The following is a 72089-nucleotide window of genomic DNA, read 5'->3' as shown; positions in this document are numbered from 1 at the left end:
CCTGATGCAAATACACGTGCTCATATTTGCATCTAAAAAACAGATTTCACTGTGTTTTCTGCTAATGAGCAGGTTGTCAGATTATTATGTGCACATTTTAGGGTAAACACAAGAATTTTCAATAGCAAAATCAACGATCAAGTGTGGAAGTGCAGAGTTCCACATATATATATATGGAAGCTGAAAATCCTTCCTTCACTATGAAGTCAATATTGATTCCTGCTGTTTCTTGATAAATACGGTCTATATGCATCATGCAAGGATAAAAATCTATCCTTGGATGCATAGTTCCACTGTGATAATGAATTATACAAGAATCTGACCCATTTACCACAAGAGTACAGAGCATAATCAAAAGCAAAATACCTTTCATTCTATCAGGGTAACTGCCTAAAGACCCTTCTTTACCTGGCTATAATTGTGTGTGAAAATTCTCTCTCTTATCCTCTCTGTAGGCTACACATAAATATAAAGTTATGTTCAGAATTAATTATTTGACTTTTACTGTATGAGAAAAAAATTAATTATTAGATTCTACAGATCCTTTGAGGACGATGTAAAGATAAAGGTTGTCAGAACAATACAGAGCTGGAATTTCTGAAATGAAATTCAGACCTTTCAGTTGATTTATTTATTTTTAGATGTTACTGCCAATGAGCTCACTGCACAATATGAGCTTAACAAGACTGTAATTTGAATTATGCAAAATATTATCAAACCATCTATGCCAGCACTTCATAGTCAACCTGGGAATGCAGAAGCTATATAATTTCTATTGGAAATGATTGCTGTTTTACCAGAGGTTGCATGCATCTCTGTAGCCACTGCCAAGTTATCAATGCTGAGAGTGGTGTATCTAGAAGCTGGAAGGTTTCCAAGTCATGATCCCTCGTTCTTAAACAGTGGTGAGCCTATGGCACTAATATGCTAGTATTACTGGGTCAACATCACGCACTGAGCATGTCCAGTATCAAGGTGGTACTATTCATTTCACTCTTCCCAAGCTGCCAAGTTTTGCTGCAGAGGAAAAAAAGAAAAACTTCAATATATGTAGAAAGTTAAATCCTCAACATATTCTCCGTTACTGACACACATTGAATTTAATAGGTGTAATGGATTCCTGACAGTGAGACTTTATTTGGCTTGCCGAGCTTTGTTCAAGGTGTACTAACTAGTCCAGTAAGGAACAAAAGGGATGTATTCTTCTAAGAAGAGAAAATGAGGGTATCTCAGAAGGTTGCAGAGTAACCTTTTCTATGAATTTATAGCTGGTTATGACAGGGGTTAAAATTATCAGGAAGCACTATCGCTATTTGATGATGTCATAGCTGCCCTGTGGGAGAGTGAGGTCACTAACGGAGTTGTTCAAGGAGATAAGAGTCTGTTAAAATAAACAGAAGTGCCACGTAATTACCCAACACTGCAGGAGGAGGATTAGACTGTTTGGAAGACCCTGTGTCTGCCTTACGCTTACTGTCACTTTTTTTTAATCCTTGGGCAGAGGTGGAGAGAACTATGTGGCTCAAATCAATAACTGGGGAGTTTGAACAGAAAAGTGAAGGAACTGGGCTCATGTGCATCAGTCAAAAATCTGTGTCAGTATTATTGTACAGCTTTTCATCAACGTGTAGACCTGTGCTGTGTTATTAAGTAGAGGTAGCTAGGAAGTTTTCCCATACATCTAGCAAGGCTAATTCAGCAAAAGAGATGAATTTCATGACAACACATCATCTTTATAAATCCCAACTTGAAACACAGGGTATTTGCAAGATTGAGCAGTGTTGGCATGACTGGAACTGAGTGCTCGTAGATCAGTGCTCTGCAGCACTGCACAAGCAAGGAGCAGAAGGAGGCTAAACTGGGAGTTAAAATCCCTTTAGCTCTCCTGGTTAAATCCACATAGGATATCCTAAGGCCGTACTTCCGAGGATGCCAACTGACTCCGTGCTGATGAAAACTGACTCCATCACCGTAAGAAAGTGCAAACAATATTGTAGCCTGTTACATCAGGAGAAATCAGCACAGCTCTGGCTTTTGAAATATCACAAATCCAGACATTTTCAGTCCCACTGGTAGTGCAAGGAAAGCCAGAGAAATATGTGGCAGGCTTGCCAGTCTCTGCGTGGCAGATGTCCAGATCAGAAATAGCAAGATCATGGTAGCAGAGACTCAATTGCATGCTATTGCCATTCTTCCCCTTGAAAACACCACATATATTACACAGGCAGGGAGCTTGTGTTTCCCTGAGTAATGATCCCGAAAGGAAATCATGAGAAATCCTGATGCAAATAACCATGCTGGCATCTTTTCTTTTTTTAAGAAAATGGAAGAGATGACCAATAGGTTCAGACTGTCTTGGAGGCCAGTTTTAAAAGTTCCCATTGTATAAACAAGTCATCAGGTCTCAAACCACTTTAAAACACTTGCAATTGAAAACATGCTTTTAGTGGTTTTGTGAGTGCAGAGACTTTTACCATCTATTAATATTCTGCTAGCTTTGGTTACTAAAAGTATCATCCTGGGCATGCTATTTTTGACACTGTATTTGGAACACAGCGAGAGCACTAGACAGTCACTGAGCATTCATGAAGTTTAAAGATCTCCCAGTAAGTATTATAAAAGTGTGTAAATCCTAGGAATCTGGCCAAATTCCAGCTTCAGTAATACATTCCCCCAATATTCCTCCTGCAGTTTCAATTGGAAAACCATCCTGAAATCCTGTATAGTATTGGTGTATGCTGTAAAACAACTGCCATATTTTACCCAACATTTGGCCGCTCTTCTCTTTAAATAATTTGTAAGTCATTCTGTTAGGAGTTCTGGGATAAAAAAGGGTTACATAAATATATTATCATTGTCATTAATTCTGGCACCATCCAAGACCACCAGTATTTAAAATCAATTAACAGGTCTTTTCCTATTATCATTGGCATATTATTTTTATTCAGCTAGAACAAGTCTCTCATAAAAGTTAAAAACAATCTTTTTCTGGAAGTAATACAGCAACAGTAAAGGAGGCCTAGTGAATTCTCATCAGACTTTTACCAACATGAGTTTTCTGGAAGTATTTTCCCATGTAGAAGTTTTGGACTGGTATAAACAGCTAGAGCTCATCTAGTAAAATGAGTTAACCCTACTTATTTCACACCTTTAGCTCATCTGTCTTTCTTTTTATAGTATCATTAAAATACGTCAAAATAGGCAAAGTCTGTTCTAAGTCCAAGATGCTGTGAAACAGAAACTAAGTCCTTCTTAGGTTTTCGTTCATAGAAGCCAAGTCAAGGTTGGATTTCTTTAGCTGTTACCAGATCTTTGACAGCAAAGGTAACAGTACCTTTCTCTTCTATGGCCTCATATATGTATGACATGTCCCAGTGCCAAGAGCCTAAAAGTTTTGTGAGGAACTAGCATATGGCTAATCACAATGGACCAAATTAAGGTTTGGGGCAATGGCTTATAAAGATGGTGTAGCATCACCATGGAATATCACCAGTTTTGTCTATTATTAATAACTCTGATATCTCTGGAATTTGACCAGCACCTTCAGTTCAGCAGCTTCTTTAATGTTAAGTTTTATCAAAACTCTTCGTGGTATATGGAAATACCAGCCAAATCAACAACAGGTATTATCCAATTTACACTTTTTTTGAGATAATGTGTAAAAAACCTTTACCTGTGTTATTGTTGTTTAGCATTGCCAAAATAAACCTCAAGTGTAACAAAGTGCAAATACGTTTCCCAACATAAAAAGATAAATGTGTCAAGCAGTTCTGCTAACAATACTTCATAGCAGAGCTTTGGGAGGAATTTCATTTCTCCAAATCTATCTGTATATATAAGCATCACCTGAATGGCACAGGATATATAGATTTACTATTGCAATGCAACAAGGAGTGTCTAGAAGCAGCTGGAAATAATTCAGTAACATAGTACAGTGAAAAAGACTTTAAAAACCACACAGTCTCAATGATATTTTCATAATGCTCCAAGCAATTTACTTCCACAAGTTAAATGGTTTCAAGACTATCCAGCTCAAAATTACATACACAGCATAAATGCCAACAGTGGTAAACTGCGAAGCATCAGGCCAATGAAAGAACAGCCAAGAGCCCTCGAGGAAATTACAGTGAGATTTATGAATGGCATGCTCATGGCTTTGATGGATATCACCCAAAGTCCTCTCATATCTGTCAGTGTCTATCTCATATGTGTCTTACTATGGAAAATAATTTGCATTTTATGCCAGTATTGCAAAACTCATCAGACTCGTTCAGCCCATAAAATCTTTGCCTTTGCTCTCCACCTTGCTGGCATCCAGAACATGAACATACTTGTGCTAATAAATTATTATTTCATATAGATTATATAGACAAAAGTTTGGAGTGTATTGAGCCCATGTAACTTTGTGACCCAGTTATTTTTCATATAATGAAAAGTACCACTTTCAGTAACAGATTACAAATGCAACAGAAGAGAATGTGGCTCTGGTGGGGCACGTATTAATGCACACGCAGATGATGGGAATTAACGTTCCTAATTCAATTTTTGTTTTGTATTCTTCTTCTGAGTTACTCAAGGATAACAGTACATTTTTGTTTGCATGCATCACTCAAATAGCTCTTATTTAAGCTAAATAGATGGGATGACCTGCTATATTTATAGTTTTCTCTGCACTTCAACTTAAAGTGAGTGAGAGGTCATGTATTTGGCAGATGTGAAGGTTACTACTCAGAGACTGAGGTTTATATACTGGAGTGATTTGGATTGAATATACAATGCAATCTTAATGGGAGCATGGAAGTTAAAGTCGGAGAGGGCAATAAAGTAAAAGGCAAAAAGCAAGCAGAGAGTTCTGGCATGAAAGTTTTATCAGATCTAGAAATCTTAAGTAGAACAGTATGGAGATTTTTTATGGGTCTGTACAAATCTCAAGTTGAGACACTTGTGCGATATATATATATGTAAAATTATAAAAATAATATGTGTGTGTATATATATATGTATATATATATATATATATAAAATATGTAAAAATAAAACCTAACACTATATACATAAAAAGTAAAAACTTGTGTTTTATGTGAAAAAAAATTAGATCCCCTTCTAAAATTTCATGTAAAAGTCCCACTGAACTTCAGGCATTATTGGAAGGAACTTCAGAGGATGTGGCTAGCTAGGAGACAGTACGTCCTAGGGAAGGAGCAGACAGAGTCACAGAACTGCAGGTCTTATAGAGATAAGTGAATTGGGGGCCAGCAACACGGCAATGAAGAAGGCTAGGAATTTAGCCAAGAGGGATATGGTACAAGAGACCAGGATTAGGAAGACAAAATGTGCAATCATTTTATTTTTTGGGTAGAAGCAAATTCTGAAGGAGCACCTAGGAAGACAGACAGGTCTTTGGAGGATAAAACAATCCTGCCGCAATAATATACTTCACATTATTACTGCAAAATTTAACAAATGAGAAAAATGTGTGAAAGGTCAGATCATTATGTAATGAAAGACTCTTGCTTGTATGCTTTTAACAATGAATAATTGAAGCCTCACAAAATTTGGGGGGAGTGAAATTAGGAACTGTTTAGAGTCATTTTATCTATGAATGAATCGAGATAGAATCTAAGGAGAGTGTTTGCATACATGAACTGTCTTGAGGTTAGACAACTCTGTGTGGATTAAGGTCAAAACTTTTTTGTCTAAACCCAACTGCCAAAGTAAGAATCTAGAAGGTTTTGTTCCCTGGATATAGAGATGAGTTTCTCCCAACAGACCAAAGAGTTGAAAAGTAGAAACTAACAAATAATAAAACTACAATTGAAGGAGACTCAAGGGACTTTCCAGAAACTCTGATCTGATATTGGTGAACCAGAAGAAGGACCAGAAATGCAGAGGCCTGATTTAGTGCTCACCCTATCTGTGAAGCTATGTGCCCTTCAAGCTAACATTTTACTTTTGGCCAATTCACTTCAGCAGAAGTAAACTAGGTACTTCTACTCTTGGTGGATTCAAAGAGTCAGACCAAAGCAAAACTTTCAGAAAGCTTATTGCCACGTTCCCAGTGTTGGGGTAGAGGCTCATGCTTTCTCTATACATTGAGCCACTCTGACATCATGCCAGGACAAGCTGTTTTGGTGGAGGGATTTTTGCAGGGTTTATATAAAATACATAACTTGAGTACAGGAACACGATAACAGTTACTGTAACTAGGAATCTCTAAAATGGATAAAGGATGCATTAACTGAAAATAGTTAATATTCTGAGAGGACAAATATGTGATGTAAGGCATTATAAAAAAAAGATGTTGAAAAATTAGAGAGGAACAAAAGAAAAGCATAAGAAGATTTGAAACCTGGAACAGAAAGGCTTCTCAGGGAAAAAAAAAAAAAAAAAACCAAAAATCAAGTGCTGAACTTCTATAGTTTCCCAAACAAAAGATCAAGACTTGATTAAACTACATTAACTTGTATGCTGGCTATAAAAGTCAGTATGGGACGCTGCTATGCATTAAGTTTGTTAAAGCTTAGGAGCAGATTTCCTTTATCATGGTTGTTGCATGAGCTAGACTACAACTAATGTAGGTGGCATGTACGTTCTGCAGTTATACTTACAGGGAAGAAAATATCAGCCAGTATAGGCTTTCCTGTCTAGTGGAGAAAGACATAAAAGCAGCTAATTAAAGTCAAAATAAAGGTAAAAATAAGGCACGCACTTTTAACAAGGAGAAAAATTGACTTTTTACAGGAAGAGCCTGAGGAATCAGTGGATTCTCCCTCTCTTGAAGTCTTCTGATCTAATTTAACCACTGTCTTAAAAGATAGATGTTATTTAAACACAACTTATTGGCCTCATTACAGAAGCAAGCGTGTGAAATTCTGTGGCCTTAAAATCAAGGTGAGGAGATTCCCTCTCCAGCACAACAACTGCGGACTCCTCCCGAGTCTAAGCTGGAAATATTCTATAACACATAATAAATACGACTGCAAATCATGAGGAATGTGTCGCCACAGAAAGCCTAGGCTAAAATTGCAGGCTTTTTCGTTGGCTGCGACAGTAGCCGCAGTGCTTTGCCATGTATCTTTCAGTAACCATTACTGTGACGAAGAAGGATGCTAGGTATTTTGGACAGCAGGAAATAGCCACAGACACATAGCTTTTTTTTTTTTTGCTTTTTTTTTTTAAAGGTTGACAAAATATATTAGCCTGAGGTAAAATTTCATTGAATCTTTGCTCAATTATAGACTGTCCAAACTCCAAACATGCGCACGCACTTTTGAAACCACTTTTAGTGTTTTTAATAAGCTGCAATTATTTTAGTAGGGTTTTTAAACAAGTCCTCTATGGGATTTTGGTATTTTCCTAGGCTGTCTCAGACAGTTCTGTTTTAAAATAAAACCTGGGCAGACTGCGAGACAGAGGGCTGGATCTCCAGGCTGTATACAGGACCACGGTGGAGCTAGGTCAGCAGGACCGCCAGGGATACTCGCGTTCTTTAGTGGAGAACTTGGCTCAATATCAAAAGCAACAGGATGCAAAGAAAACAAAGACTAGAAATTGCAAGATGGGACCAACCTTAGCAAACACTGGCAAGTGAGGGGAACCACCTTCAGTCCTTGAACTGCCAAATGGAAAAAAGCAAACAGAGGTAAACAAAAAGCGGTTGTGGCTTATTTTAGAACCAAGAGCCTTCAGGTGAATGACATGTCCTTGTTGGGCTGCTTTATTTGCATGAAGAAGAACCTTCCCCTCACACCGTTGCTGTATTGTCTGGCATGGCAGGATCCTTGGCCATGGAAGCTGGCAACATACCACCTCCGGGTGGCCAGGAGGTGTACACTGGGGACATGGCAGGCAGCTTCAAGATTGCAATCCTACTGCACAGATTGGTACAGAAAAGAGAAATCTTCGGAACAAGTTAAAAATTGACTATTCTGGCTCTTCTACCGCTGCTTCAGATCTCATTTGACCAACGGTGACTCTGAGCTCCAATTGCACCAGAATAGGATGAAGGAGAAGTGTCAGCATCCAACTGCCCTGAGTAACTACGCCTTTGTTTCGGGGGAGCCCGAAAAGCTTCAGAATTTCTCTTCATTTTTATACTGATTTAAAATGAAGAATTTAGAAATTTCCTGCCAGCTTCTAATTTGGAGAAGGGACTGGATGGCAGGGGGCAAGGTGAGATGACATTTGTTTTGGATATATTGACATATCTCACTTCAAATCAACTTTGAGGGTTTCATGCGAAAATAAATGAAGTTCAAAACAGCAGCACCAAACTTCATAGTGTTTTGTTCTGAATCTATCAAGCCTGAACATTTCCCTTTTTTGCCTCAAAATTCAAAATAACTCAAAAAAAGAATTTCCACAAACCAAAAATGAGAAGAAATAAATCTACCATCTGTCACAATTTCCAGCTTTATCCAGTCTTCATCTTCCTCAGCGCCCTGAATGCTGGAAAAAAGATGGGCCTTGAAGTCATAATGATAGAGCCACAAAGCTAGCCATAAAGATATCATCTCTATGCCTATGTCAGTATACTAGTCTCTCTCTCTCAGTAGCGACTGTAAATCTAAAAAATTAGCATGCATCAAACGTTTTGGAGAACCTTAAATAAAAGAGCTATAGAAGTCTATATGATTGTCATTTATTAAATTTCAGGAGTTATTCAAGCTGCTAGGAAACCTAAAACAAGTTAGGAACTGAAGTTTATTTATGAGGACTGAATACTGAGTGTATTTGGCAATGCTGACATTTGGAAAACACTTAGGGACAGTGTTTTTTACACACATGTGTCTCATTTTGCACATTGCCTCAGCCTTATAGTCTGTGGCTTTCCAGAAGTTGATTGACAGGTACAAAAGCGTAGTCTCAGCTGTCAAATAAATTGCTGATTATTTTAGTCCTTCTTCCAAGGCTTTGAACATCTCGTTTAACTCGCAGGAAAGAAAAAACAGCCTACCCCAAAAGAAACAGATCCAGGATGTTACTGTAAGGCCAGAAAAGGGATGTGTCCAAAGGAAGTCTTGAAAGATCTGCTTTTTTTACTAAAGATACAAATTACAGTTTCATGAGCTTGAAGAATGGAGATGTGGTTCCTTTGGCTCTCTTGCAATTAGTCAGGCAACGATTTCAACCACTGGAGCCAGTTACTGTTTCTGAAAATCAGTGGCATCCATGAGTAGCATTGGTGACACTTGGCAATACTAACTTCTGTCCTGTTCTCTTTCTGAATATTATACAGCCTTAGAAAACAAAATATGTGTGTACAAACAGAGTCAGTCTCATCCAGTTTTAGGACTTGTTTTAAGTGGACTTCCATGTAAAACAAACCAAAGAGGTTAAGACTCACTGACAACTTCCAGGCACTATTTCCTTTTCTGTTAGAACCCCGGAGCTTCCACCATAGCTTATCATAGATGCAAACAATAACAGGATAATTCTTGAAGTTCAGTCATTTATTTAGGCTAGAAGAAAACCAGCTGAAAAAATGTAATAGATTTTTTATTTTACAGAAGATTGAGTTATAACATCTCCAAGGCTTGTTTGAAACTTCTCTGAATCTTCAGGGACAAATTTAGACCCGATTAAAATCTCCTTTGCTTTAAACAGGGTCACACTAGGGATATATTTGTAGCTCTTATGGTGGCAAAATATGGCTACAAATTTAAAAAACAAAAGCCTTTCCTGCTTCTGTTTGATATCAAAGATTATTAGGTTCAGATATTAAATACAGCTATTGAGGTCTAGCATGGGTTGAATAATCTATCAAGAAAGGCAAACATTTGCTCTTGTTGCCATATTTCATTTTACCTATCTTAGGCTTCAGTACAGCAAAGTCCTTAAGTGTGTGCTTAGCTTTAGGGAAGTGGGAAACTTTATCAATATTAAAAAAACTACTAGCCCGTTTATCCTAAAGCAAGTGCTTAAACAGTTTTTTAGCCTAGGCTCCCAAAGAAACATTAATGGCTCTTGTATACCAGCTTAGTTAGTACTAGACTTACTCCATGCAGTTTTTTCGCTTGTACTCAGTTCTCTTCATGTCGTGGGTTGAGCATTGTAGCAGCTGCAATTCCAATCCTGCTTGTCCGTGCACCCTACATTTTACAGCTATAGCTCTCCCAGGAAAGAACCACCACACTGTCCTCAGCAAAGTTCATCTTAAATGTTTGGAAAGTGGTTAAAATTGTTTACGAATGAATACAAGTCAAGAGGTGGGGTCTGCCAGGGATCAGAGAGCAGCCAAATCTTTAGTCCTCTATTTTTGGATGTTTTCTCTAAAAGGTTTTTTAAATCCCTAGTGAAAAAGTTTCTCCATGAACCCTATATGTACTAATTAAGTGAAAAACTTCTTTGCAAAGGTTACTTTATAATTATAGGATTTGAGCTGTGGCATAAAAAAATTCAGATATACTTTTTAAAAGAAGCAGATTATTATATTTAGAGCAAAGTGACCCCCACTTTCTCGCTCTCCCAGGATAGACATGAAAACATCTTTGAAAATTATTTTTTTCCCAAAAGTATGGTTTCTTTCCCGGGTGAAAGTGCACTCAGGTGAACGTAATTACATCTTACATTCAACAAGCCAAATATTTGATTTCATATTAATATGTTTTCTCTCCAGCTAGTGGTAAATGTGGCTTTGTGCACTAGATGCAGAACATTTTTAAGAGGTGGGCAAAAACAATATATATTTTTATGTGTATATATATGTGTGTGTGCATATATATACTATATAAATGTCATTGCTTACCATAGAAAAGCACTAGAGAAAGAGTCCCCAGATGTGAAACACCCCCTGCCCCAAATATCCCATTTTTGTGAAACAGAGGAAAGAAACATGAAGTTCCTGATCACAATGGCATTGTAGCAAAAGGAAAGACAAGACCCTTATGCCACTGCAAGTTTACCCACCTAGTTGATGCCCTGTCAATCTGAATTACACACATTGTATTTTACAGCCAGCAAACATCGAGTCTTGATCCAGAAACTGGGGAGCCAACCTAGTAATCAGCAAACAGCAGGGAACTAGACTGATAAAGAAAATCTGAGAGATACCATTGAGTGTGAGTGTGCCTGGAGGAGTCAGGCGAAATGGTAACACTGCATCACTGAAAACATGTCCAAAGATGCAAACTGCTTGCTGCCCTCTCTGCCCAAGTATGAAGTGAGCTTCTGACAAATCCTTTAGCTGACTGGGCAGAAGTTGGAGTGACCTCCTATTGCGACTCAATGTTAATGAGAAGCAATGGAAAATGATGGTGAAATGTTTAACTAACAAGTTTGAAGCTTTAAGCCTACGCTTGGCACTCTAAGAAAGCTCAGTGGCATCCTTTTTGCAATCTTCTCCAGAGGTATTTTAATGGTGTCATCTAAAAGTTGCATTGATAAATGTTCTAATTTAAAGAAAAAACATATAAACCAATATATACCAGTAACTTTCTAAATGTAAATCAGTATTTTTTCTTGCACTACCTTCTTCTGGTATCAGGTGACTGTGCTTAAAAGGGATTATTATTTCAGGTCAGCACACAGAACAGCAGATCAGCACAGACATGTTAAAGCATGTTTAACCTCTGGTTAAGAGATTCCTGAATGGTCTCACCAGCTTTAGAGGCTCAGCAATGGTTAAAAAGAAAAAGAAGTTTTCTCTCTGCAAGATGCTTCTACTTTTGTATATAATTTTAAATAGATCTTTTAACATTTAATTTGAGAGCATATGGTTTACTGACAGAACAGCATTTTATGAGAGTTTCTTTTTCTCTCTTGTATCTAATCTTTCCGAGAGGAAAAAATCTGCAGAATCCCCAAATTGATTTTGATGATGATTGATAAAAATGATAAATTCAGTCCTTTTCCATAGAATTTTACAAGATTTCAAATTGCAATGACTGCTCACAAAAGCGAAAAAACTAAGCTACTGAAAAAATTAGAGTCAAAGAATGAGCAACAACGCTCCTTAACTCTTCTCTTTTTTTTTCAGCCCTCTAAAAAAAAAGGTTTAATACATCATGGGAAGTTCAAGCCATGCAGTACCCTCAACATCACAGACATTTCCTGAATGGAACAAGACCTAATCTATGGAAAATTATTAGCAACTGAAAGAGGAAAGCAGCCATAATTGTGTTTTGAAATTTGGATTTTAGAATAGCATTAAACCAGGATATCTCTGGATTCACACTGCTACCTCCAAGCCACATCGGTAGATTCTTTTTCCAAAACTAATACACCGCATTTCGCAATTACGTTGTACTTTTTTTTTTTGCCATTTTCACAGTTCATGATTCAATAGCAGCTTTAGCAATGAACAGATAATTAAATTTTCACTTTTCAGCCTTGATGCTTTGTTTATATAACAAGCCTGATTAAGCAAGAAGCAGCCCACAACTTGGTATCACTCCAGCTGTTTCCAGCATCTCATTATGTTTATTGTAACAACCCACATCCAACCCACCAGGAGTAGCAAGGAGACTCCAGAGAAATACCATCCTTCGTTTTAGTAGCACCAATCAAAGAGAATGTTGGTTTGTTTGAATTAGGGAAGGAAAAGCAGAGAAAAATAAACTGCAAACCCAAGTATGTTCCTACTTATGGTCCTTTCCCTTGGATTAAGCAGGAGATCCAGTGCAACTTTAAATCATAAATGATAAAGATAGAAAAGCTTACCCAGTCCAAGGTGATTTTGGAAGCCAGAATACCATCATCACAAACAACATCAGGCCCATAACGTGGTCCTTCTTGATCAGTGCTAAGTAGGGAAAGGAAAACTGGCACTGAAAGTGTAGAACAACAAATATAGTGCCCTCAGTGTAGAAATTACACCTAACAGGACGTGTTCAGATAACTCCTTTTACCCTGCCTTCCTTCCATTGCCACATCTGCCTGGAACCAGAATGAAAAGCGCAGACGCCATGAACCTCTTATTCTACCCAGCAAGCAGAGAGGAAGGCAAAATGTGGAGATATTCTCACGTCACAGAAAAGAAAAACGCCAAAACAAAAACTTGTCTTAAAAAGATTAAAGTCATGGAAAGCCCTAACATTTTGAGGTGATCTAAACTCTGATCCATGTCCACAACATATTTGTGTGTTACCAACTTTTGATCTGAAAAAAACAAAGTAGGATAGGACTGACTGCTCGAGGCCATTCCTGGGCCATTCCCTGCTCCAAGCTCTCAGAGTCCAAAGTCTCTTTGATGCTGCCTTTAAAGCCAGTCTGCCTTCTTCTAATACGGTAAGTGCGTAGGAATCTGGCTATATGTGGGTCAGGTGTTTGATCAGCAGAAATGTAAAACCCCAAGATCCCAGTTTTCAGATCTAACACTTATCTTGTATCTTTGACCTTCTCCTGAGATTCCTCCCTCTGCTTTTCTTTCATGGCAGATTAGTTTGTATTTGTCAGATTAAAGAATGGATTCCCCAAGTCTTCTTTTTTTGCAGACATGGTAAATAATTTTCTTCTTATTCCAGAGAAACTGGGCAAATAGAACCAAATTCTTTTCTCAGCTGTGTCTTCTAAGTATCTTTACCAAAGCTAACAGGATTACCAAGGGCTTTGGGATGTTGGTGAAATCTGCCTGTCTGCACTAAGGTTATCTCCTTCCAGAGAGCTGCTTTTGGATATCTTTCTGGGGTCAGCATAGCCCCTCTGCTATCATGTGAGAAGGAGCACGTGCTGTTCCTCCTTCCCTGTGACTTGATCCCCCAGACAAGTAATGGAGGCAATAGCTGGTCAACAATAACATAGTCACCTTCAGCTACCCCCAGGCGGTGCCAGTTCTGCTCACCAGCTCTTTTGAGGGTATTCCATCTTCGTATAGATACAGTGACACTTCAAATGCATTTCTAGCTTCCATTCACATACAAGAAAATATTTTAGATTCACTTTTTCCCCCATTCATTATCATTTCCGCTTAGCACAAGTGAACTGAGGTATGTTCCTGCCCCTTGAAGACAGGAAATATCTCTCTGCCCTTCCCCGTACTCACAATGTCTCACTGTCTTCTCTGTACAGGTTTGATTCAAAGATCATTAAAAAAAAAATCAATCAACAGTCATTGCACCAAATCCCATTATTAGAGGAGTATCACATCAGTGCTTAACTTTGAGAAGCCTAGAGCTGCGTAAATACCTCTTTGGGCTTCAGTGGGAGAAAACAGCAAGGTTCACTAAATTGTTGTAAGGGAAGAGAGTTGTAATTATTAAACCAAAATATGTAACTCAGCTGGCTTAAGTAAATAGTCTCATGTCCAAACTAGGCAGGATTTTTCTGTATCTGTCTTTATCCCATTATGGCTTGTAAAGAGAATGTAAGGGATGATAGCAGAAAGTGTGTCTAGAAAGAAACCTCTATATGATAGTATATATATAGTGAGTGTATAAAATGATACACAGGACCTGAAGCAAAATGATATGAAATGAATGGCAGGCAGCTGTATCTGGCAGAGAGATGTACTTTGCTGCGGGCTGGTCAGGTTAGAGCTGTGAATGCAGGCAGTCAAGAGAAGTGGGCAACTCCACCAAAATTCAAGCTGTACAGGCAAAAGCCTAAGCCCTGGATGGGCGCCAAACATATCTCATTGAGGAAAAATAAATATCTCTGCTGGATGTCATTCAGAGATACTGGTATTAAGCTGGTATTTCCCAGGGATGTTTGTAATCACATACAACTAAAGCCTGATGCAGCAGCAGTGACTGTTCGTAGCTATAGAAAACAGAAGCTATGTTCAAGAATAAAGAAAGTACCTAAGAAAATCCCCAGAGTTTCCCTAAAAAGAAAAAAGCAGCATCCACATGACTTATTCAGCTGTTTCATCCACAAACCTCATCCAATTACTTTTATTAACTCTTTCATCCTGACCCAGGAAATCAGCAGGCTGCTCCCAGCTGTTACCTTCATGCAGCAGCATTAGCGGTGTGACCTTGTCCTAACACAATAAGCATCATTAGGTTTATCTACATTTTTATCCTCCATGCATGAAATCATTTCAATCACATGCAGCTATTCTTCTCCCATAAAGATTTTTTTATTCTTCTGCATGGTGCCCATCAACTACTCTTAGAAGCATAGATCAGTTCCACAGAAACCATACCTGCCTCAGCAGGTCCTTGAGCAGCAGATAACAACCATACTGGCCATCTTCACTTTATACTTGTCCTGTTTTTATATTCTGCCCATGGCAGCTGGTATTGATCACTGCCACCACAAAATGGATCTCCCAGCTACCCCAGCGCAACTTCTCTCATGTTCTTCAACTGCCTGAACCCAAGAAGTAACACAGATCCCTTCCAAAAGTAGAGCACTTCACTGAAGCAGGAATTGTCACTGACAACAAAATGATCAACAGAGACCATCAAAATGTGGCTGCCAAAACTGCCTGATTATATTGACTGATTATTGAATTTTGTAGCACTAAGCACCTGAAGCTGCCTGGAAACAAACCTATGAGCTGTGGGTTTTCTGCAGACTTTTTCATCTATCCAAACAAGAATTTCTTTTTTTCTTTTTAAAAGTTAGCAGGATAAAATATCAGACTGTACAAAATGACTGGCTGCTATATTTAACTCAGACAAACACATAACAAATCACTATTCTGTAGAAAGAAGGCACACCTCATAGGCTATATTTTTTTTTCTTGAGACCTGGACGTAAGACCACAACCCTCTAAATAATCCTCCAGAAATAAACCAATGAAATGTTCACTCTGACAACAGACACAGTATTATACCTGCAGCTGGTAAATGTTTCCACAGTTCAACCACCTTTCCTTTTCGCTTCCAGTAAAAATTTGATCCCAAGGGAAAGAGTCAGCAGCTAGGATTTTAATTACTTTTCTGCAGTAGAGTGGAATTGAGAGTAGCATTTTTTTAATGCTCTGATGTATTTTACTTTTCTTCTCTTTCTTGAAGCGGAGGACAGATGTTAGTTTACGGCAAAGGTGGGTGCCCTGTAAAAAACCATCCCTTTTGTTTCTTACATGTCTTGATCCCTTGTTATTTGTTATCCCACGGCACTCCAAAGGCCCAGTACCTCGAGCATTCGATGAAGACTTCAGAGAACATTTTCTCTTGATATGTTATGAAGCACTGTTGGCCCAGTTTCTTTTGGACCAGAGTATGGACTGAGCATACTGAATAGAGCACCTTGCTTGCCTAGAACTGGAGCTTACGGGGCTCTAGAAGTGGAGACTACCATAAGTTTCAAATTTAAATCCAGTATTTGACTCTGAAAGTGTTTCAAAGTCAGGGTGCAGAATCCCTTCACATATGAGATTGGCTTCAGAAGTTGTTTGGTTGTTTGTCTGCTTTAATCTAGGATAGTTCTTATTTACCATGTAGTTTTGAGCTTTCATACATGTCCCAGTCAGTTTCAGACCTCTAGATTTTCTTTTTTGTCATTAGAACTAGAAACTTTCTTTCAGATGAAAGATACCACTAATGTACTTTTTGTTGATTTCAGCAAGGAGAAAAAATATATATGTTTATATATATAATTATAGAATATATAGATAGTTTTATACCTATAAAGGTATGCATATAGATGTCTATCTGTACACAAACATGTACATACACACCCAACTCCAGATACACAATATTGCAAGTGTTGAACTACTGAAGTCTAGTTTTGATTTGTATGATGCGTCTCCAAAACAGCACATCATATCTCATCTTCCTTTCTCCAGTACAGCAATACATTTTTGCCAGAAGGCATATTAGCACTCCTTCCTGAAGCAACTGATGGAAAAGGAGATAACAAAATCTGCCCCATAATGACACTGAGAGTGTGAACTGAGCTGAGAAGAGCTGGAGTTTCAGACCTGCAACTAAAAATGCTTCTGCAAGTGCAAACACTAGCACAAGGAAGCCTGAAGAGTTCCAGATGTCATAGCGGGTTTGGAATAAGGAGGGTTGGGATCACAGTAAATACAGGTCAATAAGGAAAGTCCAAAGGGGGATTGCTGAAAGCTCTAACATCATCTAATTGACTCATTATGATCCCGATCGTACCCTGTCAGATGGGACCAGAATCAAGCAGCTCCTGAAGTGGAAATGCAAGATTGACTTGTTTTCAGAAAAGCACAGAGAATGGGCAAGTGAAGGTTAAAATCAAATATAGTTCCCAATGCCCAATATGCATCCACCATTCCCGGTTAATTGTGTTGTTGTATAAAGCTGTTAGGAGCCCTTTGCTGAAAAGAAACATTCATCTGAATCCAAAGTGATGGACAGGTAGAGCAGCCATACAAGTGGAAAATTAATGTTTCCCATTTGGGTAAATCCTTTCCATTTATCCCATTATTCTAAGAGTTTTGTTTGGTCAATCTTCATCTTGTTTTACTAGTAGGCCATATTCAGAGCGCTGAGATTTTCACTCAGGGAGTCCCTGGTGAGGGCAAATGAAATGCCAGAAACACTGTTGTACTCCAGCGCTGTGCTGGTTACTGCTTTGGAAGTTTGATTGCTTAACAGATTATTCAGGAAGAGAAGTGAGGAATTACCAGGGAAATTAATTAGCATGAGAGCCCCAGCTTCCTTTCAAATGACTTTATCACACAAATTTCACTTTTGCAGTACATCAGTATGTATCCAGCATCTTTCCCTGACACTTAACCGGACATCGTATTTTTCTTCTGGGATCTCTGTGTATATGTATGTCATTTCCTATTTCACCAAAGCTAGAAGCTTAGAAATATCTTAAACATAACCTGCTCTCTCTTTCTGTAATAACTGTGATTTATATTAATGCTGTTTTATAACTAGCAACCCTCTACTCTATACTCATAAACTGGAACTGTGTTCCCAAATTTTGAAATCAGACTTCAGGATAATAAAGCTTGCGGTATTGCAGCCTTTCTCTGTCAATATATTACTCTTACAATCCCTCATCCAACCCACAAATTATCACTTAAAGGCTTTGCTCCCAAGATTTGAAAATATCTTTTTCCACAGTTCATATTCTGATGTAGGTTGATATATGGAATGGACATTCAGAAAACACAAGCTTGATGATGGCTAACAGCTGTACCTAAAAAATATGCATATATTACCACTAAAAAGGGGAGCATTCTAATTGTTTTATATTTGGCATTGTAGTGAATATGAGTCTAGGCCCAAAAGTTAGATTTGATAACAGTAGAAACAAGCTTCATGGGACCCAACATTTTATGTTAAAATACACTGAATGCTCACTTTAGGTTCCCTTGTAAAGTATTTTACTCATTTCATTTTAAAATGCAATTATTTTCCTGAAATATTGGAAATAACTTGCAGGCTCAGAGTTAGTGAGATCTATGTACATGGCTAAGTCTGGGTTGGATAGCATTTGTCAGTTAAATTATTTCCTGAGATGATGTGTTCATCAAACCCTCAAAAAGAAATGAATGCTGACAACCTGAAAATTAGAAAATATCCTTTTCCTCATTTAATATACGAAGTCCATAATAATAAAGTGCTAACTGCAGGGCCTAACATAAGAATCCTCAGGGCTTTAGCAGTCCCTAAAGAATCTAATATTCAATGAGATTTTTCAAAATAGTAATATTTCACTCTAACAGTAAAGGCTACATGGCTGTGTCTGAGGAGGACCCCGCTTCTCGCGGGCGGACAGGACAATGTGCTCATTGTTGCCCTGTGGCTCCTCTTCAACCAGTGGGTCTCATGCTCATGAGGTCTGCGCTCCAGCACCCATTCTGGGGCTGGTTAATGGTCCATCTCACTATTGATTGCATTTTAAATAGAAACATTTTAATATTTAGTCATAGATTTTTTTTAACCTCATTTTTTTTCATTTTGTTATGAGTAAGATGGGCTCTTTAAGGAATAATATTCCTGAGGACTGGAGTATGAAATTGAGTGCCTTGCTTTCCAAGCTTGGTTAAGGGTTCCTGTTACTGTTGCTGTAGTCTAGTTTACTAATTTGGCTACCTGGTATTTATGTGCCAAAGCTCTGCGCTGCATGGAACCTGATACTCAAACATACTTTTTGTTTTTGCAGTTTCCTTTTTTTTCCTCATAGTGGAGAAACAAATAGCTTTAATTCACTAAAGTCATAATAGAAGTTTTCCTTATACCCAAGAAATAGAATCTCCTGATTTTAAAAATAAATCCTCTCTTGCTTTACACTGTCATAACTCCTCAGAGTTTGCAATCAGGGAAGTATAAAAACGTACATTGGCTGACAATGTGTCGCAAATTTATGGCATATCTATAAGACTGTAGCTATTTATCTGTTAAAGCTATCATTGCTTCTTTATTGTATGTCTTCTTCACATTTCCCTGATCATTGTTCTCTTGCATTCCTGTGAAAGAGATCCAGAAATGAGCTCTGTGGAAGAACATGTCTTAATTCCCTGCTCTCGTGTCCTCTCCGGCCAGCAAAGGTTTTCATCTCTAGTCTATGCGATGCTTGAGTTATTGGCTCTTTCATTACTCGTAGCTTATTTTCATGAAAGTAATAACTGGACGGGCCCAAATAATAAAACAGCATGAGAGGCTGCCGAGCTTCAAGAACCAGAGGGCCTCAGCCCTGAGGAGCAGAGAGGGTTCAGACCGCTCCATACACTCCTCTTTTCCCTTCTGTGGGATGTTAGCACATTCCCAAAGGAAGAAGATGGTTTTTCTGCAGATTGACAGGTAAGCTCTCTATTGCTACCCCTGACATCATAGGCATTTTTCATGAAATATTAATGGTCCTGTTTTTAACAGGAGTTTCAGCACAACCTAAATTAAACCATTGGAAGAGAGATATTGTCCCATTAAGAACAGTAAAACCTTAAGCCCCCTTCCTGAAGAGTAGCTGTGCACAGTTAAAGTGACAATCAATTTAAACAGGCGATATTGCTTTATAAGTCTCTGAAGTGTGAAGTCCCAGCATGCCTGATGTATTTCATTTTAATTTCCTTTTGGAAAACAGAGCTGTGGTTAGTGCGGAACCTCACACACACACACACATATGCAAGAAAAGCCTTAGGAGTGCAGGAAAGGAGGAAATTATTTAACCCTTTCAAAAAGCTATACAATTTCTTTACCTAAGTATAGAAAAATAAGCATAGATACTTTCTCCTCTAGTTCCTATATAAAAATAAGCAATAGTCTTGCATAGTTAATAACTGTGTTAGGGCTCCTTGCTAATTTCTGTTACAAGTTCAGAAAACGAAGTGAAAAATCTTTTGCCGATTTCCCTTCACTTTAAGCAACTTCTAAATCAGCAGCTTATGCCATCTATAGGGGGAAAAGATAAGAATCATGTAATTTCATCTGATTTCCCACTTCCAAGCTATTTCTCTGACATCAGACCACACAGGTACATGGAGACTTGTTATCAGATGCAGCTTGCTGCTGGTTTCAGGTCAAGTCTGATGTTTTCAAGATGGCAGTGCTCTCCAAATGGAGTGAGAAATGAGCCAGGACAGCACAGCAAAAGAACCAGCGACAAAAGTGTCTAGCTAAACACGGTTCAAAAGAGAAAAAAAGTACCCTGCTTTAGCCATATACTGAGATTATTTCAAATACATTGACAAACCATAATAAACCTTTTTCAGGATCTTCCCTCATCTTATTCAAAACCAATAGTTCATGTAATTAATCAGTACCACCAGGAGCATCCTACTATGGGTACCTGGCAAAAAACAAGCAAAGAGGATTGACTAGAAGCAATCATATATCCTAAGTATGACCCCCTAACAGACGGGAACTGCAGAAAAGTAAATAAACGACATTCCTGTTTAGGAGTTAATTAGATGTATTTATTTTCCCTCTTACTGCTCTAAATTATTATTTGTAACAGACTAAAAACTGACTTCTTAAAAAGTGACAGAAAAGTCATGTATATAGCTGAGCCTTAGAAAATCGTTTTTAAAACAGAAACCCATGAATAAAAAATCCTGGTAGGTTTTATATCTGTAGGGTCACGGTTCAACTACCTGCATCTATTAAGCCATTAATTACTTCAATTTCATGGGAAAACAGAAAGAGATGTGCTGACGACATAATCAAGGACTGCAACAGCTGTCCTTCAGTTCTGGAAGTTGTGCTTCATTTTAAGGAATCCCACCGGTGTGTCTATGAAGGACAGGTCTGTTTATTTGTAGTAAACTGCAGTGTAGAAAGAAACTAAACTTGTATTTATTTTGCATATGTATATTGAGCTTGCGAGCATGAAAGGAAGGCTCTCTATTTTTCCAGACCAATCAAGGAGAAAATGTTAATGGTCTAAACATCTACCCTTTCCTGGCTGACAGCAGCTTTTGAAGCCCACACCCAAAGTCGGCTAAGTTAGACAAGGTTCCTTCTTGTCTCATCATTTCATCAAGCTGCAGGAACAACATGGCTTCTCTATGCCCCAAAGGAAATTCAAAGCAAGGGGCTCCCACATGCTACATTTAGCACTGATGCCCATCACCAGGAGAACTGTGAAAGGCTCCTTTGGATTTAGGAAGCTAAATGGGGTATATCAAGTTGAAGTGGTTTAGAAATGTTGCATTCAGTTTTTGAGTAGGTGGTGGAAAGTGAGGAACTTAAAGATTAAGGCTTGAAATGTAAAACTGATGAAGTCTTGCTTTTCAGGTATGAAAAACAAATGGGAACGTGCATGCTCAGAGAGCTCAGATCTGACTGCCTCCTGCAGAAGTGTGCCTTAAAAAAAATCCAGGAGCTCATCACCTAAGGATGCTTCTAAGTACTGCCTCCATGGAAAACCCCTATCTGCAGCATAAGGGGGAGCTGCAGAAACCACTGCTGGTCCAGACATGCAGTGGGGATACAAAATGTATCTGCACAAATACCAGAAAGAGAAACAAACCAGGAAAGAAGGAACCAGATGGAAATGTAGAGAACAGAAAGGACAGCTTATTAGCTCTTCAGCTGCATACAAGCTAGATAAGAGCCAGTTCTCCTTTAAAGCCAGGCTCGTTAGCTGTAAGCTATGTGATTGCTCTCCACCAGGTGACCTGCAAGAGCCAGCTTATAAATTACCCTGTCTCTGTAGGTGTGAGTAATAACCTGAGGTGAGGGTTTCACTGAGGGTTTATATGCTAGGCAGAAATAAGTATGTTCACTTTTCTTTCAACTGAGGTGACAGGGAATATCTGAAATGATTATTACCTAGTGTTTTAGTTCTTCTTTTTTACCTCTCTAGCAGGACTGCAGAGTTGAACGCTTTTGGGTGGGAGGAGGTAGATGTTCAATTTGTTATCCAGAGTTAGAAAGATATGGAGTTTAGAGACAAAATTCAAAAGTTCTAGACTATAGATATGAGCTTTCCAATTGAGGCTGATAACTCTTGAGCTTAAATATTAGAAATAAATATTTATGAATTTGTGTTAGGGATTCAATTTGGAAGCTCAGTTTACCAGACCTATTCCTGCGTTTCTGTCTAGTAGGAGGGTAGTTTGCAGCTCTATCGCTTTAAAGCAACGTTAGCCACTAGTGCATCTAGGGTATCGATGTGTGTGTTATTAGTTAGCCTAACTCTTAGGGGTTCAAAGAAAGATCCCCTGTTTGGGAGGCTGCTTTTCCTGTTTTTATTATAGCTTACAGATCTGGCAACAATAATGTAATTGAAGTCAGCAGATTAATTAGAATGTCAAACAATGCTGCAAGAAAGGCTCAGAGTATCCATGGGCCAAACCAGTAGGTGAAGAGACTGGCTGCAGCTGGAGCTTTGAGCAGCCTTGATAGGGGTTGGCAACGAGATGAGCACGTGAGGCTGAGCCTTGCCCAGGTGTGAGCAGTCACGTTACAAAGCAAACCCCAAACGCAACCCTCCTGGGGTGCTCTGCTCTGCTCAGAGAGCAGCTTGCTGTGGAAAGCTGCTGCTCTGCACTGTCCTCACGTTAACTGAGCGGTGATTTTTGTCTAAGCAAACTCGAAGAAGTCAGTTTGTCCTGGGGAGCTGCTGGTACTCAAGCGACACCCTTGCCTCCTTCTTGCGGAGTGGTGCGTTTAATCCATTTCTCCAACCCTGCCAGTTAGCAGGGACTTGAAAGCACTATTTTGTGTGTGCTTGGAAAAGGGGAGGTTTCTAAACCAGGAGTGAGGGGGAGAGACAGTAAAAGAAGAAAGTAAATAAAAAGGAGTGAGCAAGATAATTCCTAATGATGTTATGTGAATAATATTATATTCCTAGCTATTTTGCTGAAAAAATTTTCTGAGATATTGAGATATAGAACATGGGCAAAAAAATAGGTAGAAATATTCATTTCTACAATTTTCCTTCTGTAGACCTGTCCTTGAAATCTCTTAGAAACGTTCTTTTATTGAGACTGTTTTAATTCTTCTTCTTTTTTTTTTTTTTTTTGATGCTTCAGCGATGTGGCAGCTTCTCCTGCTGTATTTTATCACTTCTGGGTCTGTTTGCCAGACTACAGAACAACATGGGTATCTGAAAGTGGAAAAAGATAAAGATTTAACAACTTTTTTTGGAGAGTTTGGCTCAGTCTAGTTCTTATTTTATTTGAGCAATTTGTCTGTATCTGGTGGGCGTGAGGAGGTGCATAACTGTATGGGCTTTCAGCTGTGCTGAAATAGCAGAGTTCTGACCAGTAGTGAAACGCTGCATCGTGATACCAAAGTTTGGGGGAGCATCCTGTCCCCAATTGAATGTGGGGGGTGGGGGGAAAGGAACGTGTTAAAGCTTCCTAAATCCAGATGAAGTGGGGACTAGAGTCGTGGGCAGGAAGTCGGGAGTCAGAGCCTAGTGAAGCCTATTAAGATGGAAAAAATGAAGTAATCCAGTACAGAAGGCTATTCAGGTCTGAAAACAGTGAAATAGGAAAAGCAAAAAGGACAGGGAGATTGAAATTCAGATGCAATTCAAGGGTCTCTGTGCAGCAGCTGTAGATCATGTCTGGCAAATCAAGTGTTTATTTGGACAATAATAGCCTTGAAGCCTCCTGATAAAACCATCTCCTTGCACTTCAATCCATAATACTGCCAAAGATTTCCTTAAGTATTCCCTTCTACTGGGATGTAAACCAATCTCGGCTCCAGCGTCGGGGCTGTCATTGTGTACGGGGAGCGGAAGAGGGGTATGAAAATGATTTCCCCTAAAGTGGGCAGGCAGGAAAAAAAAAAAAAAAGAAAGAAAGGAGGAAGGGTTAGTCTTTTGTGTTTTTTTTTTTTTTAATCCACATCTTTAATTATTTCCTTGGAAAAACAAACTAAGCAATGGATCCTGGGCTTCTGAGGAAACAACAGAGGAAGCAGCCTGTTTTCTGAAGCCCCCTTGCCATGTGGTTGCTGCTGTGTGCCTTTTGTCTCACTGGTTTCCTGAACATGGATGGAAAGCGTGTCCCTTTCATAATCCGGCTTCACTTCTCTGCCGCCCTCCCTCTCCCTTGCCTGCCTTTGTAAAGTCGATAGGAGAAAGGAACCAGCTGCAAAAAAGCCTTTTCATGTCTATCATGCTCCTTGACCCCCCTTCAACACCTTCCTACGCCCACTGGGATTTTCATGATTTCTAATGTTACGTTATGGCAAGCTCCTTCTTCTCTTGAACTTGATGGGAGTTTGGCCCCAGAGTAACAGCTGGGCATTCATTCTTAGCACAGTTTTTTAAGGAGAAAAAAGAATTCTGATCAATTTGCTCTTCCACCAAGCAATTCAACTCAGGTTTCCTAAAACAGGAGAACACAGAAACTGGTATTGAGTTTAGAACATAAATTAATTAGAACAAGTTTGGCTTTAAAATCCAGTTTTAAATTCAAATATGGAAATTCATAAAACATGTACGTGAATATTAAGAGCAAATTCCACGCTGTACTTAACTGCCTTGTAAAGTACTAGGAACCTTCAATTCCTTGAAGCACAGTCATAAAAAAGAAAAAAAGCATAATCACAAATACAGAATCCTCCATTCATGCAAACAAGATGAAAGAAATCAAGGTACTAAATCACAGAGAAGTGATTCTGCCTGCAATTTAACTTTTAAATTATGATGATGTCAGAAAAGAGCAGAAAATGTTACTGTTTGGAGGTGAATTGGAAAGAACAAAGGAAAGTATTCATTACACTGATGTTACAGATTTTCTTATGACTGCCAACTGTCCTTCAGGCTTTTTTGTTTATTTTATTTTTAATCCCACAACAGGGACGTTTATGAAGAAACAAATGCTTCCTCTTAAAGCATTTATTTGGGAAAAAGGCTAGTTTTGAATAAAAATCCCCAATGATCTAAATTACAGTTTCTGCAACAGCTTAATATAATTTAAATCCAGAAAGTATTACTCAGTTCTCTAGTTTGACATCACAAAAATTGAATTTCACCCTGTTGTCTTCTGTCAAGAGCGATAATCTCTATCTAGCCATAGCATTACTATGAAAAATCTGGTCTGAAGCCAAGAAGACTTGGAGAGCTTACTACTGCCTTAGTAGTTCTTTTCGCTAATTGTATTTACTGATCCCTTTCTCGTCTAGATTTAGGCTCATTCAGCATCCGGTGCTTTCCTTTTGTGAAAGTATTTTTACAATGTTATCAGGCTACTTCTCAGCCCTCTCTGATAAACTTAAACAGCTCTCTCTACAAGGCTTTTTCTCTGGGCCTCTGGATTTCTTGCACCTCTTTCCTGCACCCTCTGCAACTTTTGTTCCTCACATCTGTTTTAAAATCTGGATAGCAGAATGGGATCAATCTCCCCAGCACTCACCAAGAATGTACATAATAAAAAAGACACAGGCCACATTGCAGGAAAGCCGTCAGCACGCTTTAGTGACCAATATATAATATATCAATGTGAGCTGTGGAGATCTAAGCTTTATTTAGTATCTTTTATGAGCTGTTACTACGGAAATAGACCTCCTGAAATAAAAATCTGTGGTCATTGATGGTCTATCTTCAGAAAATATCAGTGATATCTGATCTGAATATAGACTCAAATGTAAAAGCTAAGAAAAAGAATGGCAGTAATAGAAAGCCTTTGGGAGGGATATCACTAAATCTTGCCGCTTTGTATCTATAAGCTGTGGCTTTTTGTTTTTTGGTTTTTTTCTAAACAGGTAGCTCAAAAGTTATCAAAGGTCTTTTAGGATAAGAAGCTAGTATTGTGCACGTTTAGCTTGCATTAATGTTTTGCATTTTGGTTTTGGCTCCTCTGATGGGTGGGAAGCCTGTTAGCATTTTTTGTGTGTCTATTCATGAGATCCGCCAAAGATTCGGCCAGCCTAAAGCTGAGCGCTGCTGCAGGGTTACTGTTTAGTCTATGGAGGTGTAACTCAGATCCGTCTTTCCTTTCCTTTCTCCAGAAGTTGGCCATCATGGCTGGCTAAGCTGGCGGAACGGTAAACGACAACGGTTACGAACGATTGCTGGTGGTTCCTAGGACGCCCAGAGAGTCCAGTACGTTTCTGGCTTCTTGAAAATATTTCCATCACATGTCTTTGTAGGTAACTGACAAATATACTTAAAGAACCACTGCCACATCCAACCAAGCCTAGCAAAGGCCATTAAAATATATTACATATTTCTCCTACCGCAGTATTTCCCTTTCCATTTTTGTTGCTGACAAAAATACTTTCATCTAAAAGTAGAAGAATATCCTTCTTTTTTTCTAATCAACTGCTGCCTCATTTCAAAGTGGAAAATAAACCTAAATCAGGTAAAATGAATAATTGTCCATTTTTCATGGTGCTAGTCAAGTTGAGAGGTTGTCATATTCCTTTTGAAGAGCTCGGCAGACATCAGGTTTCAGACTCTGAATGGCATGGTATTTGGTTTACTTGTATATACATCTGTACCAAATTTCTAAAATACATTGTTTTGTTACCAGTCTCTTGGAAGTAAGGGAACAAATCAACTACTGAACACAATCAGTACAAGAACACACAAATTAAAGGAAAGAATTCATCCCGCTTGGCTTGAAATCCACTTCAGAGTTAAAGCAGACATAGAAAATCTAAATTACTCCACTCCAGATTTTAAGTAGGAGGAATCAAAATAGAAAAAGTCCAACACTTTTCTTAGCAATCCAAAAATACACTAGAGGCAAATAATCTGCAATTTTCACCTTCACATTGTTTGCGAATGGTGGATTTCGTCTTTGTACATGTTAGCAAAACATCTAGCATGTCTATGGAATAATTCAGCAAAGAAATTGGCCTTAGCCATCATCAGAGCAATGAGAAAACAAACACAAGTGGATTAACGTAATTGCTTAATCAACAGCATTCAACCAAGGGCCTGTAAGTGTGCTGCATTAATCATCTCATTGTGAGGTGCATTATAAGTAATGAACATAATGAGAACTTTGCACAGCTGGGAACTATTTTAATCTATTAACAACCAAAATAAATAGGTCTTGAAAAACAACAGTTCTTTTTTTTTTTTTTTACTCTATAACTAGCCTTGATATTGAATTTGGGGGTTAATTTCATATGAATTAAAAGAGGAATCATCTTCTACCCCCTCAGCCTCCCCAATTCCTCAATGCCAATTGGGAACAATGAATGACAACTCTCTTCATAGGAATGTATTTTATCAGCCAGCATTAATGGATTCTACGTTACACTGGTCATTGTGATATTTCAGTGAAATTAGTATGCTTTCACTGGGAATGCTGCATAAAATATTCTGCACACTGAGATGATACAGATATAGATAAATCCACTCATTAGGCATCCTGGAGATGGAGACCTCTGAGGACCTGTGGGAGGTCTGAATCTTTTCTTCCCTCTATAGCCATGTTAGTCAAGTACAAAGTCAGAAGGGTGGTGGCCTCTGCCTCAACACTCCTGAACAACAGATGAATGTATTCCACCTGCCAGCTGAAACCTGACTGCCAGAGACAGTCACGTATTGTTTGCATGGACTGACTCCCTGGGGACTTCCAGATGAGGACAGGAAAACCCAGAAAACAAAACAATTGGAAAACTCCAGAGAAGAACATTTGAAAATAACATGAGCCTTAAGCATTTCATTGCATAGGTCTCCAAATGGTGGTATCAGTTTAGGTCCCTGTACTCTGACAAGTATTCCTTCCAAACCAGCTGTGATTGTTAAAGTCCTGCTAATTTGAGGCAGCTCAATGTGCAGAAATTTATTGTACTGTTTTCTAAAGCCTGACGTCTTCAAAGGAAATATTTATCCACAGTCATCACTGACCTGTGATGACTCAATCAATCGCAGACTGGTAAGAAAAACCAACCTACTCCAAGGGATTTAGGAGACAAAGTGCTCCCTTTTGGCTATAAGTAATACATCTCTGTTCCAGTCCTCAAGGGTCACTGTTAGAGAACTATGCAAGCATCATCTCCTCCCTTCCAGCTGGCCAATATTTCACTAGATTACTTAGGCAATAGCAAATATATGGTCATATTAAGCATATATAATATTCTCCCTCCATTTTTCAAGCAAGACTTTTTCCTTTAAGAGCATGAAAGTGAAGACAAAACATATTGAAACAGGATAAAGCAGATATTTAGCAGCATGTTACGTGGTTTGGCAAACACAGCCAAGGGAAATTTCTTATCTGTAGACATCCTCCTTCAAATCCATGCTGTCTCCTCAGTGTGGTGTGTTAAATACTGCAAAAATCCCAAGCTGATCCTCATACAACTGATAAGGAAAATGTTGAGGAGGGGAAGGTTCCCTTCCTGAAGTGGGTTGTTCAGAAGGGGGATGCTATGCAGTTTGAAAATGCTTGAGGAAAGTGCTTAATCTATGAGCTTTGAAAGAAAACAGAATTACATCTTGAATACCATATTGATCTTCATTGGCTATTCAAATCAGGAAAGAGAAAAGGATTTTTCCTATTCAGGAACAGCTGGCATACAAAATCCCCAAGTAAACAGAAGGCTAAAAATGGTTCTCCGTAATAAATATTGACTATTACTACAAATCAAAGTTTCAGATAAAATCTTTATATGTATATAGGAATATCTTCTTAGAACGCATTTATGGCTATCATGATTTGTCTTCATGAAAATTTTGGACAATAAAATAATCCAAAAAATAAGTTATATAATATAGTTTAACCTCCTGAGGTTAAGACAGGTCATTCTGAATCATTTTATCATCGCTCAACCAACTGAGCTTTGTGATTGGGCTTTCTTGGATGTGTTTTGGCTTTTCCTTCTGATTTTGAGGTGCTATCAGGTGGAAATGAGAGTGCAGAGCAGTTTATCATGACCATTAATTTCTGCTGAGGCAACTCTAGGGAAAGGCTGTTGTCAGCTTGGAAGGACCGACAAAATGTGATGTTAGCACCATAAAATTGTCTTACAATTGTGCCTCTGTAGGTAAATATGCATAAAATGAAGATATGAATAAAAACGATAGTTAATAGGTATTTGTGTTGGAGGAAGACACTTCCTTCTTTCAGTCAAGGACAATCTTTTCTGTGCCTTATTGCAGAATCTCTTTCACTCCACCTGAAAAAATTGCACTGTGCACAACCCTTCCTTGCAATTATAATGCCAACATACACTCTAGACATCTCTCCCACGAAACACTGAAAACCAGATTGTGCAGATTATACCAGAGTGTATATACAGCTCTGCTAATTAACGGTGACAAGTTGTTTGCAGCGTGCCATATACAGGGTGTCTGCATTAAATATAGAAGAGAGGCTCCAATTTTAAAAATCCTCCAAAAATTAGTCTCCTCTAGCTTTTGCAACTTCAGCACCTGAAACTAAAGTGACAAAAACTAGGTGTTAAATTTGGCATTTGAATAACACTTCCTACCTCGCAGCCAACATCAAGGTTTTAAAACCTAATTTTACATTAGAATAAAACCAAAACTTTTAAAATATTCTCACAAAACAGAATTGTGTCAAACCATCTGTTTTAGGATGGAAAGAGACAGATTTTACACACCATATTTTCTTTCTCTCACTGACTGGAAAGGCATGGCTAGAATTTTTCTCAACAAGACTTTAATTAAACTAGGATGTCTCCCCTAAATGTTTAGACTTGGCAAACCGGAATGTTTTGGTAAGAGGACATTTAGTAAAATAACATCTAGTAATCTCTAAAAATTTCTTCTAAAATCTTGGTAAAGTTTACATGTGCAGTATAGTTACCACATGAAAAATTATATTTGTGCATCTTTTCACAAGTTGATTTTCTGTACAGAAACACTTATGAGAATCATGTTTGTCTGAAAGTAAAGGTGCATGCCCACTGAGTCCAGGCTAAAAGTATTTTACATAATTAAATCTTAATCCTCTTTTACTTAAGCACAACAGGTAAAGAGAGAAAAATTGCCTGCATAGAAGCAGTTATGCTTTCTTCTGATGTACAGCAAAGGACTGCAAGGTTGTTTTTCTTCTGTGTGATACTCACGACCAAAGTTAGCCTTACAAAACCAAAGATTCTTGTCTTGGTGAACAAATGACCATATGATGTCACCAGAGACAAGATATGAAAATCTTGTAATCTTGTAAAGGTAATAGATATTTGGCCAGGCTAAGGTGTTTTGCTGATGTTCATAATAATCTAAGGCAAGAGTATATTCATTTTGCAGAAGAGCTTGACCACTAATGGTAAACATCTCAAATACTCATTTTGAAAAAAAGGGTAACTAAGTTGCCTTGTTTGCAATTCAATGGTCTGTTCTGCTCTATAGAAAATGAAAAAAGTATCCTTTGTGACTTCTGGATATTGAGGTCTTTTCTTACAAAGGGCAAAGGAATTTCATGTGAAGATTAGATAGTAATCTGCCTAAAACCTGCGTGCAGAGGTGGTCTCTGTCCAGCACGTTAACCAGGGTTATTCAGATCAGTTGCTGAAGGATTCCCAAAATTGTAGCTGTTCATTTTCTTTAGGAAAGTTTTGGAGCATCCAGGAGGAGATAGTTCTTTCTTTGTTCACCTCACCGCACTGCACTGTTACTCCAAAATATTGTGCTGACTGGGCATCACCAAAACTACTTAAATAAGTGCAGGGCTCATGGGGAGAATTTTGCTTGTTGGTTGTTTGGGTTTTGTTTGGTTTTGTTTTACAATTTGTGAAACGCTTTTGTAGACAACTTTCTCTTTTTTTTTCCCCAAAGCAAACACTTCATAATTCAGGGTGTAAGAAACAACCTTGTACCTTAGTTTGGATTTTCCCTTACATCTTTAAAGTTATATAGTATTTTCTTTTCTTTAGATGGTATTTCTCCTTCTACTGTGGTGGCCTGTCTTTGCCAAGGAAGGTGATGTTTCTTTTTATGTCTCTCAATGGTGCCCAGAGGATGTACTATAGAACTGGAAGACAATCCTGGCATTCATTATATGTCTTTTTGGTGGTCAAAGGACCTCAAAACTGATGCAGGAGCAATATGCAGGTATCATTTAAGATGGGGGACGAAGTCCACACAAACTAAGTTTGGATTGTTTTGTTAGATTGTTTCTCTGAGTCCATGAAATCCAGCTGGCATCTTTGTAGCCACTAGGATATTTCGTGCAAGTTACCCACCAGCTATGCCAGAGAATTGGAAAAGACCACAAAATAACTGGGAAAGACCAAGCTACTCTCAGAGTGCCTCTGGTTTTGTCGTTTTTTTGCAAGAGAAGGTATCAAAACCACCTTCCTTCTGCTGTGCCAAAAGACTCCACATGGGGTCAAAGACTGTGCGCTGCAGTGACAGATCAATGCAGTCCATGGTGGGTAACTGGAGGTTGTTGGTGCTGCTGGGACTTTTTCAAGCTCATTTGGTTTCTGTAAACGCTGGAGCGCTCCTGCACCTAACATTGTCTCAGTGATAGAGTTAACTGGGAAACACCACGCTTATAATAAGAAGACACTGCCAAGTCTATCGTTTTCCAAAATTTTCTTCACATACCCCTTTTGCAAAGCTGGGAGGTATTTGCTTGTGATTTGATGAGCAGACAGGAATCTCCTGTCTGTTTTTGTCTGTGTGTGCTTTTACCAAGGATCAGAATAGAGCTGCGCAGAGGCTCTCAGCTGCTTTCAGTTACTGCAATTACTGTAATACGGACCTGATTTCTCTTCCCACCTAAAATCCTCATGTCTTGCTGTAGCAGTCTTTAACATCTTATGGTCTGTGATAATACAAATTTGAGACGTTTACCAAACATGCATTCAGGGAAGCCTTAGTGGGAAACTGCATTCCACTGTCCCCCTATTCATTTTCATGATTTGTCTCAGAGGCAGTTGTTGTCTGAAAGTTAGTGTTGGAGCACCTTGACAGAAAAAGTCACACGCGCTCCCTCGCTCTCGCTCTCTCTCTCCCTTTTTCCTTCTTTGCAAGTTGAACGAACACTGCTGATTTCAGGACAGATCCTGCATTCTGGTGGATCAGTCAGAAAGGAAACGATTACTACCACAGCATGCTTCAGTGGTAGCCCTGTGCTCCCTGAGCAGCATATACGTGTCTGACAGACAGAGATGTGTGTATATTAGCCCCAAATTATGCAGAGTATCACTCATCGCTGCCCTCTGAATATTTGTTACGTGGAAGGCCTCTGCACGGCAGCGCTCTCTTGTAAACTTTCGTAGTGAAAGGATTCCTCCTCCTTCTTTTACCTCCTTCCCTCTATTTTTTTTTCTTCCTCCTCCAGGCTTGCTCTCCTCAGCCAGGATGGTGCTTTATCTCAACACTGTGCCTGAATGAGGCCTCTCAGAAGGTACTTCCTTTCTGGCCCACGTTCACATTGGTGAAAAACATGCCTCTCCTGAGCCTCTGAGTCGAGCTGAAGGAGGATATGAAGTCAACAAGTATAATATGAAAATAAATAAAAATCCAGTTCAAACAAACCACTTGCCTTCAGTAAATAGTTTCTGGCCCACTTTCAGAACTGCCCAGCAAATCTTCTTAGCTATCTTGTTTTCAAACAGCTCGGAAGCCTAATCCTTCAAAGCTTACCTTGTTTTGGAGCACTTAATTCAGCTCACACTGAAATTACTCAGATATTATTGTGTATCGATGATTCATGATGGCTCGGCTGGAAAAGGAAAGCTAAGGAGTCTAATCAATAAAATAATTTGGTCTCTTTGAACTAGTTCCAGGTCAATTTTTCTTGGCAGTTTTTTCACTTCCTGAATTATACTGACAAAACCATGAATAATGATCTAAAATTACACAATATACAGAAACCATCTGTTAGATAGAAACTGGAAGGGTGATGTCATCAAGCTACTTCTAATCTGAAGCTCGTATGCTGCCAGTGATGATGTCACAGGTTTGGCAACTCACTAGTAGCCTTGGTAAAGGTTGACTAGTAATGCAATTTTCTCCCAGTTTCTACCATGAGATTTCACTTGTGCTTGTTAGCCTCAGGGGAAATGGAAGCACTGTGCACTGACAGGCAATATAACTTATCCTAGCTGTAGGATAGTGGTGTCAATGTAACCGTAATTCATTTGCAGCCAGCTCATCAACAAACTAGAATTAATCAAATGTCTCCTGGACTTCCAGGACATTCTCCCTTACTTATAGATTTAATCCTGATCTCTCAGGTCCTTAATGAAACAGCTGTCTTTACCTCGTTACCCATTGTGTACTCCAGGTGAGTTAGATGCTTAGAGGAATAACAACCAGTTCCAACCAGCGTCCTGGAACTCAGGTGAACGCTCTGATTCGATTCCAGTGAAAGCTCAGTCCAGCCTCGGACACTGGATTGAGTCCAGTCACACTGAGGTAAACAGCAAAATTCCTCGTAGTTTCAATGGAATAAGCATTCTGGGCTGTGAGTTCTCCCCCCATCTCAGTGATAATGCACAAGGACATGGTAGGCTGGAGCCAAAGCCTATCCACCGGGGTGTTTTGACTAACAGTATCCACTGCCAGTGGCTTCAAGGAAAGGTTAAGGATTTCTGTAGCCTGCAGACCTGTGGAATAACCTGTCTCAGTCTGATCTCTGATAGAGACTGTTTTAAACTCTACAGCATGAAGCTCACTATCCCTTCCAAATGTTATTATTACCACTTTGATGGCCTTGACATCTGTTTGAAATGATTGCTTCCTCTGCTCTTCCTTACCCTTACTGAATTTCAGAGACAGTCTTCTACTGTCTAACATGCTACACCGAAGGGCTGGCAATAGATACTGAATCTTTTTACGTCTCATCTTGCTGTCACTGAACCTGAAAACAAATCTCTTCTTGACTGCTGGTCCTAGTGAAAGAACACCAGGACTTTAATTTTTAGAACGTAAGGACTCCTTAGTGTTTGGTGTTTCATGAATTCTCCTAAGACAATTTTTAAAAGGTCTGAGTTTCATTTAAACTTTGTATAATATTTCACTTAATTTGTGCTTGTTTATCAGGACGTATAATTTAATTACTCTTTTAAGTGCCTGAAAATACATTTCTAGTTAAATGGAAATCTGTAAACAATCAAGTTTCTTATTTTAACATTATTTTCATTCTGCCTTTAGGGCCTCATAAGATAATAAAATGTTAGTTTTTCTTTCTAAATGCAACAGTCTCATGCTCGTCACGTTTAGGAAACTTCAGTCATGAAATTTTTAAGTTCTGTTTTTAAACCTAGAACCAGCTACTTCTGACTGACTTGCCAGTACAAATTCACATCAGCTTATATGCAATAAATTGCCCCATGAATGTGCTGGCTGTTACTGGAAAAGTCTGTAAGTGCATTCAACGAATTTGGTATTGCTCTGAATGTATTAGCTTTGGAATCTAAATATGAATCCATATGCGGTCGTGTGTGCAACAGCTGAAACAAGAGCAGATCTTGGAAATACCTTACTTTGCAACTTCTGTCCACTGTCTATCCATCTACTCTGTCAAGTTTTTCTATATTTCAGCACTTTCAAGTGCACATTGCCAACAGGCTCTCTAATGATAAAAATACATTATAGTTTATCTGTGACAAACGTTAGGTTAATCAGTTTTACGTATAGACAGTTGGCTTTTTCTGCCCTCTGAGACAGCCGCTGTTACAACACTAGGAGCAAGTAGTGATTTTCGTGAGCTAAAAATATGTTTATCAAAATGGTTAGTATGATTCTATAACCAAAAAATCTATACTGTAGATACCTCCAAATGGCAATGAGTTACATTTGACTGTTACAGAGCCAGCCTCATTATTTCTCATTTATAAGGGCAAGGAGGAATTAAAAAGATCAATCTAGAATCAGAAAGAAGAGTAGCGCTGTGCTTTCCTCACTGAAGAAATTGCGATTTGTAGTTGCTTAGCAAGCTAAGTAGTAAATTCACCATTTTCAGTATACCCTGCTAAAGCCCAGAAGCATCTAACCTAAGAACTTGCCACTGAATCAAGGCTTTTGTTAAAGTCCTGTTGATTGAAATCTGTGCTCCCACTGCCCCGGCTTACTGAATTTCCATGGCAACGACACAGTTGATGCCTGCCCAATATTTTCATTGGCAGTCTATCAAAGCATTTGAGAATGTGCAAAGTTTGGGGCAAGAGAGCTGATACGTGTTGTCTCCAGATACCAGGTCCTGTGCTGCTTTGTTACAGGAAGTCACCGGCTTCTACTGTTCTCAAGCTGTATTTGAGACAACAGCTTGATCAATGAGCATTTTCTTTGCCTCATCTTGCAATCTTTTGCCATGTATCCTTTATAAAGAGATTTGTTTTACTTATAAACACTGAAAAATATTCGGAATAGAAGCCCTGGCTTTTCCTTCTGGAGCTCCTCAGCACTTGCCGTCCCTGATTTCTATCATAAAGGACCGCATTAGTGGAGATGAATGAACAGAAAAACAATAAGTGCAGGGAACCTCACTAATACACATCTCCCTAGGGGGTTACATTAGCAAACCCTGTCAAATACCTTTATAATTTAATGAAATCTTGACAAATGAAAGTGGCCATATGTTTACAAAACAATTTTATCTGACATTCACACGTTCACATGTTGCTTTGGTCTAGATGAGAGATAGGCTAGAATGATACTTACATTGCAACAACCAAACTGTGTCAACAGTCTTGTGTTACATCTGCAGTACCGGATCAGATTTGAAAAGAACCTTGACTAGGAAGGAAGCCCGGATTTGTTTTAAAGTCTGGCAAATTTGAAAGACCCGCTTTAACAGCAGTAGAATAATAAATACTTTTCAAGCATACTATATACTTAAAGGATACTGTCAGGTTGATTTAGACCCTAAAATTTAGGTTTTTCTACAAAGAAAGAGGAAAAGAAAAATAGGTTTTTTTTAAGAAAGTATGATTATTACTCTTATCAAATATTTAGATTCTCCTTCTACAACAGTTTTTAATAGAAACATTTAACATTATATGCATGAATAGATCCATTTTGTTCAGTGAGGTTACTCAAGTAGATAAAGTTTAGGTTTACATATTTGGCCTTAACATTTTAGTGTTAAGTAGGAGGAAATATTATCATAGGAGATGTGTTACGAACCTAATAATTCAGAATGTCAAGCTGATGGATTCTTCCAAATGCTATAGCTTTCACGATGCTAATGTTCCTATCATTGACACATGGCTCTGGGTGTTAAAATGCTGCATAGATGGACAGCCAGCTATTGATTAATTAAAACAAAACAAACCCCTACTCTGACTGCAAAGCCCTCCCCTCACAAAGATCATTTGACTGTATTCCTCTTAATAGAGACAGCAGCAGATAGTATTATCCTCCTCCTTGTTCCCCCCGCCCCAAAGAACTTGGGATTACCTTGAGTTCTACCACCCAGAAAAATGGGAGAAAATGCTCATCTTAATTTCCCTTTTTGGAGGAGGGGAGAGAAATATACATCTATAAATCTGTAGCCCATTCAGGACTTCAAATGCTTCACTTATCTGGTATTGTAAACTTGGAGCTGTAGAGTAATACTCACCAGACAAGTCATAAATCATGACTAAAGACAGGTGCAATAAATACCAGTGTCAAAAAGTTACAAAGTAAAATTATATTGTTTTGACAAGATGTCCAGATGCGTTGACAACAGAGCAAGTAAATGGTCTTTCTCTGAGAGTCTGTATTAGTGCAGAGAAGGCCAAGGAAGAAAAAAGAATCTAAAAAGACCCAAGAAAAATAACCCAAAAGCTTAAAGGCTTATCATGAAAATTATGTTACTACTGCAAAACACCTTGGAACACATTTATTTTCTGCACAACTCTTCCTTTTCTTTCTCTAGCAATCTATCTCAGTAGGGGCATTCCTTCAGTGCATTTTTTTTGGTTTTCTTGCTTTTTTAGGTAAATAGTGACTGACAAAAAAACTTCTATTTTCTTTTTTTGGCACTGTAAAATATCCATAATATATATATAATCAATCCATTTAGCTAGATATTCCTATCACCATGATAGAAATTTGGTAGCTTTAATGTATTGAACGATACTGCTGCCCATCACAAGATGAGTTCTATTCTACATAGAAAAAGCTGGGATGGAAAATCCATTTCAGCGCGCCCTCCCTATTCAAGAATTCAACCATGTCCTTACGTTTTTTCTGAACAGAGTTGGGGTTACTCATGTGGGGCTTATGTGATTTTCTGAACTAGGGCCAGAAGGTTCAGCAACTGCTAGGTTCGAACAGTGAGCAACTTCTCCAAGATCAAGGAGTGAATATGGAAGGCTTATCTTTTAAAAATCATCAGTTGCCCCAGTCATGAGACCACTGGTAATTCCTTGCTTGCGTGGGGTCCAGCTGATGTTGGACTAGATATTTGTGTACTTTTCCTGCACTATTCATGTATTCCTGTATGAGATATTCCTCAGATCTTTTGTTTTCAGGAACTTTCATGTCTCTTGCAGGACTCTCTTTTGTGGTGTTTTCAACAGAGTATTCTTGTTGAGTTCCAGAGAGTTTGGGAATTAACTTTGTGAAATGCCTGGACCTTTTAGCTACTTATATTTTGCTAATAAATCTTGGGGAGAAGACTTCTGTTCTTGGAAGCGATGAGCACTAGGAAACTTTTTCATATGTTATGTTGATTTGTGGAAATGCTTCAGTGACACATCATCTAGAATTGCTAGAGCTAGCTTATGTAGCTGAATTAATAGAGCCATCTCAGTCCAGTGCTACAGTGCTCAGCCCTCCTGAGAAGTTAGGTGTATTAATCCAGGTGAAACTTTGCACCACTGTGGTTAAACTTTGTTTCACTCCCCGCTTTAGCAAAGGCATTTCCATGTCTTCACATTTTTTCCAAATATAATCTGTAGTACTGGTTTACACATTTTTGCATGAGAAAATTCCAGTGGCAGAATCTTAGTATAGAGAGCAAATCTCAATACGGCTGCTCAGGTAAAAGTTTCACAGTGCTTACTAGGAACTTGGCCTATGCAGGGATGATGCTTTCACTGCTGAAACCAGGTTCTACTATAGATGGTGGTAGGACTGTTGAGGTTGCAGCTGCCAGGCCAGACATCAGCACCCTTTAAAACCAAGCCAATATATTTCTGTTGAAAGGAATGCGCTACCATAAATGAAGGCACTTGAAGGTCAAAGGTCATTGTGAGTAATTAGCCCAGGCGATTAAAGGGAGAATAAAAATCATGCTTTACAAGCTGATAGAAAAGAAAGTTAAAAATGTACCTCAGAGAAAAAAATTCCAACACCACATGGTTGGTTGTGTGCATGCATATGCACATGCATGCATTACTAAGTACCTGCACACATATATTTTCTTTATAAAAGTCCATTTCTGACCCTGTCTTTGTATATATGTTCCATTACCACTCAGATGAGATTCTGGGAAAAAGTAAGTTGTCTTGTGCTTTATGTAATATTTTAAAAGCTACCTTTAAAATGGTCAAGTCTTTTTATCATCATATTATCTCCTTCCTCAATCTTAAAATCTGTTTGACATTGGAAAAATACACAAAGTTTGACAGCCAGGATAAAGTGAAATCTGAATATATCCTTGGTAAATGCTGGCTATTTCAAAGCCACTCTCAGGAGATCTGGAGGGATGCTGTGCTATAAGAGTACAAACAATCCATAAAGGACAAGCAGCCCATTGCCCACTAACCTGATGGATGAGTGACCCATTAAAGAGACTCTTGGGGCTATACAGTTGCCTATTTTATTTAAATGAAATCAAATATGTTTAAAGCTGTGTAGGCTATATTATAGTTGCTGAATTGTATAAAATGGGAAGAGACTTGCATCATAATTAGAAGTAAAAGCTAGGTCATCCATTGCAAGATGGTACTTCATTTCCACGCTGGTTAATAGTGCCTCCAGGCTGTTGCACAGAAGAATGTAAGCGCACCATAGTGCAGCATTTTTTTTTCTCTTTTTAGATGTGTTAGTAATTAAAGCACTTGCAAGAGATTCTTCAAGGGGTTCCCTGTGTTGGGCTCAGATTTGCCACCATGCAGAGAAGGCAGGGGGTCACCAAAGTTGTCTTATTCTGGAGGACTTCAAGTACTGTGGGCAACCTGACCTTCACTACTGACACCTTCTGGTGACCAGACCAAAAGTTTAAAAAAATATATTAGTTGTCTGAGCCCTGTCATGAATTACTCCCTGAACAGTTGCACTGACAGCCTCAAAAATAGTTATAACAAAAAAAGTGAAGAGAGACATTATCTAGAGACATTTCACAAACTAAGTTAACACAATTTACTTTCCATCTACTTCCTGCCAGTCCTATTCCAAATCAACTAATATCCACTGCTTCCCTATCGCTGATACTGAACACAGAGAGGGTCTCTCTGTGACAGGGGTCAGGGATAACACCTCGCGTTAATCAGCTCTAAGATGGTTTCCAGTTCTTCCTGAGATCTCACTGCTATAGAGGAGTCCTGTCAGCAGCAATTACCATGAAGCTTTTTTGGAAGACAAGGGACCTATTTAGACACTTGCCTCTCCAGTGTTTCCAGATCCTTCCTCAAAGTGAAAAATGTCATTCAGTAATCTAAAAGGACATCTATTTTCGCCAAGGGTTTTATGATCTCTTAGGTCTGTAGCACTGAGGCCTTGACAGCAGTAAGTAACAGAAGATGGGATGCCAGCATTCATATGCTGCTCGAGGATGGAGCACTATGAATAATGAAGGAATAGGCATGTAGCTGGCTTGCCCTCACTATGCTACCTTTCTCAGAACTCTCTGATGCAGCTCATGCTATTAAACTCCTCTTGTACATGTCTAGAAGGAGCCTAGACATGCAGATTTTGACAGAGTGCTGTTTTCAGCTTTGTCTGGTGACCTCTGTTTTGCATTGTCTCTATTTTACTTTTGGGTAGACTTTGGCTTCACGTGGGATTCGGACATGAGTGGATATTGCTTGAACTTTGTATCTACTTTGAATGGAGATGTCCTGTATTGTTTTGTCTTGCTGTTGATGTGGTAACGTACTTTGTCTTTCTGACCCTTTTTTTTGTTTCTTCCCCACTTTTCCCTCTAGACCTCTTGGTGACCCTGATGTCCACAATTCATCTTTAGGATTAACTCTGTTCCCTTTTCCCTTGTAATACTCCTATCTCCCTGTTGATCCCACGCATCTCTTAGAATCTGCATCCTCAACACTGCAACTCCCCACAGGACACTTAGACATTTGCTTTTAATCTGGACCCTGAGTTTACACTGAATTCTGTAAACAAAATCAGGAGGACTTTCATAAAGGAAAGCACACGCATATCACAGCCATTTTTGCTGACACTTTTGACTCTGGGCTTGATCTTTGCCCAAGTTACAAAATAAAAAGGGCAGAGGGCAGAGTTCAAAAGCGGCCATTTACCTCTTGGATTATTGAAAATAAAATGCCAGCGGAAACCCTCTTGAGTAATTTGAGGAAACTTCTTTCCCCCTCCTCCCCCAGGAAGGATGTCATTATATTGTTTTCTAAGGTTAGGTCTGTTTATAGAAATAAACACTTGAGTGAAAACAGGCATGAAATGCTAGAAAGCCAGCAAAGAAAATCTAGATAGCATGTGATCTGAACCAGCACACAGATACCAGCAACTTATGCCAAGCAATTGCTTCAAGTTCAAGCACCTCCTCTCCTGGATGTTGTCCAGTAAAGTCTGTTTCCCTAAATACAGCTTATTGGGGATTTACCTATACACCGACAGGGGCATTTGCATGTTTCCCTGGTGAAGCTTAACGTGAAATGAAATTAAAAAAAAGAACTAAAAATAAAGTCAGCATATTTCTATTAGCACAAGGCCTTGAGTGCAGCAATGCAGCACTAAAACAATTTACATGTCCTCATTTGATGGCCTGCTTATTCAGTGGAGATTTTAATGATCACATATCAGTTATTAGTACTATTCAGTTTACTCAGGCCTGATTTCCAGATGGCTCAGAATATCCTATATGTCAGCTCCCACTTAAGGTATCTGAAGCTAAGCTTTCAAAACGGCAGTCAGTTGTAATACTAATACATGCTGTAAAGCTGAATTTAAGCTACTGAGCCACAGTTCCCCACCATCAAAGTTGTTACCCTGAGCTTCTTTCCAAGCACATGCGTTTACACGTCTTCATCTGTCCTCCTTCGCTCCTTCACACGGACAGCAATGCATGTTAGGTAGCAACACTTCCTAGAGGCCAGAGACTGGTGGAGAGAAGCTGGTAATTCCTGGAATGTATTTCAGGTACATTCAGGTTTTTAGCTGATACTTGAGCATTTCTTATCTTCCCTTCACATCTCTCTAGCTTTCTTTTCACTAGAACATCACCACCCTTATTTCTACTTACCCAGTTCCACTTTCCACTTACTGGCCAATAAAGAGCTTTTTTTTTTTTCCCCTCACATTGCCTTTGTATTAAGTGGATGGGGAAGAGAGGAAATTTGCTTTTTTTCCTTTCTCCTCCTTCCCTTCCATATAACTCTTTTTTACCTCCTCTTTTGCATCTGTGAATTGCAGCCATCAGTTTGGATCCCTGACAGTTTCCATCACATTGGAGCAGTGCTTCAGTCTTCTTCCCATACTGGTGTTTCTAGGTCTGAGTATTGTTCCCAACCCGCTCTCTGTCCAAATTTTGGAGTAGAAATGGATTGAGTACTACTATGTGGACAATTAAAGAAAAAAAAGTAATTATGTGGAAACCAAAGTGTTGCAGGGAATCCATAAATCATTCTTCCTGCCACATCTGTTTTTGTTTTGAAGTTTATCAGCCAGCTTATTCGCAACAGGGATTTTTGGGGGTCGGAGAGGAGGAGGAGAGACGGGCTGCAATATTAATCTCCCAGTGTGACTTACAGAATATCAGGGAATAAGGGAAAGAAAGGCTTTTAGCTGGCTTCTGCTTTTCCTTCCTTAAGACTGGAGATAAAGATTGGCTGCACACCGTGAGCTTGGCTGAAAAGGGCAATTCATGCATCCCTTCTTATCAGTTCTCAGAAGGCAGAGCTGGAGTTCACCCTGCACACTGTACAGCGATAGTCCAGCTCCCACGTGGGGAGGTTGGTGGGTGTGTGAAGATAAGACAAGCTTAAAACTGATACCTGTCCAGACAAAGTGGACTTTTTTTCCCCTCTCTCTAGTCTTTGGGGAACATGTGTGGGCATCTTTAAAAACACTGGCAATGATAAGTTTTTGTCTGTTCTTCACGGTTAAAATAGAGTGGCAGTCGAGGGGAGACGGAAGTCAGCAGACATCCGGCTGTAATGAGCCTTGCCCCTTTCCCAGAATTTTGAGCAAGATGCAAGCAATAACCTCATCGTTCCCATCCCTTCTGATAAAGATGATGTTTGCTTGACATCATCTTCCATCCCATTCTGGGACAGCAGTGGCTGACATACTTGCATCGGTTTTGCATTTTCAAGATGATCTTCATATAGGGTTTCTGTTTGCGTGGATGATGCAAAGCACATAAACTGGCTTTCTTCATTTTTTTCCAAGATGAAATATATTTCACAATAGAACTGAGTGCAAGCACACCTTGTAGGAAACACATCATCAAAATCCAACTCTTCCACATGAAATCCTCGGCTTCAAAATGGAATATAGGCTCTTAAGACACTTAACGAATTCTGGCAAATTCCTGCAAACGCCAGGCAAATGCAAGAAAGAAAAATTAGAAAAATAAGAAGTTAGATCTTTTTTTGTCTCATTGCATTGGAAAGCGTGATACTTTTTCATAAAAGCTTTTTCATTTTAGCCAGCTCTAGGCACTCTGATAAACACAAAGGAAGAATGTGAGGCATGAAGCTCCCCTATACTCTCAAAGATTGATTCAATTCAAAAGTGATATTATTTAATATCTTTACCCATTTCTATGCCACATTTTCCTTTTCTTTTACTCTTGTTCAAACCAGAAAACTCACTATGATAGTATACTAATGCTCACCTTTGAGCCTCTTCTCTGTCTTGAGTAGGACAACCCTCTCACTCTCCCAAATCCCATTTATTTATTCCATCATTTTGAACTCTGTTCCATCTTTGGTTGCAAATGAGATGTGGATGTTGCAATTATCTAACTCACATCTGATGAGTCAAAACTGATCTCCAAAGCTGTGCTGTACACAGCTAGCACTTATAATCAAGGGTCTCTAATGTGTTGGTAGCATCATATTTAGAAACACTAGAACTCTTATTCTCCCCTTAGTGTAAAACAGGATTAGCAGAGCAGTGCAGAAGCAACGTAAGTGAGAGGAGAATGCGTTCTGAGTACTGATGTGTGTTACAAAAATATATTATAGAAACACACGGATATCACCTACTTAAGATGGTGCGAATGGGCTGTTTTCCCATTACTGGACCTGTTAGTGAAGGAAAATATTTACCTTGAAAGAAAATCAATGATGCCAGACCGACGGTAGACGCGAGGGATTTGGTGCAGATGGAGACTGTGGGAGGAGACTCAGGCAGGAGCTACCCCTTATCAGTACACCATTATACTTCATCCCCAGCTCAGTGGTGTCCTAGTCTAAACAGAAGGCCACTTACCTATATAACACATCATTTTTGGCCTACTTTTTTTTGTGAAATTTGGGTCCCTTCCCTTCAATTCTGTATTCACAACTGAAAATACTATATTCAGACATGACTGTCTACACTGGACTGAAAGGATAACCTCTAAAGCAGCGGTAAATGTGGTATGTCCCATATCTTCCCTGACCATGTTGCTGCCTCAAGAATCACTTGAGAAGTGCCTTGATAACAGCGTATGCACCTTAGGAGACCTTTGTACTCCGAGGAAAGATGGCTGCAGCTAATTTCAATATTGCCCATTTTACCTTGTCTTTTATTCCTCTTATGATGGCAAAAGTCCATTGAATCCCGTGGTAATTCTTAAATGGAGTGCTTTTGTACAAAAAGACAATCATCAATGGAATCACCATCATCATCATCATCATTCTGCTACTAAATTCTTAAATGGAGTGCTTTTGTACAAAAAGACAATCATCAATGGAATCATCATCATCATCATTCTGCTATTAATTAGTAATTTCTAGGATTTATGTAGGAGGATTTATGTTCTTCTGGTTGGGATTCATATCCTCAGATGTGAATTTGGGATGAAAGGAAACTACAAACTGGAGGAAAAAAACAAGCAAAATTGCCATATTTCGTCTGTCAATTTATTGTCACAAGAATTTTCCTATTTAGAAGGTTCTTCTTTGCAAGGCTGATTCCAGCTTCTTTGATCTTCAAATTCATCTGCAAATCATAAGCGGAGAAGCCTTCTTGCAGGACACCCAATGTCTGCTTTCAGATGAATAAGAACAGATTTCAAGTGACATGTAGTATATACTTCTGCTTCAGCCCTACAATTAAATGAACAAGAATGGAGATGTTTTTCAAAGTTGATCAGCTTTTTCCAACCACCAAAATAGATTATATATTCGGCCAGAATTTGTGTGAAGACTTCAGGATTGTGGTTATTTTATCCAAATTAGTTTGCCCAACCCAAGCAGTTTACTCATGTTCTCTCTCTCTCTCTCAGCTGCCTTCTAAAAATAAGGTGAGGCAAATCACTGAAATACAGTTTCCAAACTCCTGTTTATACAGACCCTGTTGACTTAGCACTTGAATTGCTTGTCTCATTTAACTGATTCATGATGCAAGAGGATGCTGCACTCTTGATTTGTAGCCCAATTGATATTTTGCTTGCCCTCAGGCTACCACAAATGCTGGGGCCTGGTTTGCATTGAGTGATTAGTCCTGACAGCTGCAGGAGACAATTACCTTGCCAGGCTCACATGAAATGCTTGTGTTGGACTGTTCTTTCCCCAAGGACTGAGCCCTACCAAATCCTATATGTAAGACTGGAAAGTTGCCTCCCGCAAGACGAATTGTTAGATGTGCATAACAATCAGAAAAGTAAAATGAAGACAGTGTTGAGCATGGAAAGAACTGCCTGGTTTCTAACCCTCATGCGTTTTTTCCTTAATTCTCTTTATTAGTAGACAGTACAAAATTTTCATGAATTTCAGTGAATCACGGAAATCTCTTCCCAAAATGATTCACTTCAATTGCATCAGTACAAAATTCCTCCAGTATTATGTATGCAAGCAGCAGCCATCTTTTCTTCCTATTGGCCCTCCCTGTAGGAGCACTTTGACTTTTATAGGATTGCCAAAGTTTTTCTTTTCTACTGTGGGTCAGCCTACTTTTATTCTTTTTGCTGCTTAAAATAAACAGCTGTCCTCAGGTTCCAAAGATAATTTGTTTTTCATAGATAATACGAACAAAGCGCTCACAGAGACATGTTTTGTGGAAACAGAGAAAACATCCTATTCCTAATACACAGTACAAACTGCTAAAGTAATAATAAACATTATTTTCTTGAACAGGATGCTGAAGACAGTAAGAATTTCATAACGAAAATATCATAGCATCTTTATATAATAAGAAGCTATTTTTCAGGTAAAAAAATCGTTTTCAACCAAAAAAAAATCACAGATCTCAATGATCTCAAAACTTTCCACCCATTCTCAAGAGAGAGTAAAAATAATTCCTGATGGGATTAGCTGGACAGATCATGGATAGAAAAGCATTGCCTGGTTTTACCTGGGTCAGTGAATGAACGTGAATGAACGGCTCAAGATAAATAAATCTGTAACGGAAAGTCTGCAGATCCCAAAATATGGCACATGGCAGAAATTGGCACTTCCAGATCTTCACAAATTCTCTTCTTTAATGTATACCCTATACTTGCTTTAGATAAAACACTGAAACACAGGGCAGGTTTTGTCTCCATAATCCAGCGAAGCACCGAGAAAACGTAAATGACAATGTACATGACCAAAATCATAATTATTCTTTTTTTTTTTAATGTAGGTATATCTTTAAAGAACCTATAATCACCACTTTGTTTCACCACATATGCTGGCTAGAGCTTTTGGAGCAGTAGTAGGAGAGGTAGGTTTATAGGGGGGGCCTACAGGCAAATATCTTAATTAGCTGTTACCAAAACCTCTGAGTCATACAGCCACCACAAAAAGGGGACTTTAATACACTGCTCCATTTTATGTCATCAGTTGCAAGCTATGGATTCACTCTCACCCCCAGTAACTCATGATTGTGCAGAAGAAAACTTCTGAAGTGAAAACATAGACCATCTGTTAGTGATACGGGTAAGCCATGTATTCTCTACATACATATATACATTTCCTGCATTGCATATGATTTCAAATATTTGCTCTTGGAACTGCAAGGTGTCCTACTGTCATAACAGTCAAGTTATTCATTAAGCTGTCAGCACCTTAGCGTATTGCTCCCACACAGGGTCCATTTCTGATTTTTCCATTCCCCCTTGGAGAACCCACTCACTCATCACCAAGTGCGGTTACTCTCATAACGGGTGCAACTGAGATCCTCATGTCAACATATGTAAACCAAATCTATACCTTTCTATTGCGACGATTCCAACTCCTGAATTTCCTAGGGCACTAATGGATTTCAAGGGCCAGCTTGAATTTGCAAGAGTTTTGTTCATATCAATGTGATGCAGTTCTTGGCACAGACTTCTGAGTCACTGCCGTGAAGTATTAAAAGCTGAGAAGTAGAGCAAACAAGTATCAACCAAAAGAAAACCATGATTGATTTCAAACCCCAGTGTTTTGAAATGAAGCTAAGCAGACAGTTTACAATAGCAAAGCCAAGGCACCAAAGCTACACAAATTTTTGCCTAGAAACCAGCTATTATGCTAAACCTGACCTACAGGCTGTCCACCTTTAGAAGAAAGGTAGTTTTTGTTTATTACAGCTCCAGTGGAATAAATATATATTTCAAACAATGACTAACCCCTAAGGGACATGTTACATTTCTTTGTTTCCAGGTTAAATGTTGTTTCTGCTCATTTCTCATAAACCTCAGATGCCTGAAACTGAAAGCTGCCTCTTTCCCAAGTTATAATACCACATATTGCTCATTTTGTAATTTGTGATGATGCAGGGTTGACTGTGAATAGAGACTAGCTGGTATGTCACTCTAGTCATATTTCTCTGCATTAATTGTGGTTAGTAGGCTGCAAGTTGCCTGAATTTTGCTGTAGTAGGCTGCAAGTTGCCTACATTTTGCTGTCTGAGCTTCAGAGGTATCTTCCCACTGCCACAACATCACACGTCACCCACAGAAATCAGCACAAAGCCTCATCAGAGGGGAGGGAACATGATTATTCATAGGGAAGGATAATCAAACCAACCCCAACAGACCACAGAAAGAAGCTGGACTGTCCCTACTGGATGAAGGCCAGTAACGCATTTAGGAACAAAGTTATACCAAAATGTCATGTCTCCAGTTGGGCTCTCCAACAGCTTGGGCCATTTAAAAAAGTTCCCTTCCTTTTCTCACTCCAACCCTAAATAATTCTGTTTGTGCTTGAGTTTCCCATTGGGGAGTTCAGTACGATGAAGGATGAGTCATTTCTCATGACGTGACACATCATAGTAAGGCAGCACAACCCCGTTTACCCTCACGTGGCTCCTGCATTACCCCAACTGCCTTCAGATGATTTGCCCTGACAGTGTTACTGATGCAGCGTAGCTCCCCATGGATATCAAAACAACTCCTTGGTGTCATCCTATCATCGCCCGGGCGTAACTCTGGCCTGGTTTGTTACTGAAACTCCCTCTGCTTCTGGAGCGCAGGAGATGACCGGCTGCATTCCCTGCTCGAATTCACTGCAATGCTTCGGCATCATCAGGGCGAGGGACCGCTCCCTGGCCGCCACGGAGCGCGCCTCACGGCGCCGGGCTGCCCCCACGGCCTCGACCCGCTCCGTCACGGCCCTGGCCCCTTCCCCAAGGCACCGAGTGCCGCATGGCGGCTGTCCCGCCGTGTGCCTGTCCTCCCTGCCGGTCCCTTCCTGCCTGGATCCGGCCCTGCCCCGGCCGGGCCCGCGGGGCGCCGCGGCGGCGGGCGCGGCACCGCCGCCCCCCTCCAGATGGCAGTGGCGGGCCGCTGCTGAGCGCGCGGCGCCTCCGCCTTCGGCCCTCTCCCACAGCGCCAGATTTTTACCTGGCGTTTAATATACACGTATACATATATAATTTCGAGCGCGGGGGCTCGGCTGCCATGGGCAGGGCTGTGCGAGCGGCAGCTCCTGAGGGAGCTGTATCCGTGTCGGCCGCAGCGAGCGAGGACGGCCTCAGGTCTGCCGCGGAGCCGGCGCGGCCTGCGCTGGCCCTGGCCTGTGAGGAAGTCTGGATAGATCCGTAGCTGGTGTGCCCCACCATAGCTCCATAACTTGATTTTTTTCTTTTTCTTTTTTTTTTTTTTCCTTAGAAGAAGAATGCTTGCCTGTATTTTACTAAATCACAGTCGATGAGATTGGTGACACGTTCTGTGGCGGCACACTGAAAGCCGTTGTCATCGGCGGCAGTAAGGCAGTTTCTCTGGCTGCTGCTACGCCCTCGCGTCGCTCTCTCCCCTCAGCAGCACGCAAACGCCTAAACAGCCTTTCCCAAATACCCCCTTAGGCGATTACACCACTCATTCTGAAACAGATGGCACAGGACCCTGCATAGTCCGTAGTGAATTTAGCCATCTTTGCCTCAGAAAGGAGGCAGAAGACTTCTCCCCACCAGGTAGCCCAGTCAGCTCCTCTTACAAGCCGTAATGGACGGGCCGCGGGCGACACGACGGCCTGGAAGAGGCCGAGCGGTGTGGAAGGCTTTACGGCGGCCTGTCCACACCTGAGGCCGTTTCGCTCTCTGTGACTATTACCACAGGATTCTTATGGAAACAAACCATATCACTCACTAGCAACCTGCTTTAAAAGAGACATAAATAAGGTCAGTGCCCAGAGCTCAGAGTGAAATGCAGTATATCTTTCGCCGTAGCACAGACGAGCTTTTTTTTTTTTTTCCCAGACGCGTGCCAGTGTTCTTTCTGTGCCTGTTTTTATTTCTTTCGTCACCATTTCAAATGCCTTCTCCTAAAGCTACACATGCTCACGCGTTTCCAACCAACTCTACAGGTTACCACTGCGCAGGGGTACGTTTGCTATGACAGGAACTCTCAGCTGGCTCATTAGAGCCTTCAGCAGGTGGGAGAGCCCAGAGCAGTTCATCCATCTAACTACAGACATTATGATGACTGACCTTAGTCTGCAGCACAAGTGACCTTCTGAATGTTTTTAATAAATGCATCAGGTGATTCCAAAAAGCTGTCCCATGCTGGGCAGCTAGATAAGAACAATGTCATATTAAACTTTCCACAGGAGTTTGTCAAATGACATCTGATGAAATCAAACCTCAGAAAAATAGCTCGTTTATTAATCCTAGCCAAGTGGTCTTAATAGCAACGTCCTGAACAGAATCAGCTTTAAGAGCTGGAACTAGCACAAGTTTCAAATAATCATTTCTAATTTTAGCTTCGCCAGAATGTTCTGCTTCAAAATGCTGCTCAGAGTCAGTCTTGTGCCTCTGTGTGTGTGGGCGCACGCACATATATGTGTGTGTGTGTGTGTGTGTTTGTTCATCATTCCAGTGTGCATGGACATGTGCATTAGTATTCAGAGTGTGCATGACACCCAAAAAAGAAAAAGGAGAAGTTCATATTTGATGATGCTTAGTGGCTTTGTCTTCTGTGGATAGCATTATTCACAAGCATAACTTTACAAGGAGTTAGTGAACATTCAGAAGTAAAAATAAGATTTTTTTTCATCATTCCCATTTCGGTTTTGTTTTCAGGTAGCTAGAAGCTTACCTGAAGTTTCAAAACGTTGAAATGGATGTTAAATGAGGGGAGTTTTCACAGCATATATCCTAGCTTGCTTTCTAACTCAGTCTACTTTGCTTGCAAGCAGCAAACCAAGAAACAAATCATACCACTCAACTAAAACAGGAGGCGTTTCCATATCCACAACACAGGAAAATGTTTTATGTTTTTTAAAATGTTCTTAAAGCTCGTCCTGTTTGCATCCCTTTGGTCTGTGTGGAGAACCATTAGGGGATTGTAGTTTTTACGCATCAAATAATTAGATCAGCTTTGAAACAGAAAGAAGCATGCAGTTACTTCCAAGTATTTCATTTTATATCGAAGGAGATAGGTAGCCACCTCTGGAGCAGGTTAAGATCTGAACCCTAAATTTGATACTTTGCTTCTTTCTCTGATGCTAACTGTATTTGTCCAGAGCCTATATAGCAGGTTTAGAGAGACTTCATTTAAGCACATTGATGCCTAAATTGTAGGCACTATAAATTCAGTGGTAGAAACAGTTCATTTTTAAACATCAGGATAAAATTTTCAGATTTTCAGCATTTTAATACTTTTTAGTCTTTCTGATTGTCTCAAATTTGCAAATAGTTACAGTTGACCTAAAATTGTGTATGTTGGGTGAAAATTCTAATTAATAGTATTGGCTCAAGCCACTAGGCTTTCTTGTACCATAGGAATGAAGATGATAGGAGCAATGCTTTTTTCTTTCTTCTTTGTTGCTGAGATCTGTGACAAAGTCTTCTTTCAAGAAAGAAGACTTCTAAGATTAAAATTTTGTCCGACTAAGATCGATTGCATATGTGATTGTTAGTAAGTGACTCATCAAGAACTGGAAGTCAGCAAGAATAATATTCCAGCCAGAGTCTATGTGGAAAATCTCATGTAACAAGTCAATGATAACTGTAAGACACTTCAGGAAACATAGTCCTATTTCTTGGAAGTATCTGGTTGCGCAAAGACTTTGGTGGGATTAGTAATATGTCTGTCTTGTTGTGTTCACATGCATTAGTTTTGTCTGAAGCCATGATGTACAGTATAATTATTAGGTGTGCGTCTGGGACTTAACTATTGCATGTGTATGATTTTTTACTTGCCCATCTCAACCACAAAGTAAGGCAGTGAGACAAATTATGTTCTTATGTAGCTCCTCTGGTGGAACCTTGTTATTTCATCACTGCAACAGGGAACAGAAGTCAGCGTATTTTCGTCACATTAGAAAGGGGAGGTGTGTTTCCTTGGGTTTTGTCTATTTTTATTCACTAAAGTTCCTCTCTCCAGCAATCTGTGTATGGCCAGGACTGATCAAACAATGAGAACTACACTGTGTAGCTCACCTCTCCCACTCCTGGGAGTCCATGGCAACTTGCTATTTCCAATGGAGCAGGTTTTGTCTTTCAGTATGAGCCTCAGGAGTTCGCAGTAGCAAACCATAAGGTTCTGGGCAGCACTGTAACATGCCATAGTAACAAGTGGGACTTTGGTACGTGAGTTGCTTTGGGAAACGATGGGGGGCAAAGCCACTGCAAAATCCCATGGTCTTACCCAACTCATGTATTTTATCTGGTCATGGAAAAGCTTCATTCACCTAAAAACCTGCCTTACAGCAAATACTTCAAAAGCATATCTGGAAACTATGCGGAGCAAGGAAGTTTGCAGCTACTTATTTTGAATGGGGCAGACACCCACTGAGCCCCCACCACTGTTTCTTATAGTTGCACAGTCCAGAAATACTGTAGATGAATCAGACATAAAAAACAACAAGAAGTACTTTCTAACTTGCACTGCCAGACTTTGCTGTCAAACAAAATTTCTCCTCTAATCTGTGCAGAACAAGAACTAAAAAACAGGTAAAAGTGGTCACCAAATAGAGTGGATTTCTTATCATTAGAAAAAATAAAAGAACAAAAGTTTTTTGTTTTGTTTTGGGTTTTTTTTTTGCTTTCCATTTCTTAATCTTCTTAGCCTCATACAGTAAGAATGACACACAACAGCAACCATCAGTGCATAAAATGCAGGAACAGGGATGAGGCTGAGCCAACAGCTCTCAGCTTCGTTACTTTTTCCTTTCAACAGCTCCATTAGGCCTATGCGTTGTAGCCAAATAGCCACATAGGACCTTTAAGTTCAGGAAAAACAGAATAAACGACATGCTAGTATCAAAGCGTATGGGCTCAGACAGTATCGTGGTTGTCTGCAGACCAAGCAGAGAGAGCAATGCATCCATCTCTGCTACCTGTGTGGATGGATAAACCAACCTCCACTACAAAAGGACCTACTATACCAGTTGTGGCAATGTGCAGGCTTCGATCTCCCTTAGTCTTGTCTCTAAATACTGTCCTGGGTAAATGAATGTATAAGTAGACAGACAAGGTAATACAAACAACACCCTGTATAGATAAAGTTAGCCTAGAAAACAAATGTTTTCTTCTAGATTTTTCTGCAGAAAGTAGTAGAGCTGGATGAAAATGTTCTGATAAAACATATGTTGGTGAAAAATGTGCAGATTTAGAGATACTTATAGACTATGTACTCACCTTAGTTTTGCTGAATTTGAGCAATAAATATGTATGTATAAATGTGCATAGAGGGAATATTTAGAAAACTTTGTTTAGATATTTGACAGTAAAATGTTCTGACTTTCTCTCTGAAATGACCTTTGCTTTTCAAAATTGCTTGTAATTCTATTTAACACATAACCAAGCAAGCCTGAATCGAGAATGAAATGCTGAGCATTGTTTCACTCCCAAGCAACAGGTTTTGGTGTATCAAGTGGAATTAAAATATTATTTCAATGATTTGAGCCAAAAAATCTCTATGTGACTTGACAGTAAAAGAAGAAGCCAGTTACTTTTATAGCTGTATTAAGTAGTACTAATTACATCTTTTGCTGGTCATGGTGCATGGTATGGGGACAGATGACTCATGTATATATCACCGCTGGTTCTTTTGAAGAAATTCAGTAGGAATTTTAACTGTAGAGATGAACATAAAGGACCCAAAGTTAATGCTTCACTTAGGAATAAATAGTTCCTCTTCTTGACACTCACAGACAGAGTGCCAGACGAGAGCTGGACTAAATCAGTAAATCATTAACTTTAATAGGGATTTGCCAGTTTATACCTACAGGGGATCTGGCTTGCATATTTCAGCGAGGATTCTCCTCAGACATAGCCAACACATCAGGCAGAGGGTGCTCCCCGCAGAAGTCAGTGGTTACAAATCTACTATTCCACTTGGGAAGCTGAAAACACAGGCCTCTCCTCGAGGCAGAACATAACACAACTTTCCAATCATATATCAGATATATGGAGAACCAGACTTTTGTGCCCATATTGCTACTGTATTTTTTTAATGAATCAGACAGGAATAGTGCTTAAGCTGCCTACCACTAACTTTAATTTACAGTGTGTGGTAATATAGTGACAGTAATGTTGTCATCATTCTCCCTCTTCCTCTGTGGCATCAAGCCCAGAATTTCACAGTCTCATTTTTAGGACGGTGTCAAACTGAGTTTTACCCCCACCCACTCAACCCCCTGATGAAATGATATGTTATTAAAAAAAAAAAGAAAAATAAGAGACCTCACTGATAGCTCCAGAATCTTCTGTTTTTTCTCTTCTGCCTTAATGTGCTTTTCATCCAAGGAACAGAATGAAAATGCATTTTCTACGGTAGTAACTGGCATGTTCTAAATGGTGTCAGAATTCAAGAACATGACAAGGAAAATACAGCTGGACTGGAGGGCTCCACCACACATATAGTAGGAAATATTGCATTCCCATGCTGTTTTCATGCATGCAAACGATCAGCCACATTACAAACCCTTAAAAACATTGTGAGAAAACTTGACATTTCCCAGATGGGCGGCTTATTTGAGACTAGCCCATCTAACTTTCCTTTCTCCCAGGGAATTTAACCCCTTGGAGCGCCTACGAGGAAGCTACATTTCCTTGTCATTCTACTGAAAGGCTAATAAAATGGCTTTGGATTGGCAGGATTACTAGAGTTCAGGTTGACGCCCAAGTCTTTGTGCAAAGTGTGGTCAAAGATGCACCAGTGGCTCTAACTCCTTGGTTTTATGGAGAGCAGCTTGTGCCAAGCTACAATCTGCACAAACCGCATTACAGGCTGTAATGAGACCAAAATCAGCAACTGCTAGTCAGTCTCCACCGTCTATAATCTAACAAGCATCACGGACTTGCAGGTTTTAAACTGTTCACCATGTGTCAAGACTTCTTGGGCTTAAACTCAACATGTTTTCAATAACTCCATGAAAAGGGCGTAAGCTCGCTTTACCTTAAGGGCATATCATTTGGGGAACAAACCATCCAGCTTTTTTGGCATAAGCAGTAGAATTAGATCTTTCCCGTTTCTAATATACCACCCTGAGCAAATGTGGTAGGTATGTAACCAGTGTTGAACATTGTACAGGAGGTTTCATATTTGGTAGAGCTCTTGAGGCCCTTGGACATATTCAAATACATGCCTTCCTGTTACCTTTGATTTTGTAATAATCTTGCCTTAATTATGCCATCCTGTAGGCTCACTGACAATTTTTTAAGACAGAAGAAATGTTACTCACTGTTAACCAGCTCAAAAATAGCCTTTAATTTTTAGTGCCAGACTATTTGTATTCAACCGGACAGCTAAATCAAAAGCACAAAGGCAAGTCTTTTTAAAGTCAGAAAAACAGCGCAAGGGCATCCCACTGTTAAACAACTGAATAATGTCTGACTCAGAGGCTCAAATGCAGAAGGCAACATCTACTCTCAGCATAAAGATAGCCTAGCTTCTAATAACCCGTAAGATGAAAATCGTAACTGTTACTGCATCTGCTCTCTTTTTCTATCTTTCTTCCCTCTTAATCCCCTCCCTTTTGCTCCCCCAAACCCTTTATCAAAAATAACTTCTGGAAGGAAAAATAAACACTGGACGACACTCAGCTGTTTTGGCAACCATGTGTGCAAGAAAGGCCTTTTCCCCCTGCTCTGTTCCTCCAGATTGAAAGGAACTAGAGCTCCAGTTTGAAGGCAGACAAGCAGCCTGTGAAACTTCAGCCAGTTTTCATCACAGCTGGCCATGCCTGTGTGATTTCAGACAAAGGACTTCCGTCTTTATCTGGCGCTTATTGAGACATCTCATTCAGCTGGAGATAAAAGGGAAAAGATGTGCTTTGAAATCGAACCATTAGGGCGTCAAAGAAATCAGCATGCAAATGCCACACGCAAATGAATTCAAGATGAAGCCTGAGGATCAAATCCCAATGCCAACAGGAGTTTGGCTGCATAGGGACCCAGCAAAGCCATTGTAAAGACCTCAGGGGAGTTTGGCCCCGTGTTTGTTAAGGGAAGGGGGTGTAAGTTGGATATGGAAGCAATTTTAAAAGTAAATGACAGCGGAATAGATTGTTTCAGAGAATTCTCCCTCTCTGGCTTACAAAAGGTTGATATGGGCTTGGGAGGTTATTCACCGAAATGACCTTTCAATAAACCATGGAGAATTTGCACCTGATTTCCCACCTCACAGAGTCTTTGCTGAGGATGCTGGAGGTAGACAGACCTTGAGGTTCACTAGCTCCTTTCAGTAAATTTTCACAGGGTCACTCTAACTTCTGGTTTGTCCCATACAGTCCAGGCTATGATTGCTTACTATGCACAGCAGTGATCATTGCAAGGTCTGCAATTACCTGTAGAGACTAATTAATGGTTAGCAAAGAAGCTGGGGCTAACTTCCAGAAATCTTTGTTTACCCACAGAATCTGGGTAGATGTGGTGAATAAAAGTATTTCATTAGGGATTTTACACTGATTTCATTTACCATTTTTGTCCTTCAGCTAAGACACACATCAGTGGCCTCCTAAGTGAAGAATGGAGCATTTGAGCTTTCCATCAGGAGAGATGTTCCACTCTATGATAGCTTTCCACCTACGGAGAAAACCAATGCTTAATAACATGCAAATCTCTAGTTAAAGAATTACAGAGATTAGCCTGAAGCCTGACACTCATCCTGCAGGAGGGAGCCTCACCAAAATGCTGTTGACAAAGGGAAACTTTGTTAAGCGTGTTTAGTTCAGCCCTGCTATTGCAGTGATCCCTAAGCTGCTTTGTTTTATGAGACTTAGGGCAAAGGATTTTCTGAAAGCAAAGGGCAAAGAATTTTCTTAAAAAACATATTCCTTCTTTAAGGGTGCATAGTCTCATGGGATCTAGGGATTAGGTGTTCATTTCCTATACAAAAGCTTCATAATTGTCTAAAGGATGCCTGGATATTAACCAACCTCCAAGTAAAATATCAAGTACAGTGCCTGAAAAGAAAGAATCAGTTAGTTCAATTAATGTTAACTGGACTGGGAGTTAGGTACCTGCATGTAGTGAAATTCATGAGTTCCTCTCCATGGAAATAATTGGTAAAAGGGAAAAGATTCATGTGATCTGAAGAGAAACTAGAGAGCAATGCGCAGAACTGTTATACCAAAGCATGAGAGAAACTATGATTTGATGAATATGGGCCTGAGAGAAAGTCCAGCCTGGATTCACAAATCTGGGAATGTAGCTGAAGATTATAAAGTTCCTCCTGGATAGTCCCCATCCCCAGCATCTCCCACGATGTAACTGGTGTTTTGTGATTCCCGGGATTAACTTCATAAATTGGTCCAGAGTGATGTTGTATCATGGGAACTGTAGTCTGGCCAGGGAGCACAGCAAAAAGAAATACATGGGTAGTTGGTGGGGATTGACATCTCTGGAACAATAACTCTTGTAAGGCACCAGAAGAAGATGAAGTTTCATGCTGAACTAATTTGAAATGAAATATATTTGGCTAGCTGAATATGCAAGAATTTCAGGGAGTTATTTTCAATAAAGGAGCATGTCTTCCATGCTGAAAGTCTGAACTACATTATTGGCTGCCCTTTGAAATGGCTCCAATGCATTGATGAAACAAAAAGGTATAAAGCAGAATTGAGATAATCCATCATATGTCACTGTGGTAGGATATTTCTTGATCCTCACATGCCAATTTAATCTGATGGTATCCATCAACAAATCAAAACTGCTAAAACATTTTGTGCCTGTTGCTACAAGGAGTTTGGGAACAATCTTCAACCACCTATTAATTAAATCTCTTCTCCTTGAGGACCAAGCGTGAATACTTTAAATCTTGGCCTTGCGTTTTACAATTGTAGCTGGTGACACCCAAGATGATGAAGATTCTTCAACCAGGTCATCCTCCAACATGAGTTTAGCTTTTTCTTCAGTGATACTTGATATGTCAACATGAGGCTTGCCTCACAGGAGCATTCCTGATTTATGCAGCCAAAGTTTTATGCAATCATATCTCCATTTGGGAACATGCTAGCTTAGCAGAAGAGCAGCTGTTCTACATATTTTGCCTTCTCTGGATGCTTTCTCAAGGCAAGCTCTAGCTCTTTTTCTTTTACTGACCGAGGTGTTTCATGGGGAATCCACTCCTGCATGAGACAGCTTTGGATCCTCCCCATAGTCATACCCCTCTGGTCTGATTTTCTGTTACTTCTTCTCCTGATAATTCAGTAACTGCTCCTAAGTAGAGTCTGTCCTTTCTTCCTGATTTAAAAGAATTTGGCCTGAACAGTTGAGATCCCCAAAATTCTTACCAGATCCCTGAAAAAAAAAAAAAAAACCTTCGTCCTTCAGGTATTGCTGTATAATTGACTGGTTTCAGCTTATCTTTCTCCCAGGCAGCAAAGGAATTCGTGCGCAGAAAAAAAGATTTGCACTGCCTATTTGCATTTGTCTTGGATACATTAGTTACTACAATGATGAGCATTTATGTGATGTAATGTAGTAGTAAATACAATATTCTTTTTACCCCTGTAATAACTTTGTAATAAAATTACATTATTTTATTGTAGCAATGATTCCCATTCACTTTTAGCAAATAGGACTTCTAACTTTTCCTCCCCTCAGCCTTCTAGTCGTTATCCCACCCTTGACTGTGAGATCTGCTGGGCACCGTGGTATCTTTATGGCTTATGTGCTCATCTTAAGTAAGTGTCAATTCAGTACCTCTCCTCATATTAGCTACCTAGACATGTGGGACGTGCTGAATGGTCCTGACACTATGGTGTAGTAAAGTATCTGATATTATCGTATAGCGTAGTAAGGAATCTGCATTCCTGCAGTATTCCTTTGCCATTAAAACTAGTTTTACCATTTTCAGTGTTTAAAGACACTAAATATCCATTGCTTAAATATTAGAACAGTTCTTACAAAAGTTACTGAAGTTACTGAATACGAGTTCAGGAATCCTAAAGAATGAGAGCCGTGACTGACAACTTCACATGTAGCCTTTGACCAAAAAAGTTTCGACTTTTGAAACCAGCCTTGTATCCCCTAATTTTTTTTTAAACTCTGTCTCTGTTTTCCTAACAAACCTTTCACGGGGATTGCCTCTTTGTAAAGTGTATAGTCTGAAGTTAGTTTTGGGTGGCTACTCCCTCTGTACTAGAGATTCTCGTGACCATATGTAGCATCTGTGCTTGACTGCACTTTCATACAAACCGTCACCGACAGGGCTATGGTATGGGATGTTTGTTGCTGTTGATTGAGTCTGCAGAAGAATAGTATACGTAGCTCTTTTTTAGACTATTCCCTAGGGCTTTTATAGTGTTACCCTACCTCAACTAATACTACTCTGTAAGGTGGGGCTAGACTACTGAACTAAGTTTGATATCACGTTTTACTCCATAAGAAATATTTAATGCCCCAGGGGCATTGTTCCAGAGGGGTACAGAATAAAAAGGCATTATTTCAGGCATCTTTTCATGAGACGTGCAGTACTTTACTGCAATAACTGACTTCAGTTCAGCCTACTGACTTGGCCCTTCAGTTATTTCCTGGTGTGATTAGCGATTAGTTATTATAATAAGTTTTATAAAATTAAAGGCAAAAAATAATGGGTCTGGGTTTGCTCTTAGTGACAATGTCACTAAGTTCTGTGAGCTAAAATTCCTGTTGCTGAAATCAGAGTTGTGCTCAATAGCACTAAATAATATTTGAGTTTCAGTGGCTGTAGATTTATACGTTACTGCTATAAGTGGAAGTGAGAGAAGAAATACACTTTTCTTGGCTTCTTCATGATTGATGTTGAATGTTATTGGTACAGGTGATCAAAAAGATTCAGAGGCACAATACAGAGGTCTGTTTTAGGAAACATCTTTGAAATACTCATCCAGTATGCAGAGGCACTATGGCAAATGAGCTACGGAGACAATCCTACCACTGCCCTGGGAAATAAATGGGTTGACTCGTAGAGCTTTCTGCCTTTAATTACTATGAATCCACTGATTAAGCCCAGGAGCTCTCCTCTTAATCCTGAATTACTCATTTTGACCCTCACAGAGTTTATATGCCTGAGCCATGACACTGTCACCCCAGATATCCCGTGCTGTTCATTGGAGAGGCAGTCGCCACTGAGTGAAACAGAAACCAGCAGGTACTTTAGCCGGGCGACCTCCGCGTACATGCAAGCATCCGTCAAGGCAGCCTTTCCTTAATTGAGTTGCTTACATTCCACGCTCAGTTACTGTCTGCTGACTTGCAAAAGAACAAAGGAACAGCTACTTCCTATTAAGGAAGGTAATAACTTAATTAAAACCAAGTTCTATGCACTGCAGGATCTAGTTTGTCATCAAGAGGCCTTCATTGCCTTTCCCTATAGTTTTTGATAATCTATGCCAGATATTTAATCACTGGATACCCCAGTATAAAGCTTCTAGCCTCCATAACCAGCAGAAAGCTTGTCAAAATAAATGTTAACTTCTGACCGTAGTAGAAGACCAACGAGAAGGTATTAACAGAATCAGAGCTGTCAGTCAGAGCTTGGGCTTACCGTTTATATTATTAATTCCAACTCTGGTGGCATGGTCTTGGGATAACAACCATCCTAAGCTGCATTGGTCCAAAAAACACAAACCAAGAGTGGAATATATTTCGTGCCGAGGTGACGTTACCAAGTGTCCAGAGAAACATTTTTTTTTCTTTTTGTCTTTGAAAAGTGATGTTTTATTAGATTATTCCCATTGCCAAAAGACACAGCTACTGTCTGGCTTCATTTGCTGACTTCTTTTTTTAATGTAAAGATTTATTCCACACACAACAGCAACCTGTTAAGAAAAAAAAACAAAAAAAATTGTTGTTTGTTTGTTTATTTCTGCTAATTTCTTCCTAATTAATGCAGCATGTTAGGATAGAGACTGTGACTAGTCTTCAGTAGGCTATGAATTGAAATTGGCCTCACAAATTGAAATCTATCTTGGAGACTATGAGATGGAGGTATTATTACAATGCAAACCAGCAGGAAAGATTCCAGAGAGAAAGAGGAGAAGTGTGTTAATTGAGAACAATAACATGCCGAAGACCTCCAGAAGCTGGTGGCCTTAATAAAACGAGACAATGCTATGTTGTTGCATAACCTGAACTTCAAATTCAATTTCAGTTGTAGGGGAATAGAAGTGATGCAGAGCTAGGTTTCTTTTTCTCTTTTCATTTACAAGGCCATCTGAATAGAAAAGGTTTCACAGGTCATGTTGAACTGGGCTTGAACTGTATTTCTCTCTACCGTTATTAATCACTTAAACATGGAATAAATTTCAAGAACATTGGGCACACAGAAGGTGACATTTGCAATCAAAGTAACTAAAACTTATGGGTGGCACTGGTTTCCGTTCCACATAGGTGTGGTTTGCTTTCTTGCCCTATGCAACTCTCCCTCTGCCATGAATTAAACTGCTGCTTATAAGGGTGACGATATGGGTATAGAGGTAATGGTGGCATTAAGTTTCATTTGAAGAGTTCAAGATTTTGGAGTTTGTTTCAATCCCCTGTTTGTCTTCATTACCTTGGACCAAACTAATCTGAACTTCCCTGGAATGATCCAGAATTCCCTTCAGTGAGACTGTCCTCCCTGGTCTCCTTAAGGGTAAAGTCCTGAAATTCTGCTAGATTCACAGACTTTGGACAGCTAGGAAATTTCACTGCTGAACTGCACTTTTTTTCCACTCTCAGTGTGGGAGGTTCTGCTTTTTCATCTTCAATAAAAGCAGTAAAGTTAGGAGCAAGAAGCTGAGCTGGAATGCATGAACAAATTCATGAGTAAATTTGTACGACACATTTCTAATACTCATGACAGCTAAGTGGGTATCTGCTGCTCAAGGTGCCTGAGGACAATTTATGGCAGCGACTTCTCATATGCCCAGCACAGTTTGGGAAGTTCTACTAGTATTATTTCTGTAACAATTTATCTGTGTGAATCACTTCCCCACTGATTTCCCACTGTTTATTTTGATGCTGTCTCCAAAAAGGCATTCGGTTTCTTTTTGCTGGAAAAGAATGCTTCTGTTTCTTTTTTAAAGGGAGAGTGCAATATGCTACTAAAAATTGTGACTATGCTAAGTTAAAACTTAAATTTAAAGCCATAGTTAGGTCATGAGTCTAGCTGGTATTCAACAGTCAGCCCCTTTAACTTCCTTGGAGAATGGCTGTTTGTACTACCTACAAATCTGCTCTTAATTTTTACTAAGTCTGGCGTGAATAAGACCAGAACATAAAAACAGTCATTTTTGTCTCTTTCTATTTAAGAAAATAGGTGGAGAGTAGAAGGCAAATATAAGCTTTAGGATTTTGCATGTGACATCCTAGATCTGAGAGTTTCCTGGAACATTTTATGAACCGCCTAAGAGCAGTGTTCTTTCCCTTTCTCCTTTTTGTCTGGACAATAAGAATTTAATTTCATCATTCATGTACAACTTGTAGAAATTTGTCTAAGTTATATGTGTATTTCCAAGCCAATCTGGGGAACAAACTAATATCTATACTAATTTTCCTCCTCTACCTCTACAACTCTGCAATATCTAGCAATTTATTGTCTACCTACATAGGTCTGCATTACTGGGATGTATTTGCACTTATCAAAAGCAGCTAGTGTTTCAATCATTCATTGGCTTAGAGTCTTCCCAAATAATATGTTTGTTTTGTCTTCTTGACTTACCTTTCCTTGTGTCTGAGTATTGTGCCTCTAGGAAGAAAAGCTTAAATTGCTGAAGTAGAGTCTTTTTAGAAAGCCTGCCAAAAATAAAGTGGCTTAATAAGAAAGCACACAGATTTTACCCTCTTGGAGAAAGAAAAAATAAAAAGAGAATAAGTCATTTAAAATGAGACTAAAAACTTCTTAGGACAGTGGATGTCTTCTAAAAGTATAGATATGAGTATTTTGGGAAGCAATATGGAGCTAACTAGACAGGAAACGTGGAAAGAACTAAGACCCTGCCAGCGAAATTTGATCCCTAAACAGGCACTGATTTATGCTACTGGAAATTACTTAATGGCGAGTCAACAACAATAGGTTCATAGAGTTATGTAGCTGCGCTCTCATGAAACACCTCTGTCACAGCAGGAGGTGTTTTCCTTGGGCCACACCAGTGCCTGTGCATTTTGCAATAGCATGACTGTCCCTGTGTCCCTGCCATATCAGTTTGGATGAGAGAACCACCTTGGAAGACTGTTTCATTCAGGTTTGAATGGAAATATAAATGCCAAAGTTGGTCTCACAGTGTGTATTGCTATCTAATTTGCTTTAGGGTTTGGACATAAAATCAGTTTTAGCCTGGCCTTCTTAACATTTCTGTTTCTGGCTGCCATACTGTGTGATGTCACTGTCAACACCAAGTGTGAGGTTGAGATCACATTTGCCCATTTGCAGCTTGACCACCAAATGAGAAGACACTTCCATTTCTGTGGTGGCTAAGGGAGACTGCCAACCAGTGATTATTTTGTTTATCTTGTCTGAGCAATATTTGTACAACAAACAGGACAGGCAGTAGTCTTGACTCATCTTGTTTGGTGCAGAACATATGCAGTTTCTGTTCCCCTCACCAGCAAGGGTTGTAACGCTGGGAAGGAAATTCATTGTACAGGGAAAGATAAAGAAAGTACTTGCCAATGCTTTTCATCAGGGAAAGGGGAGTCCAGGCTTCAAAGTCCAGTCAAGCCCTCAAGATTTAAGGCTGCCTGCAAGGAGATAAGACCCAGGTTGAGCTGTTCCAGCACTGCCTTCTTCTTGGGCTCTCTGACAAGATGTTGAGTAGTTACGGGGTGAGGGCAACTCGTATTTTCTTCTTCCCTTCCACCAGGCCTCCTCTCTCACTGAGGAAACCAAGATTCATTTTCACAAGTGCAGGCTAACAGAGTGGAAACTAACAAAAGAAAAAAGAAAACAATACGCTGTATTATGTACGAACAACCAGAAGTTTTATGCCTCGTCTAGCACATGGCACCAGCAAGAGCACGTTGTGTCCTCACTCAGTGCCAGATCATCAGTGCAGTATTGACTCAATGGGCTGGATGCCACTTCTTGAGTCACTTAGCCTCACTTCTCGATACACCTGTTTTTTAATTTATTTTTGGAGGTTTCCAGTCTAAGTACGAATAAACATGCCCAGCCCATCTTAGATCACAACCTTAGGTGGAGCAACTTCAGATTTCTTAAAGATAAAGCAATGCTGGGAAGAGCCATCCAGTATTAAAAAAAAAAAAAAAAAAGCTAAGACAAATATTCCTGAATAACTGGAAGAAAGAAATCCTGAAACAAGTATGCATTATTCTTGAGCAGTTGATTGAGGGTATTTAACACTCAGAATTGTATTTTCCCTGGCCACAGAGATCAGATGAAATGTACCTGCTGCCTGACATAATGACTGAAATGCTTACTCGGTCTTTTGTTATTATCAGTTCAGAGCTCACCTGCCATGACTGTTTTCCAGCATTCACTTTAGAATGACTTTGAGTATAGTAATAAATTCAGCAATTGCAATATTTGCAGAAATACACACAAAATAAGATGTGTTTCTATTGAAAAAACACTATCACCTTTGTTGTTATTTACCAATGTGTGCAGACTTTAGACAGGACTTTACTATGCTAAGCACAGAATAAAAGGTTGTCCCTGCCCTAGATGCTTCTAAACCTGAGAAAAAACAGATTGAACACAAGAAGGCAAAACAAGGTTGATAAAGTGAATAGACTGAGAAGAACAAGCAAGAGACAGGTTATAGCTGACCATCGTTAACATGCAAGGGAATATTCACTAAATCCTGTTTTGCAGAATTTGTTCAGGTATTTAAAAACTATCACAGCTTAAATGCAACAATGAAGCTATAGCAGGGCTCAAAATCTGACAAGTCTTCTCAAAGAGGAGTTGTCAAAACTCTCGGTAGCGTTCACGGTTGGTTATTCAGCACCCCCTGCTCTTTTTAGCTGCGCCCAGGATGCAGTGAACTCACTGACTGAGAGTTTTCTCTTCTGAATAGCTTTAATCCGACTGTGGACTGACCCTGCTCTACTCACGTTAAAGAGGAGATCTTTGTACTCTTCAGTGAGCTTTGGATTAGACATGAGGCAGTATTTCTCTGACCATAGATTGGACCACTGGCCCAAGTAAAGACTTTCAGTGGAACGTGCAGGATTGGGCTCATAAATCTTAATTTCTTTGGCTTCTGAATCATAACACTCTTACACATGGTGTGCTGAGATTGACTGTATTGAGTACAGGTTTCAGGAGCTGAACCTCTGAATGGAAGAAAGTACTCAGGCCTCCCATGTCTTGATTCATCTTTGTTTCAGATTTAGTAAATGAGCAGATTTGTAAATCCTCTCATTCCATACCAGCAAAGTCACCTGTTTGCAGAAACAAACTCACTGGAAAAAATATGTGGGCACTCAGATTTCTTTGTGGTTCAGCCACTCCTTTGAAACACTGCTCTGAAAAAAATTTCAGACTGCTGAGATCTGGAAGGTGCAATTTGTCATAATCTCACTCATTTCTGAATCACTATGATCGTTTTCACTGACTCTTGTATCATATTGTTCCTCTTTCTAGGCCGTACATAAAGTATATCTTTTGCCATTTCTTTCACATGGCCACTTCCTGCATTCAGTCCCTTTTGTGCCATTCTTTGTTTTAAAAATTGCTTGAGCTGATTCACCTAAGAAGTTATAACTCAATACAGGATGGGGCAGAGAATCTGACTGATATTTCAGAAAAGTTTTGCAGTTAGTAAGTTCTGCTTGAGCTAAATAATTCCTGCATGGGCAGCTCTCTTTACTTTTCATGTGGAAGTTTCTTCACTGCTTTGCAAAGTAGATGCGCATCTGGTTGTTATTAAGACACAAGGTCTATATTTTAAGGACTTCAATAGTGCAAAACTTTGAAAAAATAAAACAAAACAAAATAAAATGCCCAGGTATATTCTCTTCTGTAAAGAGAATTAGCTGCCCCCATGACCCACCAGACAGTGGCCGTATCTAACACCTCTTCTTATATTATGAAAAATAAATATCTTGAGATAGATAGATCTATGTTCAAGTTATAGTTTCAGACAGGCCAATAGATTTCTCTTTTCATCTGACCATGTTATTTAATAGCAAATACAATCAATTCTACAGCTATACGCTGGAACATGGCAGCAAGTTTTCAACTCATTAAAAAAAAGAAGAAAATTTAGAAAAAGACCTACTATAAAAATGGATTCCTGGAACGCAAACAGCAAGCAGAGGTCCAAGGAAAAACCCCAACCTACGTCAGGCCTAATATTTATCAGGAACCTGGCACTAATGTGGTCATTTTTGTTTGTTTACTGTTGAAATGAAGTTTATTCAGATTTGTAATCTACAACTTTCCTTTAGGCTCCTGGGCTGAAAAGGGCAAGTTAGGTTTGGACGAAGGGGATTTAAGGAGGAGAAGAAAAGATGAAAGGAAAGGGAGGAGGCAAGGAATAAACCCTGACTTGCCAAAAATGTAAGGTACATAAACTAAAGTTCTTTGCTGGTCATGTCTCCATTTCACAGTGATGTGAATACTGTGCATTTTAAAATGAGAAGCAAATTAAATTAGATAGATTTTGCCCTCCTTTGCCCATGAAAGAATGTTTAAAATGCTAAAGAAAACTTTTCAGGGAATCAGGAATTGTAAAAATATTTGTTACCCAAGCAAAAAGAGTTAATAATATGTGTTACCCAGGGGGCTAGAAGTTATTCCTAAGTCATTTTAGGTAACAACTGTAGTCCATTTCAGATTTGTTTTCTGATACTTCAGGCAAACTACAGAAATAATCAGTACATCAATAAAATAAATTAAATAACACCAGGCTTCTTCAAGAATTAGCCTATTGGTTTACAGTGTAGGTGCACAAACTGAATAGCTGCAAGCATAAACTGAGGCAAAATGACTTTGTTTAAAAGGCAGACCAGGAGCATGTTTGCTCAGTTTGCAGATACGGACGAAGTTCATTTCTAGTCTAAAAAAGTTCTTCTCACCAAGTATGAGCCCTGGATCGTCAGCACTTTAAACGTAGATCCTATTTTGGTTAAAGGAAGAACTTTCCGTGTGCAAACATAGCAGGGCCTCTAACACCAGAGTTAGCATTAGTGGGACTTAGGATATCTAGTGAGGTAGGATAAGAAATTGTTTATTTTTAAATTGTAAATCACTGTAAATTTGGGCATTACAGCTTATCCGTTTATTTCATACACCAAATGTGTGATCTTTGCTTCTGTATCTCTGGACAAGGGTTTGTTTCACCCACTGTGTACTACTGAGAGAAATTCAGTATTGCCATCTTGGCTTCTTTCAACTCAGTGTGATTCATTTATTTATTGGTTTGTTCAGATCACAGACCTGGGATTAAGATCTACTGCAACATGAAAGACATCCTCGAAGTAAAGGCTTTATAGGGACATTCAGAATCTGGTAGAAATCCCCTTGCAATTGAGATGGTCTTTCAAGTCTTAGTTGAGTATGTAGAACATTTATGACTTATATTAGTAATCTCCTTTTAGTAAGAACCGTGTATAATATCTGCTACTTGTCTGTAACCCTCTCCCACGTGAAATTCCTACAAAATGTCTTGAAGCATATGACAACATGAAAAGAGGGCTTTACTGCAAATGCAGAGGAGGGGGGGTTATTTATTTATTGCCATGGAATAATTTCTTATTTACAAATAATAGTTACACAGTACAACCTTGCATTGGAAAAAGCTATTTTCTTTGAAGAAGCTGGAAAACAGAGTAGTCTCTCCAATCCACTAGCTGCTAGCCTGAGATATACCCCAAATGCGAAGAGGGACAGTAATGTGATACATTCAAAAATTATGCTCTTTGGCTTTAGCTGTCCTTAGAAAATGATTAATCTGCTTTCTCATATGAATTCATTTCAAGGGCATCTAACTTGAATGGGTATACTAAGATAACTCACTGAAGGAGATATATAAAAAGGATCATACAGAAATTATTAAACATCCACAAACCACTCTAATGAGACCCAGTTTAGTCTATTTTAAACTTTGATTTTCTTTTCTTCTAATAGCTCCCAGCCAAAATTTGTGTCTCAACCAAAGTTGAAATGATAAATAGCTTGTAGTCTACCACCACCAGGACAAATTTATAGCTGCCCACATTACTTGGCAAGGGGAAAGCATTTTAGAAAGATGAAAAAACTTAGGAGGTGGCAGTAGATGGAGTAAAGGCTCCACTGAGAAACAGAAGTTGGGAAGTTGAGACCAGGGTCCATATTGTATGAAACTGCCAACTAAGAGCAAAACAGCAAACCGCTGAGTATTGCTGTTGCCTTTTTTTCATGCACATAGAGACCTTCTTCCTTCTCATCGCTCTTGTGTTTTTCTGATAAGGGTGAGAAGCAAGTGAATTTGCTTTCCTAGTTCTAAAGAGGTTGGATCCCGAGTGCTAAACCAAACATCCACATGCACGCAAAGAAAACCCTGAGTTTTTAGCTTTAGGACCTGACATTGTACACAAATGGCCTTCTTCCAAGTAGCAAATCTCTCAGCACCAAGTACAGCTTTTCTGAAAGCCAGCTAGAAGTGTAACTTCTATCTCCATAATTATTTATTGTATAATTTGTTGATTTAGGTTTAAAGAATGGAAAAACATGAAGCTCTATGACAAGTTAAGCTTAAGTTCCTAGTCTAAAAAGTGTACACTGTGCAGAGTCAAAAAATGAAAAGGAAATGACGCAGAAAAGTCAGATGCTTGGGGACACATCACAGTTTGTTTCCAAGTTGGAAATAAATACATTTGTCACTCTTAACCTTTAGACTGTACTGCTTCTCTGGAACAATGATAGCCATGGAATCACCTTAAATATTTATACATAATATACCAATTTCCTATTCTGGGACATGAAATGGTTATATACAGATAATGGGGAAAATACTATAATAAAGTCTTTGTGGCCATGTATTTGGGTAAGAACTGGGAATTCTCTCTATCATTATTCTATACACCTTGTTCACTTTTTGGGAACATTGGCATGAGTGAGAGGAACATGTTGTGAAACTAAGCAAATACTTACGCAGGAATATTCCTGTACCGTGTGTATTTACATAAATATTCATTTGAGAAGTATTTAATGGCTGCTTTGACAGGCTATGTGCCGAAGTGAGCTGAAATAATACCCTGTAGCTTGGTAACCAGTTGCACAGAGTAAATTTGGATCGAATTTATTTAGCAAGAATGAAGCTGAGAGATGCAGAGAACCCTAAGATATAGAGATCCTCTGGTTATGTGAGAAGAGGAATAATCTTTCCTTAGGGATGCCATGGAGACCCAGAGCACCTCTGCAGACATAGGGCAAGGAGGGAAATGCCAGGCTGACAGAGCCTCTCAGTTCTCAGCATGGATATTTAGGCGGTGTGCTTGAGGCAAGGTTTGCCCCTAAAGTGCATGCAGTACACGCATACAGTGCGCAGGGTGAATGTGTGTGAAATGTTTCAATTACCTCTAAAATAATGTTTAACATGTTCCAGACATACTGCATTAAGCAAATACCCAAGTAGTATTTGAAGCATATTCTGTTTTTCATTTTAATAGATTGTAAATGTATTAAACACATGTTAAGAATATATTTCATATACTGCATTTGTAAAATATTATCAAATTTATATAGGCGGAAACCACAGAGCCACCACAGGATCGGCCCAAGAGCAATACCATTTTGCAAGTTAACCTTTTAGCACCATTCTATCAGAAGGGTGGAGGAGTGTATTTTATTTGATTTTATTTCATTTCATCATTTCATTTTATTTCATTTGTTAAGAAAAGCCTGTAGGTGAAAACTTACCCTATCACTAACCCTTTTAGCTGTACACTTTGTGGTGAATATAAAGCTTAGAGCTCAGCAGTCTTGAGTGTGAGGCTCTTGAGTTACCTGCTTTCATGCAGAGAGAGAGCTGCTGAATGTCAGAGCTGAGAAATTGCCCCCACAGCTGTGTGATCAGATGTCTGCTTCACATTTTAGGTACCCGTTCAAATCATTTGATAATGTTAAACATCTCTATCAAACGGGAACACCACTAGATGTTTCAAACTGTGGAAAAGATTGTTGAGCATTCAGAATTCACCTCAGCTTCTTTCTTTAAATCTTGCAGACTCTTTGAGCAAAGTGGAGATGGTTTTTGTTTCTTTGTCCAAGCCATGGGAAATGGTTTAGGTTTGAAGAAATATTCTGAATCTGGACACCCTCAAGTTTCTTTGGAATCAGCATCTAGACCTGGGTCTGGTCTGTTCACTGGAAATGGCTCCTGTCTCCTCACTGAGCTCAGCCAAAAGCCTGAGTGTCAAAACTTAACACGAAGCAGAGCTTAGGGTTTGTGAGACAGTTTGACTTAAACTATAAGAATTAATCACAGGTACCCATAAAGTACCTCTTATTCTTGAAGTGGATTGGAATCCAGCACATTTCAAGAGTCGTCCTACGCTGCTTGTAAGAGGAATAATTTCAGTAGCTGGCTGTTACATTGGATTTTTCTCCTTTTATGTGGATGAAAAAGCAAAGCCAGCCCAGACCCACAGCTTGCTAGTCAGAATCAAGACTTCCAAATTTCACACTTTGCAGTGTGTTGAACGGGAATCCCATAACTTCAGGTGTCTGAGGCCCAGCTCTACCAGAACTGCTCCTCACCTAAATCTCTCTCTTTGCCTCTCCTCTCGTCTTAGATTGAGAGCATGGTTAGCAGCTTCAGGAACAAAAATGTTACTTGCAAAACTGGACTAAAATTATTGCTTTACTGAACTCTAGAAGAAGTCACTAATTGGTCATGAAGAGGAACGTGATCATTTATAACAGCAGAAGAACAGCCTATAAGCGCTTGGATAAATCAGCCCAGAAACTCAGTACAAAAACAACAACTTTCTTAAACAACCTGGAATAAAGTCTGTGATTGATGCATGGCTCCTTCACAGGTGCAACAACAATACCAGAAGCACCTTTTGTTCATTAGCTAAAATTCGATCTCTTACATTGTTTTTCTTAAAAAAAAAAGGATTATGAAAACCTTGCTGACAAAGAGTGCTAGTATAGAAATGTCATATCTGCACCAAATCTGTATTGGTTATGCCGTCTTTAAAAAGTGTTCACCTCAGTTCCATCAGCTCCTGCAGATGATGCCATGCAGTCTTTTGAAGTTATTCTCTAAGAGGTACTCCTAAGGGAATCCATGAGATGTTGTGGTGCTGCTACTAAGCTGTTTCTTCAGCTTTTTTCTAGCACCTCCACTAATCTATAATAATAATTTAATAAGAAAAACTTAGTCTCATCTAGAAAGCAGATTTCTAGTACTGAGTGTTTTTCCTCTCAGTAAAGTATTAGAAAAGATTTATAATGGATTAATGGGGTAGTTTCTTTTAAATTGTTATTTATGTTAGGTGGTACAGTCCATAGTAGGGAACTTTAATAAGCAATCTGGTTTTCCCTGTATGCTAAGCAGACAGCTACTCTTTTTTGTGTTTCACTTTAGACAAAGGTTGCAGGTTTCACTGTAATTCTCTCTCCACTGGCACAGTCTCTCGGCTGCAGTACAGATGCCCTGTTAATGTAAGAAAAGGAGCTGAGTAGGACCTGGCTGTAGGAGGCCGGTATTATGTGAAATCAGTGTCTGCCACTCTGTGGGGAACAGGCAGGGCTCTGGGGAGGTTCTGGTCAATACTTTTCATCTCCGAGTCCACGTGCAAGGAGAGGAGGTCGTCCCAGCTGTGGTGCTGTGCAGCCTGCCTCGCTTCTCCTCTTCCTCACTCGCAGCCACTCCTAGGGCAGGCTGCTGGTATGTTACAACCCAGTTAAGACTTTTAGCAGCATCACAACAGGTTACTTTTTTCTTTTTTTTCTTTAGCTGTGGAAAATGAGACACGGGTGCTATTTTTTCACCTTCAGTTTGAGCATTTTTAGTTAAAATGTAATGGTAGGACTGTCTTTCAGATTGGAAATTCTTACCTCATTGTCCAGTCCGGTGCATGAAAGCATTCATCAGCTTCACAGGACTCTGCAGCACTGCCCTTTCCTTGTCTAGGAGTTTTCAGAGTTTCTTGCAGGTTTGATGCATGCAGAAATGGAGACTTTTATCAGTCTGTCTGAGCGTGCTGCTCCAGAGTAGCACACAGTGAGAGATTCCAGAATCCCTCCTCGGTGCTGGTCTCCCACTTTCCTTCCTCCAAGGAAATGAATTGGAGAGCTTTCTAAGACAGTGCACAGGTGGAAAAGAGAATCTTTTAATAGAAAATGATGAGACCTTGCCATTATTACACCCTACTGTGGTAACAGTATACTATATTGACACTATAAAATATATTGCCATTGACCTGTGGATATTCAGTTTCCATAGGTCTACTGCAGTTCAAGAGATACGTTACAGCTCTGAGTATGTAAGATCAGACATGTTATGGAGCTCCTCCTAAGAGTTATGACAGGCGTGTCATAGTAACTTAACTGCACTGTGAAAAAATATTAACTATGAAGTGTGTTGTTTTTTGTAGGCTTATTTCATACCATTATCCACTTAACTATTCAATAATGTACCAGGTATGTCCAACAAGCAGCAGGAGATATGCGCTCTGCTTTGACTTCCCAGTTGCTCTGGATGGATGTTCAAGATGAAACAGCAATCAGACACTCTGAGAAAAAACGCTCAGATATCAAGGCTTTAAAATAATTCCCTTCCTCTCCCTTTTAATAATGTGGGATTTATCTTATCACATTGGATAGATTTTTGCTGCATTGGTTATTTGTTTTTTACAAATTTGAGGAAGACTGAAAGGAG

This window comes from Struthio camelus, chromosome 19, assembly GCF_040807025.1.
Source record: "Struthio camelus isolate bStrCam1 chromosome 19, bStrCam1.hap1, whole genome shotgun sequence".
NCBI classification, from domain to species: domain Eukaryota; kingdom Metazoa; phylum Chordata; class Aves; order Struthioniformes; family Struthionidae; genus Struthio; species Struthio camelus.
Note: the sequence above shows the minus strand (reverse complement) of the source record.